At 43.2% G+C, this 68,829-nt stretch overlaps 8 protein-coding genes across 13 annotated transcripts; 6 read left to right on the top strand and 2 right to left on the bottom strand.

The window, feature by feature from the left end:
- Positions 1–14,641: 14,641 nt before the first annotated feature.
- On the top strand, positions 14,642–15,494 carry LOC122003600 (oil body-associated protein 2A-like). Its single transcript, XM_042558689.1, has 2 exons — positions 14,642–14,923; positions 14,988–15,494. The coding sequence occupies exons 1-2, from the start codon at positions 14,674–14,676 to the stop codon at positions 15,443–15,445; spliced, it is 708 nt and encodes a 235-aa protein (XP_042414623.1). The 5' UTR covers positions 14,642–14,673; the 3' UTR covers positions 15,446–15,494.
- Positions 15,495–15,814: 320 nt separating this feature from the next.
- LOC122005405 (integrin-linked protein kinase 1-like) lies at positions 15,815–33,999 on the top strand. Of its 2 annotated transcripts, none has more exons than XM_042560438.1 (14): positions 15,815–16,250; positions 17,405–17,479; positions 17,592–17,687; positions 19,570–19,655; positions 20,002–20,122; positions 20,646–20,725; positions 20,895–20,957; positions 21,063–21,181; positions 22,314–22,399; positions 22,911–23,032; positions 25,964–26,072; positions 26,561–26,649; positions 29,482–29,585; positions 33,866–33,999. In XM_042560438.1, the coding sequence occupies exons 1-13, from the start codon at positions 15,942–15,944 to the stop codon at positions 29,558–29,560; spliced, it is 1,434 nt and encodes a 477-aa protein (XP_042416372.1). In that variant the 5' UTR covers positions 15,815–15,941; the 3' UTR covers positions 29,561–29,585; positions 33,866–33,999. The 2 variants fall into 2 exon arrangements, with proteins under 2 accessions (XP_042416372.1, XP_042416371.1); XM_042560437.1 differs by lacking the exon at positions 33,866–33,999 and adding an exon at positions 33,562–33,666.
- On the bottom strand, positions 27,118–28,926 carry LOC122005406 (GDSL esterase/lipase At5g45670-like). Its single transcript, XM_042560439.1, has 5 exons — positions 28,636–28,926; positions 28,348–28,472; positions 27,980–28,225; positions 27,569–27,821; positions 27,118–27,490 (listed from the first exon to the last, which is right to left on the bottom strand). The coding sequence occupies exons 1-5, from the start codon at positions 28,895–28,897 to the stop codon at positions 27,267–27,269; spliced, it is 1,110 nt and encodes a 369-aa protein (XP_042416373.1). The 5' UTR covers positions 28,898–28,926; the 3' UTR covers positions 27,118–27,266.
- On the bottom strand, positions 33,808–34,708 carry LOC122005408. The gene is made up of 2 exons (XM_042560440.1): positions 34,208–34,708; positions 33,808–34,129 (listed from the first exon to the last, which is right to left on the bottom strand). The coding sequence occupies exons 1-2, from the start codon at positions 34,670–34,672 to the stop codon at positions 33,965–33,967; spliced, it is 630 nt and encodes a 209-aa protein (XP_042416374.1). The 5' UTR covers positions 34,673–34,708; the 3' UTR covers positions 33,808–33,964.
- Positions 34,709–52,410: 17,702 nt separating this feature from the next.
- Positions 52,411–58,757, top strand: LOC122005403 (subtilisin-like protease SBT5.6). 3 transcript variants are annotated; one of them, XM_042560433.1, is made up of 19 exons: positions 52,411–52,544; positions 52,619–52,713; positions 52,788–52,885; positions 52,977–53,141; positions 53,235–53,346; positions 53,897–54,461; positions 54,552–54,652; positions 54,729–55,086; positions 55,213–55,426; positions 55,523–55,997; positions 56,187–56,261; positions 56,415–56,568; positions 56,674–57,248; positions 57,393–57,459; positions 57,557–57,618; positions 57,693–57,834; positions 57,926–57,967; positions 58,361–58,439; positions 58,536–58,757. In XM_042560433.1, the coding sequence occupies exons 1-13, from the start codon at positions 52,425–52,427 to the stop codon at positions 56,782–56,784; spliced, it is 2,643 nt and encodes an 880-aa protein (XP_042416367.1). In that variant the 5' UTR covers positions 52,411–52,424; the 3' UTR covers positions 56,785–57,248; positions 57,393–57,459; positions 57,557–57,618; positions 57,693–57,834; positions 57,926–57,967; positions 58,361–58,439; positions 58,536–58,757. The 3 variants fall into 3 exon arrangements, with proteins under 3 accessions (XP_042416367.1, XP_042416368.1, XP_042416369.1); XM_042560434.1 differs by lacking the exons at positions 57,393–57,459; positions 57,557–57,618; positions 57,693–57,834; ... (1 more) ...; positions 58,361–58,439; positions 58,536–58,757 and having other exon boundaries at positions 56,420–56,568; positions 56,674–56,807; XM_042560435.1 differs by lacking the exons at positions 56,674–57,248; positions 57,393–57,459; positions 57,557–57,618; ... (2 more) ...; positions 58,361–58,439; positions 58,536–58,757 and having other exon boundaries at positions 56,420–56,596.
- On the top strand, positions 57,058–58,097 carry LOC122004194 (MADS-box transcription factor 32-like). The gene is made up of 6 exons (XM_042559117.1): positions 57,058–57,248; positions 57,393–57,459; positions 57,557–57,618; positions 57,693–57,834; positions 57,887–57,967; positions 58,038–58,097. Exons 1-6 carry the CDS (start codon positions 57,058–57,060, stop codon positions 58,095–58,097), a joined length of 603 nt encoding a protein of 200 aa, XP_042415051.1.
- Positions 58,758–58,871: 114 nt separating the features above from the next.
- LOC122005404 (VQ motif-containing protein 4-like) lies at positions 58,872–59,697 on the top strand. The gene has a single exon (XM_042560436.1). The coding sequence runs from the start codon at positions 58,872–58,874 to the stop codon at positions 59,523–59,525; it is 654 nt and encodes a 217-aa protein (XP_042416370.1). The 3' UTR covers positions 59,526–59,697.
- Positions 59,698–60,045: 348 nt separating this feature from the next.
- LOC122005402 (serine/threonine/tyrosine-protein kinase HT1-like) lies at positions 60,046–64,533 on the top strand. 3 transcript variants are annotated; one of them, XM_042560430.1, is made up of 4 exons: positions 60,046–60,273; positions 60,441–61,555; positions 62,906–63,361; positions 64,026–64,533. In XM_042560430.1, the coding sequence occupies exons 1-4, from the start codon at positions 60,075–60,077 to the stop codon at positions 64,299–64,301; spliced, it is 2,046 nt and encodes a 681-aa protein (XP_042416364.1). In that variant the 5' UTR covers positions 60,046–60,074; the 3' UTR covers positions 64,302–64,533. The 3 variants fall into 3 exon arrangements, with proteins under 3 accessions (XP_042416364.1, XP_042416365.1, XP_042416366.1); XM_042560431.1 differs by having other exon boundaries at positions 60,135–60,277; XM_042560432.1 differs by having other exon boundaries at positions 60,136–60,285.
- The last annotated feature ends 4,296 nt before the right edge of the window (positions 64,534–68,829 follow it).

Below are 68,829 nucleotides of genomic sequence, written 5' to 3'. Positions count from 1 at the left end.
GGTTCGCGCTCCACGGCCTATCTAGCTGCCAACCTTCCTCATCCTCCAGATAATACGCGCCCGAGCGGAGCTTTTAGATGATTTTGAAGGGACCTGCCCATGGAGCTTCAAGCTTGCCTACGTCGCCGACCGGCTTGACTTTCTTCCAGACAAGGTCGCCGACCTGGAATGATCGGGGAATGACGCGCCGGTTATAGTTTTGCTTCATTCGTTGACGGTACGCCATCAGCCGAACGGACGCCTTTGCCCTCTCCTCTTCTACCAAATCTAGCTCCATGTTTCTCCGTTCGGCGTTGTCCTCATCGTAGCTCTGGATCCGGGCGGACTCCACGCCGACTTCAACCGGAATGACGGCCTCGCCACCATATACCAAATGGAACGGTGTGACTCCTGTCCCTTCTTTTGGCGTCGTTCGGATGGCCCACAAGACGCTCGACACTTCATCCGGCCAACTTCCTCCCAAATGGTCGAGCCGAGCGCGCAGAATTCCACTTCAACTTGACCGTTGCTCTGAGGATAGGCCACGGATGTGAAATGTTGCTCAATGCCGTAGCTCTTGCACCAATCCTCTAACATCTTCCCTGTGAACTGTCGCCCGTTGTCGGACACTAGTCGGCGAGGGATGCCGAACCGACAAATGATGTGTTGCCAGATGAATTTTTTAACCATTTGTTCAGTGATCTTTGCTAGCGGCTCGGCCTCCACCCACTTGGAGAAATAGTCTACCACCACTAGTAAGAATTTCCTCTGCCCGGCCGCCATCGGAAATGGATCGACAATATCCATTCCCCATTGGTCGAACGGGCATGAAACGCTTGACGCCTTCATTTCTTCGGCCGATCGGTGAGAGAAGTTGTGATACTTCTGGCATGAAAGGCAGGTAGATACTGTCCGAGCGGCATCTGTTTGTAAAGTTGGCCAAAAGTATCCGGCCAAGAGGATCTTCTTGGCCAATGAGTGCCCGCCCGGATGACCCCCGCATGACCCTTGATGTACTTCTTGGAGGATGTAAGCTGAGTCCTCCGAGCTTACACATTTCAACAACGGGCGCGAGAAAGCTTTCTTGTAAAGCTGATCTCCGATGAGTGTAAACCGACCGGCTCTTCTTCTGAGGAGCCGGACTGCATATTCATCGGAGGGTGTGGTGCCCGAACGGAGAAACTCTATAATAGGTGTCCTCCAGTCGCTTGGAAACGTGAGGCCTTGCATCTGATCGACGTGCGCCACCAGCAGTACTTTTTCAATTGGTTGCTGAATGGCAACTGGTGTTATTAAACTCACGAGTTTGGCTAACTCGTCTGCTGCCTGGTTCTCCGTTCGGGGGATTTTTTGTATAAGAACCTCTCGGAAAGTAGCTTTGAGTTTTTCAAAGGCCTCAACGTAGAGCTTAAGCCGAACACTATTGATTTCAAAGGTGCTAGAAAGTTGTTGAGCGGCCAACTGTGAATCCGAATAGAGAGTCACCCGACCGGCACCCACATGCTGGGCTGCCTGCAATCCGGCTATGAGGGCCTCATACTCTGCTTCGTTGTTGGTAGCTTTGTAATCCAGCCGGACGGATAGGTGCATCTTCTCTTCTTGAGGTGAGAGCAGCAATATTCCAATCCCACTTCCGAGCCGAGTGGAGGACCCATCCACATATATTCTCCACATAGCTTCTGGCTCTGGCCTTTGCACTTCGGTCACAAAATCAGCCAAGGATTGGGCTTTGATCGCCGAGCGGGGCTGATATTGGATGTCAAATTCACTTAATTCTGTCGTCCACTTGATGAGCCATCCGGACGCTTCTGGATTCAACAGTACTCTTCCGAGTGGACTGTTCGTCCGGACAATGATGGTGTGAGCCAAGAAATACGGTCGAAGGCGCCGAGCGGCTAGAACCAAAGCAAAGGCCAACTTCTCGAGCCCGGTGTAACGAGATTCAGCATCTTTTAAAATGTGGCTTAGAAAATACACCGGCTGCTCTTCACCGCTTGCCCTCACAAGTGCTGAGCCTACAGCATGCTCAGTTGATGACAAATAAATATAAAGCGACTCACCCCCGATCGGCTTGGCTAACACTGGCAGAGAATTAAGATATGTCTTCAATTCTTCGAACGCTCGGTCACATTCTTCATCCCACTGGAACTTAGTAGCCTTGCGCAGGATCTTGAAGAATGGAAGGCTCCGGTCGGCGGTTTTGGAGATGAATCTGGACAAAGCAGTTATCCGACCGGTCAACCTCTGCACTTCTCTTGTATTTCTTGGGGGCGGCATGTCTTGCAGAGCTTTCACCTTGCTGGGATTTGCTTCGATTCCCCGCTCGGTCATTATGTACCCCAAGAAACGCCCTCCTTTTGCTTCGAACAGGCACTTATGGGGATTTAGCTTGACTCCATATTTGCGCAGCGTTCGGAAGGTTTCTTCCATATCCTGGAAAAGATCGGCCGCTCGGACGGATTTGATAAGAATGTCGTCCACATAGACTTCCAGATTACGCCCGATCTGCTCCTTGAACACCTTGTTCATCAAGCGTTGATAGGTGGCCCCGGCATTCTTCAATCCGAACGGCATCACATTATAGCAATATGTGTCGTCGGCCGTTACGAAGCTTACTTTTTCTTGATCTTCCCGGGCGAGCGGCACTTGATGATATCCTTGATAGGCGTCAAGCATGCAAATTAATTCGCAGCCGGCTGTAGAGTCCATGGCAGAGGATAGAAGTCCTTGGGGCATGCTTTGTTTAAGTCCGAAAGTCGATGCAGACTCTCCACTTGCCGCCCTTGGAGACTAATACTACGTTAGCCCCGGGGCTGTACTTCTCGTATGTGGCGGCCTCAAGTTTCTACTTCCCCGGATGATGGCATTACTCGCACTGAAATCCCTTTTCCTCTGCTTCATCGGCCGAGCGTCTGGTCGGACGTTCTGCGCTATGCTCGACGAAATTCCGGGCAACTCATGTGTCGACCAGACGAAGACATCATGATTTCGTTGGAGGCATTGGATCAGTTCCTCCTTCTGCTCCTCCTCCAGATCAGAGGCGATAAAAGTCGTGGCCTCCGATCGGGTCGGATGGATCTGAACCTCTTCCTTTTCATCATAAATTAAAGCAGGAGGTTTCTCGGTGATGACATTTACCTCGATTCGAGGTGCCTTCCGAGCAGAGTTGGATTCTGCTCGGACCATCTCGATATAGCATCGCCGAGCTGCTAATTGATCTCCCCGTACTTCTCCCACTTTGTCTTCGACGGGGAACTTCATCTTCTGGTGGAAGGTTGAGACGACCGCTCAGAATTCGCCGAGCGCCGGTCGCCCCAAAATGACGTTGTAGGATGAGGGAGAGTCAACCACCACGAAATTTATTGTCCTGGTCCTCCTGAGTGGCTCCTCTCCCAGCGAGGTAGCCAGCCGGATCTGTCCGACCGGCTGTACTTCGTTGCCCATAAACTCGTAGAGCGGGGTCGTCATGGGCAGCAGCTCGGCTCGATCAATTTACAGCTGATCGAACGCCTTCTTAAATATGATGTTGACCGAGCTCCCTGTGTCAACAAATATGCGATGAATAGTATAATTTGCTATTACCGCCTTAATGAGCAGAGCGTCATCGTGGGGCACTTCTACTCCTTCTAAGTCTCCGGGCCCGAAAGTGATTTCCGGTCCACTTGCCCGCTCTTGGCTACAACCGACCGCGTGGATCTGGAGCTGCCGGACGGCCGCCTTTCTGGCTCGGTTGGAGTCTCCTCCGGTCGGCCCACCAGCAATAACGTTGATCTCGCCTCGGGAAGTATTGCTTCTATTTTCCTCTTCCTGCGCGGACGGCCGGGATCGTTCTCTTGACGCTCGGCGATTCTCCTGCCTTGGGGATCGGTGCCGATCGGGTGTCTGTTGATGTCGCCTTTCGGTGCGGGTCCGGTCAGCTTCATGGGTCCTTGGTCTCCTGCCAATGGGAGGAGACCGTCGTTCGGCATTCCTGGGAATGAGATTGGCCACGAAAGGAAGACTTCGACAATCCCTCGTGTTATGCGTATTCGTCTGGTGGAAGGAGCAGAACATAGGGGTCCACCTCTTCTTTGGCTTGGGCCGAGCGGCAGCCACTTCTTGTACGTGCGACCTGGTGTGGGGGTATCGAATTGCTTCGGCCCTCGGTCCTCTAGGTGGCTGCTGAGCGGCGTGCTGTTTCCGCTCGGCATGAATAGGTGCCCGCTCGGCAAGAGTTTCCTTTTTCCGGGCGGCTTGCGCTTCTTCCACGTTTATGTATTCGTTGGCCCGATGTAGCATATGATCATAATCTCGGGGCGGCTTTCGGATGAGCGACCGGAAGAAGTCCCCATCCACAAGGCCCTGCGTGAAGGCATTCATCATCGTCTCCGATGTGGCCGTTGGGATATCCATCGCCACTTGGTTGAATCGCTGGATGTAAGCTCGAAGCGATTCTCTCGACTCTTGCTTGATGGCAAACAAGCTGACACTTGTCTTCTGATAACGCCGACTGCTAGCGAAGTGGTGGAGGAAGGCCATTCGGAAGTCCTTGAAGCTAGTGATGGATCCATCCGGCAGCCTCCGAAACCACCGTTGAGCCGATCCCGAGAGAGTCGTAAGGAAGACGCGACACTTTACTCCATCTGTATATTGATGGAGTGTAGCTGTGTTATCAAACTTACCCAGATGATCATCCGGGTCCGTTGTTCCGTTGTACTCGCCGATCGTCGGAGGCACGTAGTGCTTGGGTAGAGGGTCTCGTAGAATAACCTCCGAGAATTGGCGATTGATCCTCTCGGGAGATGAGTCCGCCCGGGGAGCTTTCCCTTTTCTGTCATCTCGCCTTGGCATTTCGTCTGAAGAAGAGCCTCTATCTCTTCGAGTTGGTGCGGCTTCAGGGGTGCGAAATAAGGCCCGAGGGAATGCGACGGTGGTTTGAGGTGCTTCCGCTCGGCCACCCGACGCAGATGTTGCTTGTTGCTCCGGCCGCTCGGCCGCTACATTCTGTTTTTGCTCCACTAGTTTGGCGGCCCTCATCTCGACCAGAGCATCGAGTTCTTCTGTTGAAAGAGCCACCGTGTGTTGTCGTCCAGCCTCGTCCATCATTCCCGTTCGAATGCAGGAGCGTTCCCACAGACGGCGCCAATTTGATCCTGTCCGAACCAGGAGTCAACGGACACTGGGCACGTGGCGCTCCCTACTGGATCCTTGAGTGCTCCGGCGAACCTGCAGCAAAACCGAGCCGGGAGGGGTGTCCCGGCGACGGCCCTCCGACGCTCAAGTCAGGCGAGGAATAACAAAAAGGTGGCCTCAAGATGAAGACTTTGCATACCTCCGGTGAAGAAATGGAAGGCTTATATAGACCTCTCGAAGAAGCCTGGGCGCGCCAATCAAAGCAACCACCTGCCTTTGACCATGCCCAGGTATGGGTCTGTCAGAAAGACGTTCATGAGGCCATACTGCTACTGTATCAACCTTTCCATGATGTGACGGCAAGATCCTCCATCGTGCGATCTTGTGTACGGCCTAATCATCAGACATGCTTCTGCTGATATCTCATCTCCCGAGCCGAGCGCATAGGCCGCTCGGCCACCTTTGTACCCTCGCCCTTATCTGGGCCGAACGGACAACCCGCTCGGCCCTTTGGCCCCGGCCGAGCGGATTCCCGCTCGGCCCTTCGATCATCCTGCCTTGGCGTCGGAAACCCAAGCCCATGGATGAGTTATCTCTAGCTCCGCTCGGACCTACTCAGCTGCTCGGCGTGGCCATTAACCGCTTAGTCAGCCCTTCATCGGTCCTTCAGGAAGTGGGTCCCCCATTCTTACCGCCGGATCAACAGGACTACAACTTCCATCCGACGAAGACGGCAAGCCGACACCCTGCGAAAAATGGGAACCAACCGTAATCAAGAAGGTGGAAGCTGATGCCAAAGCGACCTGCACCCTCCAGTGTGGACTGACCAAGGAGGAGCTCAATAGAGTTGGTCCGTTCACATCAGCAAAAGAGCTCTGGGAGAAGCTGATCGAACTCCACGAGAGAACCTCCGACATAAAAGTAAGTAAACGTGACTTGTTGCTTAATAAATTGTATAATCTAAAAATACAGGAATATGAGACGGCCTGTCAAATCCACGCACGGATACAAGACATCCTCAACTCCCTCTACGCAATCGGTCAAAAGGTCGAGAATAGGGACATCATAAGGTATGCACTCAACTCTTTTCCTAGGAGTACATTGTGGGCATCAATGGTAGATGCCTACAAAGTCTCCAAAGATTTATCGTTAATTAGATTAGACGAGCTATTTTCAGAATTCGAACTTTATGAGCAGACTAATACACAGCCTTCCGAGAAAGGAATTGCTTTGCTTGCAGGTATCGGTGGAACTCGCGAATCAAGATCACGACGAAGAACCGAACAGGAGCCGGAAGCAGAAACCGACTCAGATGAAGAAGACAATGAACTAACCATTGAACTCATGAACCTTGTGAAGAGACTCTACAAGAAGAAGAAAGACTTCAACAAGAGAGACCTAAAGAAGGTGGTCCAATCCAAGGAGGCTCAACCGAATTCTAAGGTAAAATTTGAGGTGATCTGCTACGGATGCAACCAGAAGGGGCATATCAAGGCCAACTGCCCTAACCAAAAGGAAGCAAAGAAGCAGAGAAGGAAGAAGGCCCTGAAGGCGACATGGGATGAATCTTCTTCAGAAGACGACGACGATGAACTCGATCAGACGAGTTTACTTGCGCTGATGGCCCAGGACCAGATCAACCTGTCCGAGAGCGAGAGCGAGTCGGAGGCCGACTCCGAGCGAAGCCACAGATCCGTATCCGTTTCCGAATGGCCCGATACCTCTGTAAGTATCTCTCGACTCAATAATTTAGTTAATTATTTGTTACAAAAATTAGCTAAATCAAACCTTAGAGTCAAGTCACTTCTAAAAGAAGTAGAAGTCCTTAAAGAAGTGACTAACTCCGTATCTTTGACTGAACCAGTTCAGACTGGAAACTCAACTCAAGTCCAAAAACTTGAAGAAGAGAATTCCAGCCTGAAAATTTAAGTCAAGGATCTGGAGAAAACACTAGAACGGTTTTCTTTAGGTTCCAAGAATCTTGACCTAATTCTTGGGACACAAAGAGCCGTTTACAATAGAACTGGTCTAGGATTTAAACCAAAGAAAAAATATAAATCTTATTTATCTCTTGTACAAAGAGCAAATAGAAAAACAGTTCAAGCATGAGTCTCCAAGTCCAAATTGATTAATCAAGTTGGACCTAGCCAATATTGGATCCCGAAGGATCAAATACACTACCTCGATAAACCATATCGAGGCTATGATCCAGGGGGAGCAAAAAGAAAAACGATATCAATAAAACGAACATAAATTAAAAATTAAAATTTAAAAATTAAATTATTCAAAATTAAAAATTAAAAATTCGAAACTCAATTAAAAAATCAAAATTAAATTCAACATTAAAAATTCAATTAAATTCGAAATTCAAAATTAAATTCAAATTTTAAAATTAAATTCAAAATTTAAAATTCAATTAAAAATTTGAAATACATTTAAAAAAACCCAAAATTTGAAATTCAATTCGAAATTAATTCAAAATTAAAAATAAAATTCAAATTAAATCAAATAAAAATAGAAGGAGGATCGAGAATAGCTGGCACCCCCAACTAAACTACCCGACTGGGTAACCGAACTTAATCTATCGATTGGGTAACCAAACTTTACCTACCCGGCAGGGTAAATAGAGTTAGATTAAAATGGGCCAGGTTTAACTTGACGCACGGTACTGGTGAAGTATTGGATGATAGTACGTTGGAGAAACTTAGTCATCGCATGTCTAGGAAGATATGATTTCGACCTGGTGCATTTGGCTAAGTGGAACTGACCGAAGCTACCCTTTATGGATCCTAACCAGTTAGACCAAGGTTTTGTACTAAGTTCAATGGGTAGGACTATTTGGAAAACCTCGAAGGCATGGTTACTTTATGGATCCTAACCAGTTAGACCAAGGTTTTGTACTAAGTTCAATGGGTAAGACTATTTGGAAAACCTCGAAGGCATGGTTACTTTAATGATGTCCTTGTGACTCACCATAACCCAAAAGTTTATCCAAAGTGTTGGATCGAGACGCGCTAGAGGGGGGGGTGAATAGCGCTCGCGGCAATTTCGTTCGATTATCGGAATCGTAAGAATTATCGTAGTAATAAGCAGCGGAATAAAACAATCAACCACAGAGACACAGGGAATTACTTCGTTCGGAGCCTAAGGCGACTCCTACTCGAAGGCCCGCGATCCTTGATCGCTTCCGGTGGGCAACAACTATAATCTCGATAAGAATTACAAGCTTCTTATAAAGAAAGTATTATAATAAAGTTATACCGACAACTTAAAGAAGAAGAAAGCGGAGCTCCGGGTTGTCGGAATGTTGTAGCAGCACTTCAGAATGATTTTGTTAGCAGCATGTTGAAGAAGGAAAGCCTCAAACTTCATTGATTGAAGTGCTGGTCGAAACCCCCTTATAAAGGGTGTTCAAGACGCCTTGAAGGCTGTTTAAGGCGCCTCCATGCTGCCTGGTCTTCCGCGTGGATCAAAACTGACCTGGTCGAATTTCATCCATTCAAGGCGCCTTATAGCCCTCTCAAGGCGCCTTCCAAGGTGCCTTCTGCCTGCTTCAAGGCGCCTCCAGTGGTGCTTCGAAGCCAGCTCAAATTTTGCACCCGAGGCGCCTCCAAGCTCCATGGAGGCGCCTCGGACACTGTTCATCCGAGGCTTTAGGTTGCTCTTTTACACCTGCAAGATACGTTAGTCCCAAACACTATCCTGCAACACAAAGTTAGCACAATAAACATGATAAATGAAGTATAGACAGTCTCCGGACTGTCCGAGTCTGATTTCGGATTTCCATCCGGAAACCCTAGGTCGACCCGACGCCTACTGTTCCCTCTACGGGAAACGCGTCCTCACCTACTCCACTCAGGAGATTTACCTGTTGCCAGTCGATCCTCCAAATCGACTGGACTTTTGCTCAGCACTCGATGTTTCCGGACTTTCTGCTGGACATCCGCTTCCCGGCTAGTCCAGACTTTCACCTGGTTCGCGACACCAGGACTTTCCACCTAGGGTTACCACCCCCTAGGACTTTTGCCTGAAGCCATCAACCTGCCAAGACTTTCCACATAGGGTTACCACCCCCTATGACCTAGGGTTACCACCCCCTAGGGTTTTCCCTTTGCCTAACCGTAGCTAGGACTTTTCTCCACCTAGGGTTACCACCCCCTAGGACCTAGGGTTACCACCCCCTAGGGTTTTCACCTGCCTAACCGCAGTTAGGACTTTCTTGAAACACTCATTCAACATATTAGATAACAGAGAATCTTAACTTTGAATCCCTTTGCCATTATCAAAACTTAGGTTCGATCGTCGAATGCTTCCTGCACCAACACAAAGAACACCTACTTGTTGAACCCAAAGCTAAACCTGAATATAACATAAAGTTAAACAAAACCCTTAAATTGAACCTCAATTCATCTCACAACAATTATAGGATTACCTGATTAAAAATTTAGATCGGGTAAGATGACTAAGTAAAATTAAAATTAATTCAAATTATTTGTTTAACCAATTTAATTAACTTAAAATCATTTTTCAAATTAATTAACTTAAAATTATTCTTCAAATTAATTAACTTAAAATTATTTTTCAAAATTAATTAACTTAAAATTATTTTTCAAAATTAATTAACTTAAAATTATTTTTCAAAATTAATTAACTTAAAATTACTTTTCAAAACTAATTAACTTAAAATCATTTTTCAAAATAAATTAACCTAAAGTTAGATCTTTGTTTCAACAAATACAAGCTCAAACTTAATCACTTCACTTTCTTTTCATCAAATATAGTCCAATTCAAACAATTTATGTGTAGGAACATAAAGAATTGGATCAGTAGATATTAGATAGTGGATGCTCCAGACACATGACTGGAGATAAACTAAAGTTCACAAAGCTCAAACTAAAGAATCTAGGGTCTGTTGCATTCGGCAACGACGACAAACTTAAGGTAATCGGAAGGGTTTAATGTCGCCGATCGATGATCTTCTAAGATAGGGTTTAAGGTCATCGCTCGACCGTCGATAGAGACCTAGGTTTAATGTCACCGCTCGACGGTCTTCACATGAGTTTATAGTCGCCGCTTGACTTTGGAGTTTATAGTCACCGCTCGACTTCTAGAGCCTGTGGCTCTAATATAATTCAAACCCGGTCGATCGGCACGGGGACTTCGACAATAAGCCTGTGGCTCTAATATGATAGAAACCCGAGTGATCGGCACGGGGTCTTCGACAATGAGCATGTGCCTCTAATATGATCGAAACCTGACTGATCGGCGCGGGGTTTTCGACAATGAGCCTGTGGCTCTAATATGATAGAAATCCGGTCGATCAGCACGGGAGTCCGCGCTCGGGAAACTATAATAGATTCTATGACCGAAAGAGAATATAACAGAAAAACTGACCTGCCGACCGGCAGAGGATCTGACTCCCGAACACCCGTGGAATGAGGAGAGCAGAACATGCTCGGCGAAACCCACCAAAGTTATGAGTATAACAGGATTTTCTGGTGTTGTCCATCTTCATGTTCCAAATCAGGCGAAGTTCCCACAGATAACGTCAAATTTGTTCCTGTCGGGAAGATGAGAAGACGAACCTGCCGGTGTGACGTGTCTAGAATGTTGACCGCATCTACATGACCTGGACGGTGTGTTGTCTCCTGTGTTGACCAAGTCGTCCGATGTTCTCTGGTCAACACTACCTGCAGCCAGCGACCGGGTCGCCTCGATCTCTGGTACCCCAATGCTTGAGGCGAGTCCCATGAATATATAAGCAGCCGAATAATGATAGCACGACTAAATAAATACAAGACGAGTACAGTGACGCACCCTGGCCCCGGGAGGCACCCTCGGATGGGTCGGTGAGCTGGTCGCTCTGCTGATTGAGTTGTCGTGACCCTGAAAGATAGATGAACGTGCCAGCTGAGTAGTCGGATTTAACTGCTGGGAGTCGAGCGTGACCTGGATCCTGTAGACAACATGCCGGTCGAGAGATAATAGCGGCACACCGGCTGAAAGATAACGTCGGCATGTAGGCCGAACACACCACAACGGTGCGCAGGCCGAAGTACAACGGTGGCTCAAAGGCCGGAATAGCGGCACGAAGGCCGAACACCTTATCGACTCGTAGACCGAAGCAGATAAATACTGTGGAGCCTAAGAACTCGGGCGGCGGCTGGCCGGACGACGAAGACCATGGATGAGGCGTTGACGACTGCCGCTGAAGGCGGTGAGGACGGTCGCTGTAGGTGGCTGTGGTAGTTGCTAGAGGCGACGACGACGGTGGTCGTCGGAGGCGGCAACGACGACGGTGGCAGCAACCGCTGGAGGCGGCAGCGGCGAGGGGAAGCATCGGCGACTGCTGGATGAAACGGTGGCGGGCACTGGAAGTTAGTGCGTGGGTCAGGGCGCTGGAGGTGGCGACCTCAACGCCAGAGACGACGCTCGGGCTGGTTACCGGCGAGCGGGTAAGGAGAGGAAGAGGGAAAGGGAGCTGTGGCTCACAGGTGATGAATGAGAAGGTTGTGACGGCTACGGCGTGAAGAGGAGGTGGTGGCGCTGGCGTTAGAGGATGGCAGCGGCGGTGGCGACGACGGCTGATCCTGCCCAGAAGTTGAGTAGATGCCCACCGGGAAGCAACGCTGAGGTGGCCCTTCGTCTTCACTGATGCTCTCGCGCTCCTGCAACTACAAGTCGTTAGTGCCAAGTCGGGAGGGAGTTCCCGGCGATGACCCTTCGACACTCAAGTCACACACCGGCAAGCGAAGAAAACAAAGGAAGCAAAGAAGAAGAGAATAGTGGCTCCCGAAGACGTCTGTGCGTCCCTTCGCGGGGGGGGGGGGGGGCTGCTCCTCTCCTTATATAGGGCTTCGACGAGTAGACTACACGCTTCCCGGTCGGATGCGTATTCCCAAAATTTCCCCAAAAGCTAACATTGAGAAAGGATCCTTGACATCTTACCATAACGGGGCAAGCGTATCTTTGCCACGGCGGCGAGATCTTCTTCCGTACGATCCTCTGTCCTTCCTCGCTGTCAGTTGGCGAAATTGACTCCCAAAAGGATATTCTACCCATATGCACCATTAATCGGCAGCACTGACTCCCAGAAGGATGTTGGCATGTCTCCTCGTCTTATTTGTTGGCTTTCCGTCTGGCCGGATTCCCCTTGATCGGGCTGACCGGCCTATTCTTTGGCCTCATACGCCTATGTCCTGGCCGATCGACGTGCAGTACCTTGCCTCGGTGTGTTGTAGGCTTGGCCAACCCCCTCCGAACTCTTCTGATCGGACGGGGACGAGGGGCCTTCTGACCGGTTAGTCTCTCGGTTGACCACCCCTTGACTTTGACGTCTACCAAAGCGTTGAACTTCCTTGGAGGTGGGTGTTGGAGGATCGGTGGCCGGCTTGAAGGGGGGTTGTATAGCTAGGCCACCCCCAAATCGATTTCTTCTCTACAAAAGGTTAGTGCGTAGCGGAAATATAAAAACTAAAGCAATTAGAAGCAAATAAGAATACAAACGCTAACACGCTCGATGTAACGTGGTTCGGAGATGATGCTCCCCTATTCCACGACGTGTCCTTGAGGTGGACGAGCCCTTGATCCTTCGGTGGATCAGTCCCCAGCAATCTCCGGCTAAAGCTTCTCCTTCTCGGTGGAGCAAACCTCTCACAAAATGATCTCTTCCTCTTTACAAGATGGAGTTTAGATTGGGAGGAAGATGATTGAACTTGGAAGCTTTGGGCAAGACTAAGAAGGTTTACAATTAGCACTAGTAACCCTCTTCAAGCCCCAAAGCATTCCTTAAATAAGAAGAGAGAGTTGATCACAAATCAACTCAAACCCCGACACCAGTCGACTGGTCCAAGCACCAGTCGACTGGTGTGCCGTTGGACCCAGCCAACGGCTCTCTGCAGAAAGTCAAATTCTGCCAACGGCTATGTACCAGTCGACTGGTCTCCGTAGCCGACAAGCACAGAATGCTTCTGTGCATTCTGTAAAGCTGGATCAGTCGACTGGTCCCATTACCAGTCGATTGGTCCCAGTACATTCACTCCTCTCATCCTTTCCGGAGTCGCCTTTGAAGTCCTCTTCCTCAGCCTTCGTCCCTCAGATGCACCCGAGCCCGCGGCTCCTCTACGTGCCATCCTTCCCGCTGCCTTGAAGTCCACTTCCCTCGGCTCCACCCCATTGCTCCTCGTCCGACGGTCCCTCGGATTTCTTCCACACCATCCTTCACCGATTCAAGGATCCGAGCCCTTGGATGAGTTTTCCACACTTGGGCGCACCAAGTTCTCATGTGTTCCACCAAGTCCTGCAAGACTCAAACACATATCAAATACATATGAAAGCCTAACTTAAACTCTTTGACACACACATCAAAACCTAGGTCGATTGCACCAACAGTGGTCCCTTCTGGGTCATCACCGGATCAGCGGCGTTGACCTGGAGCGACCCAGAGGGCTATGAGTTGCCGGTGTGCCGGTGGCCTTGGGCGGAGGCGGTGACGCCTGTTCCAGCAGGCGACGGCGGGACTAGAACACAAAGGGCCTGCTCCTAAACTCGACGGCCGAAGGTTTCTGCCGGCGAGAGGAAAGGAGAGGAGCGACGGTGTCGAGGGCGTGGAGAACATCAGAGAGAGGGGAGGAGCGACGGCAACTTCGATGGTGCCTCCGATCATGGCATCCAGCAGGGAAGGTAAAGGAGAGACCTCGTGAGAAGCCGACGATGGAAGAGAAAACCCCTCCAACCCCCTTTGAAATAGACCTTTCCCTCTCCTTTAAGCCCTAAATAGTGAAAGGACAAAATTACCCCTCCTTCTCCCCTTAATTCCTCTTGGATCCCTCCTGATATATCCATATCAAGGGTGATACAGTAGTTGAAATATGGAGTGATGGTGGAGACATGAGATGTTGTCGTATGAGGTCTTGAAGTCTAAACTTGATGAGTCTAAACATGCCTTAGCCACTTGTATTAATAGCTAGTAGCCATCTGTGATTGTCCCCAGGGCGTAGCATAACTGGGGGTACATGGTTTCGTGGCCGAAAGGTCCAGGGTTCAATCCTCGAAGTGTCATTGTCTGGGGTTAGCGTCCCGGCTATGCGCTTTCAGCTGTGTACCTGCATTTACCTCCCTCCATATCTATGGGACCGACTCTAGAGGGATCGTTGATATGACGGTTCCATATATTTTAGTAGCTACATGTGATTACCTTCTCTGTATTAGTCTAAAGACGAATTAACAAACGTGCTGAGCGAGAGAATCGTCTTTTGTCACGTTATAAATATTGAATAATTTTTAGAAAACATTTAAATTTAATTTAATAATAAATTCTTAACTTTTGTTAGATTTACATGATACCAAATATTAAATTATTGTTTTCTTATTTTTCACAGAAGTTGTTACGTGTAGCGCTGTGAATGAGACCCATCACAGGACACATCGCATGCATGCAGCTCGCCACGCCGACGCCGACGCCGACGACTGCAACCACCCCCTCCGCCGCTCTGCCTTTAATTATCACCAAACGCCCGCAGTTTGTTTTTACTGATCCATCAATTTCGCATCCTGCAGTGGCGAACCACAATTATCATCGCTATGGCTGATGGATGCGGTATGCCGCCGGGGAAGCCGATGTCAGCCGAGAAGACGGTGATCGACAAGGGCGCGGAGATGCTGCAGTCGTTGAAGCCCGTGAAGCACTTCAAGCAGCAATTCTGCAGCTTCGCCCTCTTCTCCCACGATCCCATCCGCCAGATCGAGACCCACCACTTCTGCTCCCGCCTCAACCACGACTTCCACCAGTGCGCCGTCTACAACTCCGACTCCACCTCCGCCCAACTCATCGGTAATCAAATCGATTACGAGCAATTAGACATTAACCGATTGGATTAGCTAATTCACGGTCGCAGGTGTTGAGTACGTGATCTCGGAGAGTCTGTTCAAGACCCTGTCGCCGGAAGAGCGGAAGCTGTGGCACTCGCACGCGCACGAGGTGAAAACAGGGCTCCTCGCGTGGCCGCGCGTGCCGGAGAGTCTGTGCAGGAAGGAGATCGCGGAGTTCGCGAAGACGTACGGCAAGTTCTGGTGCACGTGGCAGGTGGACCGTGGGGACCGCCTCCCGATGGGTCCCCCCGCGCTGATGGCGTCGCCGCAGGGGGTGAACTTGGGATGGGTGCGCCCTGACTTGGTGAAGAAGCGCGACGACAGGTACGGGATTTCGGCGGAGGAGCTGAGGGAGAAGAGAGCGGACATCGAGGAGCCCGACACGATCGAGGGATCGAACGCCGACTACTGGGTGAAGTGCGGGAAGGGGTTCTCGGTGGACGTGGTGGAAACGGCGATGAACCTCCGAGCGCCGTTCCCTTGATGGATCTCATCGCCGGTCTCTGAGTGTACAGGTTGAGGAAGGAGGGATCTCCTGTAATGATGCTTGAACCGATCAGTTTTAAAATAAGATCGTAGCCGCTCGTTACTGATTAACTAGTTATATATTCTTCGATGCATATTTATTTGAGCATATACTTAAATCTTGGACTTGAAGAGAATCTTCATTTCTTGATTAGTAAGTAAGATCTTGTTGTAATTTATCCAGGTGAAAAATAAAAAATAATGAATCCATTTTCAGTATATGAATATGGAGGGTAAATTGATAATACTAAAATTATAGAGACCTTGCTGAAAAATGAAGCTTTTAGGGGGCTAACTGAACTTAAATTTCCGCCAGACTGAACGGCCTCGAGTACGGAAGCGAGGGCGACGTCAATGGCGCTCCTCCGAGCCGGCGATCCTCTTCTTGTCCCTTTAAATGCCCCTTCCGATCCCTTTTTTCAATCCTCTACGAGCCTGCAATCTACGATCGAGCAATGGATGCGGGGTTCTCCCGCGGGAAGCAGCCTTCCGTCGTCGGCAGCGAAGTGATCAGTGAGCGCGGCGGCGCCGGGCCTTCTTCCTCCATTGACCCAACTCTCGGCGTCCGTCTTTTGTTCCTCGCCTGCGAGGGTAACCTCGCCGGCATGGAGGAGATGGTTGCAGCCGGCGCCGATGTCAACTACCGGGACATGAACGGCCGGACCGCCTTGCACATTGTCGCCTGCCAGGGTTCCCTCGCCGTCCTCGATTTTCTGCTGAAAAATGGCGCTTTCGTCGACGCGGAGGATCGGTGGGGTGGTACGGTGCGTCGTAGTGCTCCTCCATTTTCTTGATAGAAATTAAAGTTCCTTTTTCGGATTAGAACCTTCCTTGCTGATGGTATATGAATCTTGATTTTCTTTTCGGATGATTTAGTGACTTAGGGCCAACTCTTTAAGGGGTAATACTTCTTCCGTTCTTTTTATTTAAAGCTCTTTTGGTTTTTAAAATGGCATTTAAAAACAAGTTTGTTACAATGGGGTAAAAAGAAGAAACTAAATAGCTTCTGTTTTAAAAATTCCATTTTAAGTAACTTTATTCTTCACAATTTGAAAATAATTTACACCAATTTCCAATAATCGTCTTAAACACGAGTATAAGCAATACTTTTTTGTAACTGTATTCAGTATTCTATTCTGTATTTCACTCTTCCCTTCATTTGAATTATACATCTATTAATATCTTTTTTTGGTGAGAATTATATTTTCAAGTAGACCTGTATTGTTTTCCTTTCCTTAAAAAAATTGAGATCTTGAAATGATACATTAGGCAAAACGATATCAATTCACTTAGTGTGCACAAGAATTAATTGGAAAAAAAATTAATCAATTATTCTCAATTAATTGATTTTAATTGATTAAGTAATCTATTAATGAAGTAATGTATGCATTAATCAATCAATTGATTGATTAATTAATTAAAATACTAACTAATTGTAATTTATGCATATCTTGCAAAGGCGATTAATGGAAGATTTAATCATTCTCGTGACACCCCTATAAATAGATCCCTTCTCTTACTCAAATTCATAGAAGATTTAAGGTGTGAATTTTCCTTTTGAACTTTCTTCTTTTCCTCCCCACACTATAGTTTTTTAAGGTTTCGAGTATGCATTCAGAGTTATAATCTAAAGCTCTGCAAGAATATCTTTTTCAGCCAATTCTAGCTGGTCTTAACCCAACTTAGTTGATTTTGAATCTGGCTAAAATGAAAAGGCATTTGAGTTATCAAACTAAAGTGGGAAATTATTGAACAAATCTGCTCAAACCAATCTCTCTTGTCCAAAGATGGCCACCGGAAGACTTGTAATATTCATAAGTAAATTGATAATATATGGATATCAATAATCTTATTGTTTCAGTTAATTAAATACAATACAGTTAATTAAAGCCAATCTTCTCACTATTTCTCCTATCAGCCACTAGCAGAAGCATTACGTTGCCAAAATGATGAAGTAGTCAAGATTTTGAAGGAGTATGGTGCAAAGACACTGGTATATATCTAGAACTTTTTCATCTCTCTGGAAAATGAAAGTTGGGTGTTGCACCTTTTTTTCTCTCTCACAAACTTTGTCTTGATTTCTTTTTTTGTTTTTTTTAATGTAGATTGCTTCTATGAATGCATACATTGCTGCTATGGTTGCTGAATTTGAGATTGACCCCAGTGATATTGATTTAGAAAAAAGTGTTGACACAGCTGAGGTATAATTCACCTCACACCTGCAACTATGTAACAAGTTGGCCTTAAAATTCTCTTTGATAGTTTGATTTTTTTTTTGTTTTGTTGATTTTAGCTTAGTTGTTGCATGACAACTACTCTCATAGTTTATGCAATGTTTTGGGCCTTTTGGCAACATCTGTAGAATGCTTTGCCTAGTTAGTTATCCATTTATGCTGCTGTTGATTAATAAGATGCTACTATACTAGAGATTAATGAACCAATACAGCTTATTGGTGCTCAACCCAACTACATTATTGGTTGCATGATTTCCTTTCAACATTCGGCACTACTTAGCTTTATCCTATGTTACTTGTACTCATGTACTATTTGACATGGATATGAATCTCAATGCTTGACATTTTCTCAGAAAGTGTTTGAACGTGTTGATGCCCAAGTAGATTGGTTGCATAGAGATAAATATGGACCCATAGAAATAAGGACAAGAAAGGGTTTCAAGAATTCTATAGGAAAGATAAAGTAGACCTGATCGATCACACTTTGACTGGCAATATATTCCTCAATGGATATCACTTATGGGACTTGACTCATTCATGTGTCTAACCAAGTAGTATGATGTCAAATGCAATTTTAACATTTTGTATAATGACGCTTAAATTATTATTTTGTGTCGGAGTTTGGGTCTTCATCTGAAATGGTATTTTTTTTTTGCTACTATACTGACATTCACCTTGCTTTTGCATTTTTCAAAGTATTCCGAGATTAAATCAAATGAGTTGTAATCCTTCCGCTTGTTTACTGACAAATATAAACCAATAACAATTATAAAATCATTTGAATTAAAATTTTGAAGCAACAAGTTATAAAATTATTGCAAGCATCTCAACTAATCATCATACCTTAACAATACCACAAATGAGTGTTGTGCATCAGATGTAAACGTTAGTTTTTATAGCATGTTAGATTGACTCATAATTTTTTCAAGGTGTTTCAGAAAACAAATCTCAAGACATCTGATTTTGGATCTAACCTCGCCACACTTTATAAATATATCTCAATTAACTACTTAAAATTGAAGTTAGGTTGACACAATTGGAAATTTAAAATTGGAATAGGCATAGGTACATGATAATGAATGCATTTTAATCTGTTCAATTCTACTGTTACTCTTCTTTACTACTATTAGCTCAGATGTATACTTCCCTCCTCTTCTTTTATGGTGTTCTATTTCCTCATAATGGACACATGAAATTGAAGAATGTTATGGAAAGAGATTTTTCTTCTCTTGGCTGGTTTTGGATAGTATGTCTTAGACGGAACCAATCTTGATCAAATATACCATAAAAACTGTCAGCACAAGCAAAATAATGACATTTTTTATTGGTCAGGTCAGGTCCACAATGATACCATTCAGCCAATACCTTTGCCCAACACTTGAAATCATGTGCATAACCTTGCAGTCATTGCAACCGTGGAAATTTTTTTACAATTCATTTATGTTGTATAATATGATATGAATAGCTCTTACCAAATAACTTGCAGCTTTGTTGAAGTCAACACAGCGAGATAAATAAACCTGTTTTGAAATGATAGTGGATATCAGTTTCCGTCCAGACTTATTTTGAAATAATTGTTGTAAAATATATATTTACTCTATCAAGTTCTTCCCTGTGTCTAATGTCTTTTCAGTTAATTTTGATGGATGTCCGTTGATGTGCACAACATATATTTACTATAACTAAAATGAAACTGACTGTTTATTTGGGCTAAAAAATTTTAAATTCTTATGTTGAAAGCTATTTATTAAAATTATTTGTTTTGTTGGTTTATAAAATCCATGTTTTTCATTATTTTAACCTGTACATAACAATCCCTTTCTTCTTCATTACCAATATTTTCTTCTAGGAAAAGACTGTACCAGCAAAATGGCGTGCACTTCCTGTCATTGTTAAAAAGTTCAGTGAAGACACAATAACCGATGTTGACAAATTGTGGGTTCCTCCTCTGTTTCTGGATAATTTTGATTTATTCATGCGTTATTACTTTCTAGACTTGTACATTTGTGCTTTGGTTAGTCGTTTCAATCCAAATCCAGTCACACTTAACTTTCTAAACACTTTGGAAGAAATTTGAAAATTTGGTCAATTGGTCTAGGTCATATGTGCTTTCATGGGTTGTCTCCATCTTTTGTTCAATTTTACTAGTCTAAATCTATCTGATTTGTATATTTAATACCTTGGGCCTATAGCTTTGTTTAACTAGTCAATTCCATCCAATTTTCAAACAAAAAGAAATTACCATTTTGTTTCTGATTTGGTGTCTTTCATATCTTTTTAGAAGGGCATTTAGAGATGAAGTTGCAGTGCTTCGACAAATACGACATCCAAATATTGTCATCTTCTTCGGTGTTGTTACTCAAAGCCATCCAATGATGATTATCACAGAATATTTGCCTAAGGTTTTCTTCTAACTGTAAAATAACCTTGGTATTTAGAAGGATTTGAAGCTTCCCATGAAACATCACAGTCACTCAAATATTTCCTTCTGCTGATCCGTTCCTCCTATGTAATTCATTGGATATGTATGATAATGTAATTATTAATGTTAAATCTGTTGAAAATACAATATCAACTTATCCATTTAGAAAACTAACTCAGCTTTTCATCCTAATCACTTACCCAAAATGCTTCACTTCAAGTTAATTTTTCTCATTAATGCCTATAAGTTCCTTCATTAGCCCACAATTCCCTATGTGAGAAGACTATTTTTTGGTATTGTAATGTTTCCTATGCAAGATTTGATGTTCTTGGCAATATCCAAAATCCAACCCACAATGAAGAATCCTCTCTGGTTAGAATGGGTGCTAGAATGTTGACACCCTTGCATGATTTTGGTGTATTATATTTTTTTAAAAAAAGAGTTGGTTTACCACACTTAATTTAATGTGCATTTCAGATTATTCAGTTTTCCTCCATGTGCAGGGTGACTTGTGTGAATATCTCAGACAAAAAAAATCTATAAAACCATTATTAGCAGTTCGATTTGCACGGGATATTGCAAGGTTTGTCACCTTTTTATGCTTATTATCCTTCATTTTGCAAGGGTATTTTGGCGATGTCAATAAAGCATGCATGTTTCTAATGATGTATCCTTCATCTTACTGAACTTTTTTAGTTTTTTCTCGTTTTAAACTGAGCATAACCTAGTCCTTATTGAAAAAAAAATATCAGAGGTATGAACTACTTACATGAGCACAAACCAGAAGCTATAATCCATCGTAATCTTCAACCAGTGTAAGTTTTTGCAAATTTCATTCATTTTCTCTGTCAAACTCATGAACTTAGCCTAACATTTGCTACAGCCTTCTCTACTATCTAAATATTGTTGCACTATTTCAGAAATATTTTAAGGGATGATTCCATGCATTTGAAAGTTGCAAACTTTGGCCTCAGCAAGATGTCAAAAAGGTCCGAGACTCTAAAAGAGGAAAGACCATTTTCATCTCTAGGCATCACTTGTAAGTGCTGAAATGTTTTCTTAATCTCTTTCTCAATGTGTTAATGGAAGTTTTGTGTGCAAAAGAAAAGTACGGTCAAGTCAACTTGAACCATGAGTAATAAATTGCATTAGTTATGCAATATCTATTCAGAAATGAGATGTTTCATATATTAGATTTTGTACTTGCTATAAAGATATTTCCCATGGTTTCAAGTGATGATCAATATTATTGCCGCCAATGCTGACATGATATTGGTGGTATCAGCTGATACTCTTTGGAATTAACTCAGACAAGAAGATTCTTTCTCATTATTCATTCTTTGATTTTGTCTGTTGATCACAAGGAGTTGCAATACTAAAAAGAGAAGGAACAGAACAATGAGATGCACTAGTGGATGACATTGACCGAGACAAGCTTGTATTTCATTCTATATAGAGGAGATAAACACTAATCAAAGAGGAGATACACCAATCAAAGAACTAATAGTAGTAAAAAAAAGTGACGCCAGAGTCAGATAAGTTATTCCATATTTAGTACCTATGCCTAATCCAGTTTCAATTGTGTTAGTCTAGTTCAACACCTGGTAGTTAACTAAAATATATATATGAATATATGGAGGAATCAATTCCAATACTAGTCCCGCGACATTATTTAATGAGACTTAGAAAATTATGGGGTTAATCATGATAGGATGCTACAAGGACCAATGCTTTAATCCAACACACAATACTCATTTAATATTAGGATTTAGGAAGGTGTAATCATTAGTCTTAATGCCTGTTATTTTTTTATGCTTTGTTGCTTTAAAATTTTTAACTTCATGTGCTTCAAAATTTCTTTAGGTTTATATTTGGAGGTAAACATATTTCTATGACTCATTTGAGTTGATTTTGAAATACTTTGTTGTGTGTCAAACTTGCTAAGTATTGATATGGTACTTAAACTGGATTATTCCATTAGAAGGCCAAAACTTGGATGTGGGATGGTATTTTAAACCTTGATATTACCAAATGAATACAGGCAAAAATAAATGACAGGTCTAGTTGGTTCACAACCATTAAAGGTTGGGAAAGCACCACCTTGTTGCACCATTCTACTCTTAAAATTTTGGTTTATACTTCTTTTTCATATTGTGACTTGCTACATGCAGGCAGGTATATGGCACCGGAAATTTATTTCAATGAGGAGTACAATACAAAAGTAGATGTCTTCTCATTTTCTTTGATTTTACAAGAGGTAATTTACTCGCTTTCATTTCTTTAAGTTTAATCTATTTGAAAGTCAATATGCCCTGTAAAGTTGCTGAACCATCACCCTTTTGAGATGCAAGTACTCAAATAAACTTTTATTAAAAGTTGACACTTGATAATATAAATTTATTCCCACATACTATTTTTAACACACACAATTTATTTTGCCACTGTCTGTGAGATGGGGTCAATTATAAAACCTATAAACCAAACCAGTCATCATGCCTCATTGTTCATTCATTCAACCTATTATACAGTTCTTGTTCTTCAAAAAATCTCCTCGTTCACAAGATTGTTAATAGAGGCAGGTAACCATGTGTAGTCAAATGGTATCAGAGACACACTTGTGCTTAACTGACTTTCACCACTTGAGACTATGGGTATAATTTCTGCAATTTGAGATTATGCTCTTTAACTCACTGGTTAGTTGTATCTACAGGATGTATATTCTCAAATTGCATCAATATGTTTAATTCTTTACCATTGTTCTTTTCTAGATGATTGAAGGATGCCCTCCTTTTCCTAGCAAACAAGAATTGGAAATTCCAAAAGCCTATGCAGAAAATATGAGACCACCTTTCAGAGCATCAACAAAGTTGTATGCTTATGGATTAAGAGAGTAAGACTTGTCCTCAATTTAATATTTTTTAATCAAAGTAGTCATGGATTATTGTACTTTTGCTGATAAATTGTGACTGGTAGCATTTGTTCAGATTTTGATTGTAAAATCAGACATATCATTTAATACATTCACTTTGCTGTAGAATAATTGATAAGTTGTTCCTTCAGAGAAAAGATTTCTTACTGTCTTGTACAAGAATGAATTGTAATTTGAAGGGTTATGGTAAAAATGCATTGACGTCAGCAACAATTGGCATTGCCTTTATTTCTCTTTTCATCCATTGGGATTTTGGGAGAATCTGCTCTTGAATAATCCCATTACAATAACTGATATTTCCACATAATGTGTTAGCTTTACTGCTATTGGTTTCCTCATTTATGGTTATAATAAAACTAAAAAAACCTTGGTTATGTTCTTATTTAATTTAAACTATATTATGAATTATATGATCTACATGATTAGGTACATTATCCAATAAAACATAAAAAGAAATGAGAGAGAGAGAGAGAGAGAGCTTGATTCCCTAGAATAAGATAGCGACGACAAACAATAACAACCAAGTCTTATCCAATTAGGTGGGGTCGACTTAACCACATAAGATAACAATCAGGAAAATTGATGGTAGTGTCTAGAACATGGTCATGGCCCATGGGTAAGTTAGAAACTTTTTTTTATGTCTAAGCTACCGGTATAGTACACAACATTTCATTCACCGGAGCTGAATTATATATTAGACATAATTTAGCTAGTAATTCAAGGAAAATCTGTAAGCTTCGTACTGATTTAATTAATGGAGAAAGTCTGTAAGCACCATTGATATGATGCAGGTTCAGTTGTGCATTGGCAATCAAGAGGGGTGACATTTCTAAGTTTGATGCATACCTCCAGAATAAATTAATCAACTATAGCAAATCATGCATTAACTTTAGTACCATAGAGGTTAGATAGTTGGCTAGCTCGAATATATTGTATGGCGATAAAGTTTTCATTAAAATGATAACTATTCTAACATTTGCTAATGTAATTGAGGCCCAATGTTTCTATACTGCTGCAACCTAAAAAAATCTTATTTAATGAGCCAGAATTGAGCAAAGATATCAAAGTTGGTGCCTTATTTGAGGAAATAGAAAGTTCAGAGGCTGATTGGAATACATTAACAAGGCAAGTGAGAGAACTTTTGCCAGGGACATGTAGTTGATCGACTCTTGCCCACAGCGGCGGATCTAGGGGGGAGAGGGGGTGTGCTTCAGCACCCCCTTGCTCCCGGAAAATTCCACCAGTATGATGCAGTCCGAGGGGCAGCGAGAAGGAAGACAAACTCTAGCTCCCTTCTTTGAGCACCCTTTTCTTTTTTTGTCTGGATCCGTCACTGCTTGCCCATCACAGTTTCAGAAACATAAGTTAGCAGTAACTTTGCACCATAGCATCTTATCCCTACAACCAATTTTCCACCACAAATTTTGCTCCCGGGTGGTTTGTTTTATAACCTAAGTCACCTTCTGTTTGTAGCTACGTACACAAGAGCAAGGAGGAATGCATTTCAACCTGTTAGTGTGCTAAGGACCTAACAATATGGTCATTGTCTATTTAGTAATCATCCATGTAGGTAATTGAAAGACGCTTGTGCCATGAGGGAACAGCAGAAGTACAGTGTTCCGCGAGAAGATCAACCCTGCTAATGAGAAAAGCCGAGCTTCCCAGAATTCACTGATTAGCATTATTAATAAGCATAAACTAGCTTGGAGAATTTGTGGAAAGAGTCTCAAAATCTCAGTAGGACTCGGTAAGGCCATCAAGTCCAGTGGATTTCTTCCTGTCAAGTAGGAGTATAGCAGATTGGTTGAGAGATTAGTGAGTCGAGTAATGAGTATTACTAATAGCATTCCATTGCAAGCCAACAATGGTTGTGTATCTGTCCCCATGATTGCAATTGAAGTGTGTTCCCATAGTTGCTAAAACTGATCTAGTTCTGACAATGATGTTCATTCACAATGGCATCAAAGAATTTGCTTTTATGGTCTCATAGTTCGTTCCATTAAGTTTGGCTCCAACATTTTCCCATCAATTATAGTGCCTTAACATACTTGAACATTCTCACTCTCACCAAAGATCAGCAAATATCATACCTTGAGAGGTTTTCTTATCCCCCATTTAGCTGAATCTGTTGAAGTCATTTGCAGAGAAAAGAGGGTCCTCAAATCTGAATGATGTTAAAGCTAGTCCTCATGACTTCTTAAAGTGATGAGCAGGCTCATATCTTACACATGGAAGCTGTGGTATCTCAAGATGAAGAGCAGATCACTTTAGATGTATTGAAGGTGTAAACATAAAGATTGGTTACTTTCCTAACAGCTCAAGCTTGGGATTGGTCATTAATAAATAAACTTCAACATGACATTAAAGTAGCAGATCACAATTGGTATACGTTGCTAAGAATATTGGTTAGTTCCAAAGGGCAAAAGATGGAATAGGTTGCATTTGGCTTTTTCTTTTAAAGATCGAGTGGGTGTGCTATGGATCAGAAAGGTGATAATGAAGATCCAGAGAAGCAAATTTCAAGTCTTTGAACACGAACTTGGGGGTAAAGCTATTGGACAAGAGGTGGCAGCTGTGATGGACCAGATCCAGTGCAAATTCCTCCCTTCTCCCTCTAGGAATGGTCAGGGTTGTCTTTGTTAAATATTTTGATTGTTCTTTTTTTTCTCATGTAGTTATCATCATTCTGCCTATTTTGTTGTTTGTCTGTTGTGTTTTGAACTCTCGTTTGTGGCCACTGGCCACAAAGAGACTGCATGAATTTGTATGTGTGCACAAAGAAAGAAATGTTAAAAGGTCACTTAATAAGTTGGTTTTCTGTAATACTATATAGAAATTCCTTCCTTTATCAGCAAGGATTGATTTGATGACATATATGACCTTTTCGTTTAGGTTAATTGAGCATTGTTGGAGGAGAAATCCTGCTGATAGGCCAACATTTAGAGAGATTATTCGACAGTTGACAGCTATAGAAGATAAACTTCACAGATTAAAAAATAAGGTGTTCATTAATTTTCTACTTTGCATATCAAGTTTCTTTTCTTTTAATTGACTTCTATATTTATTTGTTTTTCGGTTCATTTTGCACCTGTTGCACAAAGTAGAAACTAGAAACATGCTATTATTTTCTCTTCCACTTCATATTTTGGATAATAACTTTGCTATTCCCTTGAGGCTTGAGCTACCAAAATCTATTTTGTCTTTTCAATATGGAGCGTGGAGAAAATGCTAAAAATATTAGACACATCACCTTGTTCATAATTGTGCAAAAAATATTTTATCTTTTCATTCCATTCCATTATTACATATATTCCTAATCTTTGTCTCCATAATATAAGCATTTCATGCAAGCTTAAAATTACTCATTGTGGATTCGTATAGTTAGACATAGCTTTCCAAAATCCAATTTTGCTTACCATTTTAGTTTTATCATCCATATTTTTATTTGTATTTGCTGTAACTGTAGTCTTCTGCCTTTTTCCTTATCAGGTAGGACTACTGAACTGTCTTCATAAATCTATCATTTGCAAGACAGATAGTGCAAGCGATTCATCCAATGCATCCAGTAGAAATTCATCGTGAGTTCTTTTCAGTTTACTTTAGAAGGTCAGAAAAAAAAAGTGAACTACAATCCCTTTCCTGAAACCACATTTACTTGTTTTTAGATCAGCTAATTACCTAAGCTTAGCTGTGATTTCTTTGTTTCTCGAGTGACAGAACTTTACTGAGAAGCAGTTTGCCATATGATCATCTTTTCAGTCAATATATACATGTTTGAGATTAGAATCTTTTTCTGCAATTTGAAGATTTATTCTTAATCAGACTAACTCGATATCACCATATGTTGGAAATATGGATTTAGCTGGGAAATCTTTCGACTGTCACACGTGCACCAACACACACACACTTTTGCCTTTGAACAACTAAAAGAGTGCATTGGAGATAATTTGAGAAGCTATGGCTGATACTTTGCTAGGTCATGGCCACCGATACAATTACAACCGTCGAAAGGCAACCAATATTTTATTGTCCAACCAACAGGGATCTAGTAAATAAAGGGTAATGTACTATCTTCAAAAGTAAACAATATCTCAAACAATTATTGATAATTATATCTTTATGGTTCCACTTAAAGTGCCAAGTTTATAGCAGAAATAGGACCATAACTCCTCTAGCATCAATAATCTAACAGGATTCATACTCGTACAAGGTGACTGATGTCCATAGGGTATGCATCAGAAGGTGATCCAGCTTTATAAGATCTCCTTCCAACGATGACATTCCCAGCTTCCGTTGGATGGAAGGCATCAAAGAACAAGTACTCCTTCCTGTTTGAGCATGGTGATTGGTAAGGCAGACATGTAATCTGCCCATTGTTCCTCCCCACCCCACAACAGCCCCTGTTCGTAACAGTCAAACCTGAAACAGCAGATTTATCCCAATTAGACTAAGTAAAAAACTTTAAGTAATCTTGTTTGTTCATTATATAGGACCTACCGTAAGATCCAGCATTTTTGATAATGTCCTCAAAGATTCCATAGCCATTGATATAGATGAAATGTGCTCCGTCCATGGTGTTGAATTGGTCCACCAAGTTGATCAGCTTCCCATTGAAGATTTTGATGGCGCTGTTGATCTCCTCGACGCAGGTGACTCCATTGGGGCTGTGCTGAGCCAGCTCGTTGGGGGAGCACCCGACCTGGCCAACTCCTATCAACGCCACCTTTCTCGCTCCATAGTTGTACAGAGTCTGAAAGCACACGACAAGAATTTTAATGATCAGCGTGTGGCAATTGTAAACATAATTAGTCAGGTAATTAACTGAGGGGGGATTAGTCAGGTAGATGCATAGTTGACATTCAACCCCAACATAATCTTGGCTGCTAAAGGAGACTGATTTATACTGACCCTTAGCTGTTGAGAATACTGTTGGATGAGCTGATCGGCAAATTGCTCAGGAGTGTACTGCTGGCCGGTGTTGTAGAAGGCCGGCATGAAGTAGTTGTTGAGGTAGTCATTGCTTCCCATGCCAACGGAGAAGATGCACTTGCTCAGGTAATTGGCTGCAGAGTCCTCGTCTCCCAGAATGCTCACCATTTCCTGCACTGCTGATTGGTAGTTCTGCAATTGCCCACCAAATGGTATTCTGCCACCCTGCAAACACCAAATGTTGACCGCATGAATCTCAAGGTTTAGGTTGGTAGAATTAGAGGTTTGGGGTTCGAGGTTTTGTTTATCATAGTTTATTAGAGTCGAAGACGTGTTTAATGGTGTACCAGTTGCCGGCCGGTTTCTTCTCTGATTCCAGCAGCCGCGGAAGCGAAATTGGCGCCGGAGAGGAGCGCTCGGCCTCTTGTGGTTGCGTAGGGCGGTATTAAGTCGTTAAATCCCAGAAGTCGAGCTGCTCGGTCGAGGTTTTGATCAGAAACATCATAAACTTCTTGTTTAGAATTTTTTTTTATCTACTATCTAACTATTTAACATGGAAACAGAACGATGAAATGGCGACAACAGATTGAAGAATTAATAATTTACACACACACACACAAAGTGAAAATCAGTACCGATAACGTCGACGGTGGTCAAGCCATTGGTGAACCGTCCGCTTGGACCATCGAAGTCGATGCCGTATGGCGGGTAGTTGGCGACCGCCAGCGACCCCATATCGTTGTTATTGCCATTGTCGACGAGCGAGTCGCCGAAGATGAAGTAGCACGGCACTTGCGGGTCTGCCTTCGCCGGCAACTCCAAGACCAACAGCAACACCGCCACTGCCACCGCCACCGCCATTGGTGCTTTGCCCGTCAGCTCGCCCGCGTGTGCCATTGCTGGGGCAGTTGGCTGAGCAGGTGAAATGAAAGGGTGGAATAAATAGGGGGAAGGAGGAGAAGATGGTGGGGGATCCGGCACATTAAAGTGCTGGCGAGGTTAACGTGGATGGCGTCATTGCCCTACTCTCACATACCAGTGCAGTCACTGCATGCTGCCTGTTTCAGTGTGAGGTAGGAATGCGCTGCCGCGCTGGTGGTTTAATGATGGTTTGTTGATATAAAATAGCATGGTTATATCTTTGGTTTCAGAGAGCAACTGGTAATTTGAATGAAAATATGCCATCTTCTATCACATTGTGGATTTAATAGGGTTCCTGTTCAATCTGCGAGGAAATAAGTTCTAGTGAAGGAGATGTGAAACTACGGTTTGCAGCTTTTACGCTAAAATTTAATCGGTTCCAGAAAAAGTGCTTCTATAGTTTTTCAGAATCCATATTGGAGTTTTGCTTTGGTCTTCTAGATACATTTTGCTGGCTAAGTTATAGTCGTTTTGTTCCTTGTGAATTAAATGGAAGTTGAATCATCTATAATTGCCCTTGTCGCTGAGTTCATGTGTCTTTTATAGTTCTTTTTCTTCAGTCATCAGGTTTTGGTAGATGATCTTGTTCACAGGCTGATGGTTAATCTAGAACAAGGGAGCTGGCATATCGGACTCTAAGAGGATAACTTAATCATGGATTAAGGTACATGTTGCTTTTAGTCGTTCTACTCCATCCAACGATCAATTTGCAAATAAGATTCTTGTTTATAAATTAATAGTGTTTTACCCCATATAATTGATTGCACATTATGATTATATTTAACAAACAAATATTTTAGAATTTTGTATCCGCGTCGAATTGTTTGAAGGGTAATAAATAAGGGGGTGGGGTGCTATCCCTTCTAACCCTGCCACATTGCCTTCCCAATTTATGAGGGAAGGAATTGGGGATTGGTCATCAATGGTGAGGTCCCTAGCAAACTTTTAACTCTTCGGCAAAATTGAAGAGACTGATGTTTGATTATTGTCAAATGGGCACCGTATAATTTATTGAATAGTAAATAATTTTCTTGAGTTAGTTGAATCATCTCAATCTTCTGCCTAATATTAGTGCTAGTGAAGTGAAATTATTGATTGTGCTTGCTAACAGCATGCAACCTTAAAAGCTCAACTGTACATTATTTACTACAACCATCAATTAGATCACTCGTCTGTCAAAGTTTGAAGGTTTCTTTCCAGCACAGAATTAATTTTGTTTTCACGTATGATATTTAAGATGGAACATAAATACATTGCGTGTTAGTTTAGATAGTAAGGATTGATTTATGATCAAATTCATTGTGTAAAATATTAATTTTTAGGGAGTTATGATTAAGGAATAATTATTCTTCAATATTATAGCCATACATCTTTAAACATAAACCGATAGTTTTAAAAAAACTGTGATAAAAAAAGATGTTCTTTCTAAAAATCTACAGAGGCATTTACGAATTTACATTCTAATTTAAAATGACAATCATTGTTGTATTTTATGAATAATTAACACTCCATTGAATAGCTGTATTGTACATCTTTGATAATTTTAGTCATGTTTAATTGTTCTCAAATGGATCCATGGAATAACAATGTGATATGAAAGATGACACTGTCAGGTTAGAATTCAGTGTATCACAAGTAGAGACGGGGCATTTTTCTTCCCAGACAAGTCTCATGAAACCCCAATTCAGATAATGCTCTCACATGAATATTACTGAAGAAGAAACAACAACAACAACCATCATAATAAAAAACTTCCTCGAACTCTGACGCTGTCTGCCACTTCTCCATCACCAAGCCACAACCCGGCCTTGGCTCGTGCCACTCCCAACGCCCACCTAATTTTAGCAGCTCTTTATGAATAAGACCAGACCAACCAACCCAACCCTCATCAATGCGTGTTGACTCCAGCAAGGAATTAAGTCATGGAATTCATTCCATCTCCCCGACTGTCACAACAACTGCGTCAGTGGCACAAACCAAATCCCAGCTGCTGTATTCAATTCATCATTAGGGAAAGAGAAGCAGATGGGTTGTATACCACATTAATAAGTGATCTGATGAAGGAAACACAAATGTAGATAGAGAGAAGACCATCAAGGTGTTGTTGTAATGCATTTAGTTGAAATAATGGAAGTAGTAATTGCTACATCAAGGAAAGTTCAGATACAACTTCCAGAATATCTAGTTAGAGAGTTAATAGTTAGCATTAAGTGGCTCGTGAATGCCCTCCAATTCATAATGATGGTAGGCTTCTCATTTCATAATATGGAACAGATAGAGTAAATGTGAAGTGGCAAGTGACAAGGAAGGAACGAGTATGATAATTAACTTGAAATGATGCATACATGGCATGATATCTACATGTTAATGTTTATTTCTAAGTTTTCGCTGTTACCCTCTTTTTTTAATCTAAGGATAGGGTCATACTTGTATGATCTTATTAACAAAATATGATAAATGTAGTGAGCTTTCTTCTACTTTAAATAAGAGACAACAAAGCTGATTCCCACCAAATTAAAATTGATGTTGGCCAGAATTAGGAAGGTTTTTAATGAAGTGAACGAATCATTGGCCCAGCTGAAAGAATTATGAATGAAGTGGAGCTTCATAACTAGTCAATATCTCTTTTGATGAGTTGAAAGTGCCCATTGCTCGAGTAAAGCTTCTCAGAAAATGGGCCTATGAATCTTATTCTCCATTAAGCCATCTCACTAGGGTATGAGCTTCTTAGAAGTGAGCTTATGGATATTCCACATCAAACCCTCTCACCAGAGCAAAGCTTCTCAGAAATGGGACAGTGGATCTTATTCTTCCTTAGACCCTATTAAGAGAGAAAAGTTTCTTGGAAGGGTGGCACGTAGACTAGAGCATTTGCTCCCTCCACTTTAAGGGAATTACCTACAAACTCTTTAGGAAGCTAGAGATTTTCCTCCCTTTTGTTGGCATGGCTACCATCCCAGAATTGATACCAAGTTTTGCATATGGAACTGAGCTAGTCAAAGGAATACTAGTCACAATAAAATAGCCCCAACATGTGGTTTTATGTGATTCATATAGTCAAACTAAGGAAAATTAGGACAATTAGGTTTCAGAACTTCTGAGAATTGGAATTTGTCTACTTTTATTTTCCTTTGGGAACACAGTACACAGTAGAGTCCTGATTGCTCACAAGCGAAGAAATGCAACAAAATAAAGCAACTTGGAAGTCTGAAGCTGAAATAAAGAACATTGTTTTAAAAAGTCAAAAGATTCGAATTGTTTAGGTTGATGAGCTTGTGCAATGAGAGACTGCAATATGGAATATAATTTTAAAATTGCTTCAAAGTACTAGTTAAGTAACACTAGAGATGCTAAAATTGCTTTGAAGAGTTTCAAGATACAAACTAAATAATAAATTACTTTTACATAATACACTTTAGTTCCGAGTAAAAAAATTCAATACACTTTTAAAACGTATTATCAAAACCACCCTATATCATCGGACTTAATATGAACACAGTGAGAGATTAAAAGGGCCACACAGAGAATATGGGGGACTGCATCGTGTTAAGCAAACTGATATCTTTCCAATTCACAATTAGAAGCTTGAATTCAATTTCTACAGCATTCAACAACAATAATCTGTCATGCTCTCATCCTCATCTTCCTATTCCTCCACTTCCTGTACTAATCATGAATTGAAAATTGTATATGTATGTTACCGAAACATGAGCTTCAATTTTACAAGTTTGAAGAGGTTGTCCAGCTGTACTCGCCTCGTTGCGCCTAGGCGCAGCCAAGTGCTTCTTTGCCTTAAGTGTGGGCTTTGTGATAGGCAACAGGCATGTCTTGAGTCGCTTGGTCTTGAAGAAATCGATGAAGATTCAGTTATACAAATCTGAAACATGTGGTGATGATGATAATGATATTATTGAGGAAAATGACGAAAATTTTGATGATTTAGATATATAGTTTTTTTTTAAATTTTGAATTGTGTGTAACATATTTATTTACAAGTGAATTTTATATTTATATTATTTTTTAATATTTTACCAACTATAGTTTTGTTAGTGAAATATTTTACATAAAAATTTATACCAGGCCACTTTACTTTGATAAGGCGTGCGCCTCATCTTGCGCACTACACCTCGGACCTCATAGCACCTCTGTGCTTTTAGGCGCATTACGCCTTAAATAACTTGATCTTTCTAAATGAACTCAGAAAACTCCAACTTTTCCATTATCTCATGGTTCTTGAAAGTAACATTTTGTCTAAAAGTCACTGCTTTTCTGTCTGCTTTATGGCCTCATTTTGTTCTGGAAAGATATGTTTTTCTCCCTTTATCCATTTTGTTTTTGCCCAAACATTGGGTGGAAAAAGATGAGCCAATTACATCTGACTTAAATTTTATAGAAAAAAGGAATATTTGTATACTTATGTCTTCAGTATAATTGTATTATTTGAATTTTTGAAACATAGAAAATAATAACATAATTATTCTATCCACCCACAAATTCATCCAAAGGGATGACTAGAAAGCTGAAAATTGGTACATTGATTTTTTTTCTCTCTTTCTTTTTCATTGTCTGCACCTTCTTATTCATTCTTATAACCAAAAAGAAAATATCCCTTTATCTTGATCCCACAAAAGATCTAGCAGGTAGCTCATCAAAAAGCTGATAATTTGAGTCCTTTTTATACTATCGAAGAAGATAGAGAAGGCTGACAAATTGAGTAATTTTATAGTATGAAAGAGCATAGAGAGAACAGGCAAGGCTTCTTATCCACTCCACTGTAATGTTTTAACTCTGACAAGAAGTTATAGTTTCAAATGCCGATTGAAATGGGTCGACATGGCTAATAGAAGTCTGGCAAAGTTTGAACTACATTCAGTAGAACTGCTAGATATTGAAAATTCCCAACTTTATAAGCAAATTGATCATAGTCATCAGTATACTATGCAGTCCTATGCAATGCCAAAACTTCTTAGCACAAATGTTTTGTGTACTCAAAGTACAACTGAAGGGAGAAGTCAAATTACTGCGCCTTGAATGTACTTGATTCTAAAGCTCTGCTTCACTCAAATTGGAGGAGGAGGAGAACAGAAGATCCTTGGCTATTCGAAGTAAGCCTTCGAGATCTGCAGCACCAATTTCCAAACAATCCTTCAGAAGCTCCCCCTCCGCAGCCTCCTTCTGCAGTATCAAGACCATCTCCCTCAATGGCCCCTGAAAAAGTATAAAATCCAAAGCTTTATCAAAGTGTCAAACCCTATCCAATACAAATCAGCCCTAACGAGAGCATACTGATCTGGAGAAGGTTCGAAGTAGGCTTTTGAACAAAGGGTCAGCAAGTCCGACGAGCTCCCGATAATTGCGAAGCGCCCACCTCGCCCTCTCGGCTCCAGACTCAATCCTGCTCGCCTCTGCCAGAGCCTCCATCAGCCGTGCAGCGGCGCGGGAGACCTCAGCCGTCGGGATCCCTACGCCTCGCCAAGCGTAGTTCCAGGCGAAGTCCCATCCCAACGACCAGATACCTCCTCCAGAACCTCCTAAGAGCCGGAGTTTGTCAGCAATCCTACGAGCGCGTTCGGCGCCAGCGAGATCGCCCCGCGCGGCGCGAGCGTTAGAGACGCGGCTGAGGAGTGAATGGGAGAGGGAGACGAGCGTCCTCCACTGCCCTAGATAGAGGCCTTCGGAAACTGGAGAGGAGGGCAGGAGGATGACGAGGTGGAGGAGGGAGACGGCGAGAGGACGACACGGCGCCGCCATCGATGGACCTTGTTTACTTCCCGGGAGAAAAAGGCTTGCGGGGAAAATGTATATGTATTACTTCATAAATCTTTCCATTAATTTGAACTATTTTAAATTGTTTTGAGAATTCTTTAATTTTATTTTATTTTTCCCTTTCTTTTATCACACTTTTCTCACATTTTAGAATGTATAAATGCCGTTTTAGAATGATAAATAAATTTACAGTACAATTAGTCAAAATTGATGATTTTTAAAACAATTCAAAATCACTTATATATTTTGATTTTAAAAGTAATATTATACATTAAGTGGCATGCATTTCTCTAAATTGCAAATATAAAACTACTGTTTTTAATGAAATTTAAATTTTAATATGCATCTATGATATTAAAAAAATAAGTTTAGAGCCCGTCAAACTTAGAATTTAGATTATGCTTATATGCAGAATTTGTTGTGTGCTTGAGATGGTGCTAGACAAAGAAGATAAATAGAATAAAAAAAAAAAAAAAATCCTTTCAAGAGGTCATGTATCTGCTAAGGGACCATTTGTACAGGGTGATTATTCATGAAGTTGAAACCGACGAGAGGGACTATAATTTGTGGTTCCTGTATATTTTTAGCACTAGCAAGTTGCTACTGTATCAATTCAACTCGCGTAAAATGTGCACTTCCGATCTCGTGTTGTATTTGTAGGAGGGGTGTACCATTAGGGGCTCGGTTGGGCTTAGCCCTCCAACTAAAAAATTTAATATAGGTATATTTAAATTCAATAATTAATTATCATTAAAATTTAAATCTGTACTTCAATCGTTTAGTTCTTTACTTCGGTCTTCTCCAACATTCACCAGATGGTATTATCTCAGGTTCATCTTATATGAATATTTAATTACTATTTTTCTTTTTTCTTTTTCCTTTTCCTTTTCCTTTTACACTTTTTTTTTTTCCTTTTGATATATATTTTCATATTATTTTTTTACTTTTTCTTTTTTCAAAGACAGTGATCCGGAGGTGAGAACATGGGACCCCCTTTAAGGAAAGTCAACGCCACGTGGAGATTAAAGGTCAAATGGCCGATCGAAAAAGGGGGGCCGGCTGGCCGAACGGGGGTCTAAGCAGAAGCAAAGGCAACCCGATGGGGAGTCGGGTCTCCGACGCTCATGGTGAATAGAGTCGCCTGGCCGAGCAGGTAGCTCGCTCGGCCGAGACTTGAAGCATCGATATTGTAAAGGAACCGTGGGAGCCAAGTACCCGGTCGGACCGATGCCTACGTCCGGTCGAATCGATGCTTGCCGAGCGGATGGATACTCGGCTCGGGGAAAAAGAAGACAAAGACAGAGGGAACATTGGGAACCTTCTTTTTCTGACAGCGGGCATGTTCGACGACCAGGCCATACGCAGAATCGTACAACGGAAGGTTCTGCTGTCCCATCGGAAAGGTGACCAGACTGTAGCAGTATGGTGCCAGGCATGTTCCTCTGACAATCCCATACTACAGTATGGGAAACGACACGTGTACACCTCGATAAGTGTGCACAAGCTTCCCCACAACTCTATATAAGAGCCCTCATACTTCGACAAAGGTACGCGATCACGCATTTTCGCATCTTCGGAGCCACTTCATAATTTCCTCTTGCCTGACTTGAGCGTCGGAGGGTCGTCGTCGGGAACCCCTTCCCAGCCCGACTTCCTTGCAGGTTCGCCGGAGATCCCTACGACCGGCCGGAGATCCACGTCATCAGTTCGGAAAGCGCCACGTGCCCAGCGTTCGTTGATTCAGCGTTCGGACAGGATCAAATTGGCGCTGTCTGTGGGAACGCACCTGCATCCGAGCGGAAGCAATGGACAAAGCTGGACGACCGCATACGGTGATGCTCTCCACGGAGGAGCTCGACGCTCTGATCGAGGCAAGAGCAGCTAAACTTGTGGAACAACAAAAACAGAAGGCACAAGCCGAGCGGATCGAGCAACAAGCGACGTCCGCGTCAGGAGGCCGAGCGGAAGTACCACCAGCCATGGTTCCATTCCATCAGGCCCTATTTCGTACGCCTCCTGAAGCCGCAACAATTAACCGTGATCGAGGATCTTCGTCCGACGAGGCGCCTCTGCCAGACAACAGAAAAGGCAAGGCCCCCCGAACGGACGCCTCTCCCGAGCGGATCAACCGGCAATTTTCAGAGGTCATCCTGCGGGACCCTCTACCAAAGCACTATGTGCCCTCGGCGATCGGCGAGTACAACGGAACCACCGACCCGAACGATCATCTGAGTAAATTCGACAACACAGCTACCCTACATCAATACACATATAGAGTAAAGTGTCGGGTGCTTCTTACCACCCTCTCGGGATCGGCGCAACGATGGTTCCGAAGGCTGCCGGACGGATCCATCATTAGTTTTAAGGAGTTCCGCACGGCTTTCCTCCACCATTTTGCAAGCAGTCGGCGTTATCAGAAGACCAGTGTCAGTTTATTTGCCATCAAGCAAGAACCCAGGGAGTCGCTCAGAGCATACATCCAACGATTCAACCGAGTGGCCATGGATATTCCAACGGTCACCTCAGAAACGATGATGATGCGTTCACGCAAAGCCTCGTGGACGGTGATTTCTTCCGGTCACTCATTCGGAAGCCGCCCCGAGACTACGATCATATGTTACACCGGGCCAACGAGTACATTAATGTGGAAAAAGCTCAGGCGGCCCGAAGAAAAGAAGTTCCAACTGAGCGGCTAGCCCCTGCCGAGCGGAAGCCTGTCAGTCGCCAGGAGCCGCCCCGAGGACCAAGGGCCGAAGCAGTCCGCCCTCACCACGTGAGGTCCCAAGCAATCCAAGAGGTAGCTGCCGAGCGGCCCAAACCAAAGAAGAAGGTATGGACCCCTATGTTTTGCTCGTTCCACCCGACTGACACGCATAACACAAGAGATTGCCGGAGCCTTCCCCTGATCGCCCACCCCGCTCCTCGGAGTAGCCGTCGTCGTTCACCATCATCCGACAGGCGACAGAAACACCATGAAGCCGATCGACGTATATCCGACAGGCGACAGTCTCCCGAGCGGCATCATCTTCAGAGGCACGAGGACTATCCCCGGGTGTCTAGGGAGCGGCCTAGGCCGTCCGCTCGAGAAGAAGAAAATAGAAGCAACACGTCCCGCAGCGAAATCAACATCATCGCTGGCGGGCCAATCGGAGGTGACTCCAACAGAGCACGGAAGGCAAGTGTCAAGCAGCTCCAAATCCATGCGGTCGGCTGCAGCCAAGAACGGGCGAACGGGCCCGAAATCAGTTTCGGACCCAGGTACTTGGAGGGAGTCGAAGTGCCACATGACGACGCTCTCCTCATCAAAGCGGTAATAGCTAAATATACTATTCACCGCGTTTTCATCGATACAGGAAGCTCGGTCAATATTATATTCAAAAATGCCTTCGACCAACTGCAAATTGATCGAGTCGAGCTGCTGCCCATGATGACCCCCCTCTACGGGTTCACGGGCAATGAAGTTCTGCCGGTCCTGTCCGACCGGCTATTTCATTGGGAGAGGAGCCGCTCAGAAGGACGCGGACTGCCAACTTCGTCGTGGTCGACTCTCCCTCTGCATACAATGTCATCTTGGGGCGACCGGCGCTCAGCGAGTTCCGAGCGGCCGTCTCCACCTTCCACCAGAAATCAAGTTCCCGGTGGAAGATAAAGTGAGAGAAGTACGAGGAGACCAGCTGGCAGCTCGGCGATGTTACGTCGAGATGGTCTGAGCTGAAGCTAATTCCGCTTGGAAGACGCCACGGATTGAGGTGAACGCCATAACCGAAAAACCACCCTCCTTTATTTATGAAGAAAAAGAGGAAGTGCAGATTCACCCGACCCGATCGGAGCCCACCACATTCATTACAGCCGATTTGGAGGCAAGCAAGAAAAAGGAAGTGGTCAAATGTCTCCAAAGAAATTGTGATGTCTTCGTTTGGTCGACGCATGAGCTGCCTGGAATTCCGCCAAGTATAGCGCAGCACGAGCTCCACGTCCGACCGGACGCTCGGTCGGTGAAGCAAAGGAAGAGGGACTTCAGCGCCGAACAAAATGTCATCATCCGAGCGGAGGTCGAGAAGCTCCTGGAGGCCGGCCACATACGCGAGGTCCAGTTCCCGAGCTGGCTGGCGAACGTAGTACTAGTCTCCAAGCAGGGCAACAAGTGGAGGATTTGCATCGATTTCCGGGATCTCAACAAAGCATGCCCGAAAGATTTTTATCCTCTACCCCGGATCGATCAACTGGTGGACTCCACAACCGGCTGCGACTTGATATGCATGCTTGACGCCTATCAGGGCTACCATCAAGTGCCGCTCGCCTGAGAAGATCAAGAGAAGGTCAGCTTCGTTACAGCCGACGGCACTTACTGCTACAATGTGATGTCGTTCGGACTGAAAAACGCGGGGGCAACCTACCAGCGATTGATGAACAAAGTGTTCAAGGAGCAGATCGGACGTAATTTGGAAGTGTACGTGGATGATATTCTCATCAAGTCCGTTCGAGCGGCTGATCTTTTTAAAGACATGGAGGAGACCTTCCGAACGCTGAGGAAGTATGGAGTTAAGCTGAATCCTCAGAAGTGTCTGTTCGGAGCAAAAGGCGGGCGTTTCTTAGGCTATATAGTGACCGAGCGGGGCATTGAGGCAAATTCCAGCAAGATGAAAGCGTTGCAAGATATACCACCCCCAAGAAATCTAAGGGAAGTACAGCGCCTGACCGGTCGAATAACTGCGTTGTCAAGATTCATCTCGAAGACCGCCGATCGGAGTCTCCCTTTTTTCAATATTCTACGCAAAGCTGCTAAGTTCCATTGGGACGAGGAGTGCGATCGGGCGTTTGAAGAGCTGAAGACATACCTGAACTCTTTGCCCCGTGCTAGCCAAGCCAGCTATGGGTGAGCCGCTCTGTATTTACTTATCTTCAACCGAGCAAGCAGTAGGCTCTGCATTAGTGAGGACGAGTGGAGAAGAATAACCCGTGTACTTCTTGAGCCATATTTTAAAAGACGCTGAATCTCGCTACATTGGGCTCGAGAAGCTGGCTTTCGCTTTGGTCCTCGCCGCTCGGAGACTTCACCCTTACTTCCTAGCACATACCATCATAGTCCGGACAAATAGCCCATTGGGAAGAGTGCTGTTGAACCCAGAAGCGTCCGGCCGGCTCATCAAATGGACAACGGAGTTGAGTGAATTTGACATCTAGTTTCAACCCTGTTCGGCAATAAAGGCGCAGTCCTTAGCAGATTTTGTTACTGAAGTGCAAAATCTCGAGCTCGAAGCCATGTGGAAAATATTTGTGGATGGATCGTCCACTCGGCTCGGGAGCGGGATTGATGTATTATTACTCTCCCCCCAAGAAGAAAGGATGCACCTATCCGTCCGGCTGGACTACAAAGCCACCAATAATGAAGCGGAGTATGAGGCGCTCATAGCTGGCTTGCAAGCCGCCCGGCATGTTGGGGATGGTCGGGTGATACTCCATTCGGACTCCCAGTTGGCCGCTCAGCAGCTCTCGGGCACTTTTGAGATTAACAACGCTCGGCTCAAGCTCTACGCTGAGGCCTTTGAAAAGCTCAAGGCCCACTTCAGAGAGGTCATTATCCAGAAGATACCCCGAGCGGAAAACCAGGCAGCAGACGAGTTAGCCAATGCTTGCAAGTTCAATATCACCGGTCGTCATTCAACAGCCAATTGAACAAGTATCTTTGGTGGCGCACGTCGACCGGATGCAATGCATCGCGTTTCCGAGCGACTGAAGGACAACCATCATGAAGTTTCTCCGCTCGGGTGCAACACCTTCCGATCGGGAGGCAGCCCAGCTATTGAGGAGGAGAGCCGATCGGTTCACACTCATTGGAGACCAACTCTACAAGAAGGCTTTCTCCCGCCCACTGTGGAAGTGTGTGAGCTCGGAGGATGCGGAGTACATCCTCCATGAAGTGCACCAAGGATCGTGCGGGGGACATCCGAGCGGCCGATCGTTGGCTAGGAAGATCCTGCTGGCCAGGTACTTCTGGCCAACACTGCAAGCAGACGCCCCTCGGACCGTCGCGACGTGCCTTTCCTGCCAGAAGTACCACAACTTCTCCCACCGACCGGCAGAGGAGATGAAAGCGTCTGCGGTATCCTGTCCGTTCGATCAATGGGGAATGGATATCGTGGGTCCATTCCCTATGGCGACCGGTCAGCGGAAGTTTCTACTGATGGCGGTCGACTACTTCTCCAAATGGGTGGAGGCCGAGCCACTGGCCAAAATCACCGAGCAGATGGTCAAAAAGTTTATCTGGCAGCATATAATCTGTCGGTTCGGCATTCCGCGCCGACTCATATCTGATAACGGACGACAGTTCGTCGGGAAGCAGCTCGAAGAATGGTGCAAAAGTTATGGCATTGAACAACACTTTACTTCCGTGGCGTATCCTCAAAGCAACGGTCAAGCGGAAGTAACCAACAGAGAAATACTCAGAATTCTTCGAGCTCGACTTGACCACATAGGAGGAAGTTGGGTGGACGAGCTGTCAGGCGTCTTATGGGCTATCCGCATGACTCCAAAGGAAGGAACGAGCGTCACGCCATTCCATTTAGTGTACGGCGGCGAAGCGGTTATCCCAGTTGAAGTTGGCGTAGAGTCCGTCCGGATCCAGAACTATAATGATGACAATGTCGAGCGGAGGAACATGGAGCTGGACTTAATCGATGAAGAACAAGCCAAGGTGTCCGTCCGGATGATGGCATACCGGCAAAGGATGAAGCAGAATTACAACCGGCGCGTGATCCCCAGAGCGTTCCAGGTCGGCGACCTAGTGTGGAAGAAAGTAAGCCGGTCGGGGACGTTGGCAAGCTGGAGGCTCCTTGGGCGGGTCCCTTCAAGATCATTGAAAAGCTCCGCTCGGGTGCTTATTATTTGGAAGATGAAGACGGGCGGCGGTTGGATCGACCATGGAGCGCAAATCATCTCCAGCCGTACCGAGCTGGGTGAGAGGTGCGCTGATGTAATTCATTTTGTGTATCTCTTGGTCACCTATGTTCTTTCAATCCAGGAAGCAAAATGATAAGAAACGCATTTGGCAATCTTCGCCGAACGGCAGTGTAGAAATTAGCCTTAAAGGCCGTCGAGCTCCGACGTTAAAAATCGAGAGTCGAGCCGGCGACTATAAACCCTCCAAGCGGAAGACCGTCGAGTTCCGACGTTAAAAATCGAGAGTCGAGCCGGCTACTATAAACCCTCCGAGCGGAAGACTGTCGAGCTCCGACGTTAAAAATCGAGAGTCGAGCCGGTGACTATAAACCCTCTGAGCGGAAGACCGTCGAGCTCCGACGTTAAAAATCGAGAGTCGAGCCGGCGACTATAAACCCTCCGAGCGGAAGGCCGTCGAGCTCCGACGTTAAAAATCGAGAGTCGAGCCGGCGACTATAAACCCTCCGAGCGGAAGACCGTCGAGCTCCAACGTTAAATATCGAGAGTCGAGCCGGCGACTATAAACCCTCCGAGCGGAAGACCGTCGAGCTCCGACGTTAAAAATCGACGACGTTAAAAATCGAGAGTCGAGCCGGCGACTATAAACCCTCCGAGTGGAAGACCGTCGAGCTCCGACGTTAAAAATCAAGAGTCGAGCCGGCGACTATAAACCCTCCGAGCGGAAGACCGTCGAGCTCCGACGTTAAAAATCGAGAGTCGAGCCGGCGACTATAAACCCTCCGAGCGGAAGACCGTCGAGCTCCGACGTTAAAAATCGAGAGTCGAGCCGGCGACTATAAACCCTCCGAGCGGAAGACCGTCGAGCTCCGACGTTAAAAATCGAGAGTCGAGCCGGCGACTATAAACCCTCCGAGCGGAAGACCGTCGAGCTCCGACGTTAAAAATCGAGAGTCGAGCCGGCGACTATAAACCCTTCGAGCGGAAGACCGTCGAACTCCGACGTTAAAAATCGAGAGTCGAGCCGGCGACTATAAACCCTCCGGCCGGAAGACCGTCGAGCTCCGATGTTAAATATCGAGAGTCGCGTCGGCGACTATAAACCCTTCGGCCGGAAGAAGACAATAAAGAGGTCGACTTTTAAGTCGTTTGGTCGATCGCCCAAGTAACCAAAAGTACTTCGTGAACATCTGGAGAAAATTCCGTTTGCGAAACAGGATATATTCCGCCGAGCGGACTAGCTACGCAAAATACTTCGTAAAAATCCCTTTCGAACATAAGAAAGGTGGGATGAGAGGCGAATAACGAGGAGAAGCAAAGGAACATGAACGGTTGTTGGCGAGCCGAGCGGACAATACCCATATTGATTAGCAAAAGAAAAAGAAAAAACAAATAAAAGGATAGCCTTAAAGAAAGTAAGGTCGAGCGACCGAATTACAAAAATAGATAAGTGTTTGGCCGAGCGGCCGAGTTACATAAGAATTTCTACTCAAGGAAATCATAAATGTCCTGGGGGATGGTGCCGAGAAGCGCTGCTTGGTCTTGGGCCGGGATGAGGACGGAGTCGGCAAGATGACCCTTGGACTTCAAATAAGTTATGGTAGCAGTCATAGCGAGCTTGAAGGCAGTGTACATTCGTTCGCAAACTTTCTCTGAGAACACTTCCGAACGGATGTAATTCAGCCTCAGGGCTGCGACTCGGCCAGGCTCAGCTTCTTGAGACCCCTTGAAGGCCGCTTGGGAGGCTGCGAGGGACTCCTGCAGAGTTTTCAGCTCCTCCTTATGCTTATTTGCCTCCGCCGAGCGGGCCACCTTCTCGCCGGCTAGCTGGTCCATCAGTTCTTTAACTTTTTGCTCCAGACCCCGAGCTTCGACATTCTTCTTCTCTAGATCGGAGATAGCTGTTTTCTTCCGCTCGGTTGCCAGGCTTATCTTTCGGTCCAATGATTTGACCTGACGATCAAGTTCGCCTAGAGTATAAGCCTGGTCGGCCGTCTTCTTCCGTTCGGCCTCCAACAGATTTTGGGTCTTTTTGAGCTCCTTCTGCAGCTCGGTATATGATGAACCTTGTGAACCGGAAGGGCTGCCAGGAGCCTTCAGCCTCTTTAATTCTTCGTCCACCATTGCCAGACGATTGGAGACCGCAATCTCCTCCACCCATCTCTGACATAAGCAAGAGTGTTAGTAGCCAATCGGAAAGAATGCGTAAAGGCCTAGAGAAAATTGGCTTACCCCAGTAGCCTGCTGTATGTGACTGTTGGCCAGACTGCGGAGTGGAATCATAGCGACGCGTGCCCGAGCATCAGCCCACATTTCAGCTAAAGGCCCCTTCAGGGTGATCGTGTAACGCCCGAAAATTCTCAAAACTATTTTAGAAATATAGTATGATTTTTCTGGAATTTTTAGATATTTTTTCGGAATTTTTAGAGTAGCGGAAGTGGCAAAAATAAATATAAGCGAAAAACGGCCTAAGCGGGAATTGAACCCGAGACCTACAGTTTACGGATAATGTTAGTAACCAGTTGAACCCAGCAGGGCCGTGCTGAAAGGAAAGGGAAACATTTATATTTGAGTTTAAGTTGGGCCGAAATACTCACTTAATATAAATAGGGAATTAATTAGGTGAAGGGTTATTTTTGGTTCGGCAACTTCTCCTCCCTCACCCTAATTCCGCCGATCCCTTCTTCTCTCCTTCTCTCGGCGCCAACCACAAGGAAGACCTAGGGTTCTCTCCCTAGGGCCCCAAGGACATCTTCCGGCGATAACTCCGGCACGAGGACACTCTCCTTCGCGAGGGGAACGCTTAGACGCGAGAAGATCGTCGAGAAGTCGTCTCCACCGGAATTCTAGCGAATAGAATTGTAAGGAAATTAGCGTACGAGGTAAGAAACCCATCACCTGCAGTATAAGTAGCTCCGTTTGGGTTTTCTACGCATTAGTTTAGCTATATGCAGATTTTTATCGACGCATAGCGTGAAATTGACCCTCCTCGCAGGTTTAGGGATTTAGTGAGCACTTCTAGACGGGCCGGACACGTAATCCCTCTTCAGTGGGGTTTCTAGACATTGTCGGGTGCCTAGAAGTGGTCTCCCTAATAGAGAGGAGAGTTGGGGCACACTAAGTGTTCGATAAAATAGCTAGTTAAGTAAAAATGCAAACTAGGCATTTTAACAGCTCAGTTGAATGCATTAGAAGCATCTAAATCAGTAAATCAGTTTATTCTAGCTTATATGAGACTACAGTCCAATGGGTGGGCTCCCACTCTTGGTTCAGACAACCTAGCTCTAGGTCCAGATAACCTAGAAAGCAAGACAAGAATTTATTAGCTATATTCAGTATTTTACTTTTCAGTGGCACTGTTCTGGATTAGATATCCATTGGGTTGGACTCCCACAGTCGTCCCTAGGTTCAGATAACCTAGTAAACCCTACTAAATTTGGGACTTGCAAGTACAGTTGTTGGGCCCATTAGCAACATGATTATTATTTTGATCTACTATGCTATTAGTTTTCAAAACTCATAAAATCAGTTATGTTAGTTGAGTTTGATTTCAGCTTCAGGTTAACTTCAGTTAGCTTAGTTCTCTATTATTGTTCTATGTGATTAGCCTGCTATGCCATGCTTCAGCTTACATGTTCAGTTATTTCAGTTTATGCTTGCAACCAGAGTATGCCATGTCAGTACATGTTTTCAAATAGCATTCTTTAAAAGCATGTTTGCATCGTTGCATGTTTTAGTGAGGTAGTTGGTTTCTTACTAAGCTTTAAGCTTACAGATTCTACTTTCCTTATACTGCAGATAAAGGTAAAGGGAAAATGGACTAGCAGAGGAAGCTGGAGTTCAATGCAAAGATGGTGTGTGTGGCAGGAACTGGAATAAAAGATCCTCAGGGGTTTTAGCAAGCTTAAATAGTTGAATTCTTAGTATTTCTTCTTTCATGCATTTTTAGACCTTAGAATGTTTAAACCATGAGAGATTTATTTAGTTTGTTAGTAATTATGTTAGAATGCTGGTTAATAATTGCTAGAATATATTCCAATTGATTTTAGAATGGTTGTGTGAGGTTTTGGCACGCCAGAGTGCTGAAATCAGAGTTCCAGTGCGAAATCAGAAACTCCGATCGATCTACGGATCGATCAGAGTTTAGTTGTGCCACTGGATCGGTCAGCTGACCGATCCAGTCGCAAACAGAGAGTTTATGGATCGGTCAGCCGACTGATCCAAATGCGAACAGAAGGTGCAGCAACTCATTGATCGGTCAGCCGACCGATCAGTAAGCCACTGGATCGGTCTACCGACCGATCAGTGTGCTCCTGGATCGGTCGGTAGACCGATCCAGCTGCGTACAGTAGCGATGAAGCTTGTGGATCGGTCAGCTGATCGGTCCAGAGCCTTCTTCCGTGCCAGTATCAAGCTGGATCGATTATGGGATCGATCCGACAGCCCAATCGATCCATGGATCGATTGAAATGCCTGATTACAGCTAGCAGGACATCCGAAAGGCATAGAATATCTCCCCTAGCATGTGTACGACTCCTAGGTACACCTAGAATATTAAGTTCAGTTTACAGTAATTAGTTTAGTAAAAGTTTTAATCAATCCAGCTTTTTCCGCAATAGTAACTTAGCACAGCATTACGTAACGATCGGCCTCGTAATCTAGTCAGTAGGAGGTGGGACGTTACAGATCGTGTGCTCGGGGGCGGTCGGCCGATCGGACTCGGGCAACAATTCTTCAGTGGGGAGGTGAAGCGAGACCGGGATGGTACGATGCCGACCGGGAGTCGTCTGAGAGGAGGCCAGGGAAGGATCGGAGGCCGGTGCAGACATCTGGGACAAAATTGCTGAGCATTGGACTCGGCGGGAAGCAGGAGGAAGAACGCTGACATGAACGGCCTCGAGGGGGTCAGCGGACATGTCCAACTGGGAGGGGGTCCGATCGGAAGAGATCGCCTCCACCGCTGGGGCTTTGCCTCGAGAATCCGCGGTGGTCCGCTCGGATGGCTGGACCACGGACGTGACTGATCGGAGGGGTGTCTCCGCTCGGCGTCTCTTTTGCCTGAGCGGGCGCTCTTCCTCCTGAGCCGAGCCTTCCTCCCAGACGGAAGGCTCTCGACTAGCAGTGGCGCCAGCCGCCTGTTCCGGGAGAGAAGCCTGAGCGACCGACTCCCCCGCGTTCGTGTCGCTCTCCCCTTCATTAGAGCCGACCAGCTGAATGGCAAGCGTCTCCATCTCTTTGGCTACCACAGCCTCGAGTGCCACCGCCTTCCTCTTCAAAATGCCAGCCATCACCGACTCCATGACGATGTCCGCTGCAAAGGAAAAAAGGAGAAAATCAGTTAGCAATCAAGACAAATGCACAAGCAAAATTCTTACCGAAGCCGCTCGGAAGGGGGGTCCTGATCGGGCTCAGGCCGAATATGTACATGACCCCTTCAGGCAGGAATTTGTTGATATCAAACTTCAGGCCGGCTAACATGTTGGCGGCATGCAGATAATCCGGTCAGGTCTTGAACCTTTTGAGCTCTGGGGAGATTGGTTGTCCGACCTGCCATTGGGTTCGGAAGGGGGCCCGCTCGGGCATACGAAGGTAGAGGTAAAATTCTTTCCAATGCTTATTGGAAGAGGGTAGCTTATTGAAGAAAACTAAACCAGGCCGAGCCTGGAACATATAGGTGCCCAGCTCGGACTGTTTAGGGTAATAAAAAAAAGTAGAAAACCTCTGGTTGGAGGGGATATTGTGGATTTTAAACAGGACGACAACGCTGCATAAAAGGCGGAAACTATTGGGGACTAGGCTTTCGAGCGGAATGCCGAAAAAGTTACAAACTTCAACGATGAAGGGATGAATGGGAAATCGCAGACCGGCTGTGAACTGGTCGCGGAAAACACAAAAAGCTCCGCGCAGCGGTTTGTGTGGCCGAGCGGAGGGGGAGGGTAGTATAAGTTCAAAATCAGAAGGGATTTCGAAAGAGTTCATCAGAATATTGCTGTCGTGCCGATCGAAGCGCGACTCCATGGTGGTATACCATGGGCCGAGAGTTTGTTCTTGAGGTTGAGAAGAGCTAGCCATTGTCCGAGCGGACGAAACCAAAAAAGACGAAGGACAGAGGATAAAAGGAAGAAGTTGATAGACGAAACAGTGCGCAGAGGACGAAAACACGACAAGAAACACAAGGCTAACGAAGAAAGAAAGAAGAAGAACCTTACAGAGGAGAAGGAGGATCGACGAAGAATGAGGGATCGCCGGAAAAAGAGAACCGAAGCTGCCGGAGCACTGAAACGCCGAAGGAAGCTTCTGGGCACGCGAGAGCAGAAATGCGGCGAAGGCGAAGGATTTATAGGGTTAACCCCGAGCGGCCACCACCGTCGGATTCAGGTCGCGAGAACCGGAGCACGCATCGCGCCGTCCATTTCGAACTAAGGCGGTCCCATCGAAGGTAACGCCGCCGCCGTACGCTGACGACATCAGGGGTGCCACGTGGCATTCCATTACGGGAGAGCATTTAATAAGCGCCTTATCGAGACACAGAGCACGTGCTCGCCCTTAATGACGGAGATTGGCGCAAATTCCGAGGAGATCCGAAAGAGGATGACATTTACTGAGGCCGTACTTATCTCCACACCAGTCGAGCGGATGATGGTTTCTTGGAAGCGCCGCTCGGCACAACAGGCGTCCAGTCAGTCGGACTAATCGCCTCCTTCGACTAGACTTGAAGGGGAGGCAAGTGATCCGGCGGTGAGAACATGGGACCCCCTTTGAGGGAAGTCAACGCCACGTGGAGGTCAAAGGTCAAATGACCGATCGGAAAAAGTGGACCGACTGGCCGAACGGGGGTCTAAGCAGAAGCAAAGGCAACCCGACGGTGAGTCGGGTCTCCGACGCACATGGTGAATAGAGTCGCCTGGCCGAGCGGGTAGCTCGCTCGGCCGAGACTTGAAGCATCGATACTGTAAAGGAACCGTTGGAGCCAAGTACTCGGTCGGACCGATGCCTACGTCCGGTCGAATCGATGCTTGCCGAGCGGATGGATACTCGGCTCGGGGAAAAAGAAGACAAAGACAGAGGGAACATTGGGAACCTTCTTTTTCTGACAGCGGGCATGTTCGACGACCAGGCCATACGCAGAATCGTACAACGGAAGGTTCTGCTGTCCCATCGGAAAGGTGACCAGACTGTAGCAGTATGGTGCCAGGCATGTTCCTCTGACAATCCCATACTACAGTATGGGAAACGACACGTGTACACCTCGATAAGTGTGCACAAGCTTCCCCACATCTCTATATAAGAGCCCTCATACTTCGACAAAGGTACGCGATCACGCATTTTCGCATCTTCGGAGCCACTTCATAATTTCCTCTTGCCTGACTTGAGCGTCGGAGGGTCGTCGCCGGGAACCCCTTCCCGGCCCGACTTCCTTGCAGGTTCGCCGGAGATCCCTACGACCGGCTGGAGATCCACGTCATCAGTTTGGAAAGCGCCACGTGCCCAGCGTCCGTTGATTCAGCGTTCGGACAGGATCAGACAGCATTGAATGTAATTGTGAATTTATATTTTATCATTTTAAGACCATATTTTGGTCGTGCATTTGTGTATATTTGTTTTATTTTTTTTTAAATTTTTTTTTTTGTTGTTGAGGTTGATAAATTATTTTGCTTTGATTTATATTCAATTAGGGAATATGAAATAGTTGATTTTATTAAAAGAATTTGAAATTTGATTTAGACGGTAAGTAATTTTTATTTAATATTTTTTAAATTATTATGTTTATGTTTATGCTTATGTTTATGTTTATGTTGGTAATGATAAATAAAATTAAAAGAAATGTTAAAAAGGAATATCAATGATTATTTCTCTCGAAAAGACGATGATGAAGTACCTGATTTCTTTGATCTATACCTCCTAGATACTAAATGTTATTTACAATAGACAAATCATTCCATATTGGAGGAGTATTTGCGGTCCAAGGGGATGTGTCACTCGTATTTGTAGTCGGATCGTGGTCGCAATCCGGTCGTAAATGGTTGCGATCTTTTCTTGGGTTCACCCGCTCCCACTAGATTATAGTTTTTGTTCTGAGCAGACGACCGGAGGCCGTCCGGAGGATACCCTTGCTTGGCGTCCAGTAACCTGACCACTTATCCACTACCGGAAATCTTCGGGCGGCCTCCGGCCACCCACTCCGAACAAAAACTATAACCTAGTAGGGACGGTGAACCCAAGAAGGGATCATAACAATTTGCGATCAGATCGTGACTACGATCCAACCGTAAATAACAGTGACACATCCCCTAGACCATAAAAAAATGGTTCAGAAGATCTGTGCTCGGTTGGACTTAGCCCTCCAACTAAAAAATTTAATATAGATATATTTAAGTTCAATAATTAATTATCATTAAAATTTAAATCTGCACTTCAATCGTTTAGTTTTTACTTCTGTCTTCTCCAACATTCACCAAATCGTATTATCTCAGATTCATCTTATATGCATATTTAATTACTATTTTTCTTTTTCCTTTTACTTTTTCTTTTCCTTTTCCGTTTACACTTTTTTTCCTTTTGATATATATTTTCATATTATTTTTTTTTTTTACTTTTTCTTTCTTTCAATGACAGCATTCAATGTAATTGTGATTTATATTTTATCGTTTTAAGACCATATTTTGGTCGTGCATTTGTGTATATTTGTTTTATTTTTTTTAAAATTTTTTTGTTGAGGTTGATAAATTATTTTGCTGTGATTTATATTCAATTAGGGAATATCAAATAGTTGATTTGATATTATTAAGAGAACTTATAATTTGATTTAGGCAGTAAGTAATTTTAATTTAATATTTTTTAAATTATTATGTTTATGTTTGTAATGATAGACAAAATTAGAAGGATATGCTAAAAAAGAATATCAACGATTATTTTTCCTCTAAAAGATAATGATGAAGTGCTTGATTTTTTGATCTATACCTCCTAGATACTAAATGTTATTGTCAATAGACAAATCATTTCACATTGGAGGAGTATTATCGTTTTCATGTATTCAACATTATGGTTGATAAACAGTTGATGGAGTTGACCAACAGATTTATTGAGAAATTAATGGAGTTTCTCATTTTGTATGGTTCCTTGAATCCTAGATGAATTCAAATCATTCTATGAGAGTGCTATTTGTTCTTTGGCTAACAAATTGTATCCCTATGATTTTTTAGAGATGACATGAAACATCAGAGAAGTCAGTTGAATTATTACAAGTTTGATATTTTTGAGAATCTATGATTTAAAAATATTGATTCTCTTCCTAAATTATGTTGATTACTAACCGAAACAAAGAAGTCAAAGATTTACTTCATGATTGATAGATTGGTTCATTTAATCTTTAATTCTTTCGGTTTCTACAACAATAATATAGAGGGCATTTTCGAGAATAAAGCTTCTAGATACGCCCCTTGATTTATATATACACAAGTTGAACTTGTTAAACACTAGGAGGGTTGACCAGAAAGCACCTAAAGTAAAAGAGTTCAATCCATAAATCCTCTAGATATATTCTAAATGGAAGCTTTAAAAGCGTGCATGACTGAGGATGGAAGAGTGTGAGGTGAAAGGAAGAAGAAGCATGCGTTGATCAATAGACATTGTAAAGACTAGATAGCTCGAAAGGAACAAGCAACACAAACATGACGGTCCACGCGATTACGAGAGGATCAAATTAGAAGAGAGGGATGAGTCAAAGTGAGGGGTCATGATCGATCCCACTTTGTGGATTTGACTAAGTGAATCTACCTTATATGATGGGATTGGATTCGGATGGACCAACCCCGTGCTACTATTGCAAGGTAAGGATGTGAACAACCCAACCCACAACTAGCCGTTGCAACGAGTAACAACCGCTGTTTAAAAATATTCCTTTTTTCAGATTTTCTTTCTTTGGCATGCTTTTCTTAGTATGGTGATGATTAAGACAATGGGATTGCGGAGTTTAAAAGACTTGCTAGAGAGAGGGAGAAGAGCACAATGGGAATTTATGCTGTGCTGATCATCAGATTTTGATCTGTAAGTATTGTAGTGGTGTTTAAGCCGTCTAGCAATACTTTAATAGAGTCGATTTTTGGATCGAAATTCTTGGAACAATGTATGTGTTTCTGAATCTTTAATTAGGTGGATGTCAACATCTTGAAGGTTAAGATGCAATGTGGTATCTAATTCTAGGCATGCGCAACCAACACATTGTGGATTTTTGTGTTTACTATCTTGTAGCTACAGTTGATTGTAAAGTATTGATACTAGGACTTCTCCTCCAACTTATCCTCTTGGAAGAATTATTCATTCAAGGGCACAATCTTTTTGTCTGATTAGTTCATCCCAATCACAGTGTTTTTCTATATTAATCTTCCAATTTTTTCACCTTGCTTAAGGATTTTTTTTTTTTAAAATATCTATTATCATCTATGCTCAAGGATCATTCTTTCCAAAAATGCTATTATTGGCAATTTTATTAATTCATGCCTTTATATAAAAATTAATAATGTATAAACTATTAATATAAAGTTAATATCTTTTTGGTCTCTCACATGCTAATTTTGCAGAAACATCAAATTTTCACCATGCAAATTGCTTCCCAATGATTCCGAGCTGCATTTGCGAAGTGACAATTGGCAAGAACATGGTAAAAAATATAGATGGATGCGATTCAGTCAATTCCTCATATTGAGTGCCGGAAATGGTAGATAATCCAATAAAATTAATCACTGCCTTTTTCTTCCCAACACAATTCAAAATCCCTTTCCTTAATCTTTTCCTTCCCTTTCCTTTTGTCCTATATAAAGCCAACCGCACCACTCCAAGAATGTCAAAATTCGTTCAAAGAAAGAAAAATAATATGAAATTTCCACTTCTTCTTCTTCTTCTTCCTCCTCTCTTCCTCCTCATCCTCTCCTGCTCTGCTTTGTCTGATCAGCAACGCAAGGTAACTTCAGTTTCTTCACTGTACTACCAACCTTTCCTCTAAAAACAGTATCAACCACGTTTTTGGGGTTTCAGGTTTATGTCGTTTATCTAGGAGAGCACAAAGGGCTCAAAACCAGTGAAGAAATCTTGGACGACCATCATTCCCTGCTCCTCTCCGTGAAGAACAGGTGATCAATTTAGCCTTCTTGTGATGCCATAGCCTTTGATTCATGTTTAAGATTTATAACATTTTTCTGATCAGTAAAGAGGAGGCCTTGGATTCCGTAGTGTACAGCTACAAGCACACCATCAATGGCTTTGCTGCATTGCTCACTGAAGAGGAAGCCAGGAAACTATCCAGTCAGTAACTATTCATTCTCTCTCAATTTTTTTTTTTTTTTTTTGTATTTTCTTTCCGATCACCGGATTATATTCATCGCATCAAAAACAGAGATGGAAGGGGTGGTTTCTGCCTTTCCTAGCGAAGGCAGGCTCTCCCCACACACAACCAGGTCATGGCAGTTCATAATGCAGGAAGAAGGGTTCAAAATTTTCGACAGTACTGACTGGGTGCAAAAGCCTAAAAAGGATGTCATTATTGGCATGCTGGATTCAGGTCTGTTGCAGTATTACGTTCAACAAGCCAATTATACAATCCAAAAATACATAAATATGTTTCTGAATAGTGAAGTGGGGTTTGGCTTGATAGGTATATGGCCAGAGTCTGAGAGCTTCAGTGATAGAGGAATGAGTCGTTCTCCAAAACACTGGAGAGGAATCTGCCAAGAAGGAGATGCATTCAACTCTTCTCACTGCAATATGTAAGTCTACTACTACTCTCTGCGTGCCTTCATGTAAAATGAAGAACAAAGAAGTGATATAAGAAATCTTCCCTAAACGGTTTTAACTGCGGAGATTTTTACATATGAAAAAAAAAGGACACGAAAAGCTAGGTTTCTTAATTATTTGCAGTCACTGGTTTTGGTTTTGGCCTGTTGGTGATGACGACGACCATGATTGGTTTCTTGTCCGATTTAGAGAGTGAGTGCAAACAAGGCGACAGTCTCGAACTTAGCGGCTTTTTGGCGCCAATGCATGTCCCTCGTGATCTTTCCAATATATATATTTATATATATTTATTGATTGTTGCACACGTGACTTTGACTTGCAGAACACTTGACCGTTCAAAGCTTAAACAACTCCATATAAAATCAACTAGATAAGAGTTAAATATTAGAAGTTTTATTTGATTTCAAAATCCAGTATGTTGATCATCGATTCGATTGTGGGTTGAAATGAGAAAGTATACATTTTTACATGGGATTTAATGGATTCGTTAAGAATTGATGATGCGATTAACTGCCATGGCAGGAAGGTCATTGGAGCTCGGTTCTACGTGAAGGCGTACGAGGCGTACCACGGCGCGCTAAACCGCAGCACCGCCTTCCGCTCCCCCCGCGACAACGACGGCCACGGCACCCACACGGCTTCTACTGTCGCCGGCCGCGCCGTGGCCGGGGTCTCCGCCCTTGGCGGCTTCGCCCGCGGCACCGCCTCCGGAGGCGCCCCCTTCGCCCGCCTCGCAGTCTACAAGGTCTGCTGGCCCATCCCGGGCCCCAACCCCAACCTTGAGAACACCTGCTTCGACGCCGACATGCTCGCCGCCTTCGACGACGCCGTCGCGGACGGCGTCGACGTGGTCAGCGTCTCCATCGGCGCCGTCGGGGCCCCGGCCCACTTCGCCAACGACGGCATCGCCATCGGCGCGCTCCACGCCGCGCGCCGCGGCATCGTGGTATCCTGCAGCGCCGGAAACAGCGGCCCGATGCTGTCCACCGTCACCAACCTCGCGCCATGGATGATCACCGTCGCCGCCAGCAGCATCGACCGCGCCTTCGATTCGCCGGTGCTCCTCGGCAACGGCGTCTCTATCATGGTAAAAATTTATCTCAATCGAATCTATTCTAATTATTCTAATGATCAATACAAATTCCAGTAATTTATATGTTAATTAATTTTGTTGCAGGGCCAAACTGTGACGCCGTATACATTGAAGTCTTCAGTTTCTTACCCTTTAATCTTCGCCGGCGACGCCGTGGTACCGGGCACTCCGGCCAATGTTTCCGGGTAGATTTCTCCACCAAATACCAGAAAACAGAGCAAACGGTCCAAACTGATCATACCTTTCGATTTCATGCTTCAGGCAATGCCTGCCAAATTCTCTGGACGCCAAAAAGGTTAAAGGAAAGATCGTGACGTGCCTGAGGGGGGCAGGTCTCCGGGTGGCCAAAGGACTGGAGGTCAAGAGGGCCGGCGGCGCCGCCATCATACTCGGCAACTCCGTCCCCAACGGCAACGAGATCCCCGTCGACGCCCACGTCCTCGCCGGCACCGCCATCTCCTCCGACGGCGCAATCGCCCTCCTCGAATACATCAACAGCAGCTCCAACCCGACCGCCAAGATCGCCCCGGCTCGGACCGTCTTGCAGGTGTCGCCGGCGCCCGTCATCGCCGGCTTCTCCTCCCGCGGCCCCAACCGGATCGCGCCCAACCTTCTCAAGGTACATCAATTACACCTTATAATTAATTAATCTTCGCCAACAGATCGATCGAGAGAAAAAGGAAAAAAAACAAACAAGAAACACAATCTAAAACCAACTTCTAATTTCGTACGCACGTACTTTCAGCCTGATGTAGCTGCGCCAGGGTTGAACATCCTTGCGGCATGGAGCGGGTCATCTTCTCCGACGAAGCTCGAGGATGATCGTCGGCGCGTCAAGTACAACATCTACTCGGGTACCTCGATGGCATGCCCCCACGTTTCCGCCGTCGCCGCCCTTCTCAAGTCCATCCACCCTAAGTGGAGCGAAGCCGCCATCAGATCCGCCATCATGACCACCGGTACGTTAAATCCACCCTCAGAATACTCAATAAACTGTAAGAATTATAACGTTAGTTCGTTATTCCGAAAGAATTATATCGTTGTTTTCTTTACAGCCACTTCCGAGGATAGCCTAGGCAACCCGTTGACCGATGCATCGGGCCAAATAGCGGGCCCATTGGTTTATGGGTCGGGCCACATCCGTCCTGAGCACGCGTTAGATCCGGGTTTGGTGTACGATGCCTCCTACGAGGATTATCTTCTCTTCGCCTGCGCCAATGCCGGGGCTGCTTCGCTAGACCCCGCCTTCCGCTGCCCGACGAACACAAATGAATATCCCTTTGCTCTCAACTACCCGTCCATCGCCGTCGGGACTCTGTATGCGCCGGTGACGATCAAGCGAACGGTGACCAACGTGGGCAACGGCTCGGCCCTCTACCGCGTTTCGGTCGTGGAGCCCAAAGACGTCGCCGTGGAAGTCGTCCCGACAGTGTTGAAGTTCAAAAAGATCAGACAGAAGAAGCGATTCACCGTTACCCTCTCAGCGAGGGGGCGATTCAACGTCGATTATGAGGAAGGCTCTTATACTTGGTCCGATGGCATCCACGTCGTTAGAAGTCCAATTGTCGTCTCTGTTTAAGCTTTCTTCTCCTTTCTTCCCTTTTCACTCTTTCTAATATATATATACACATTGAAACTGGGAATAAATGGATGATTGGGTGGGTTCATTTGAATCAATATTGCTGGTAATCAAAACCATTTTTTTAATCAATTTTTCAGTGATACGTCGTGTCGTGTGATTGCGAATCTGAAACCAGCGAAGCTTTGGATCTTTTCACTTCTCCAATATTTTCTGTAAGTGGAAATCCCTCCAGAGCTACGTAATCTCGTTTCCTTGCTTTCGCTTTTGGAAATCCCGCTGCGTCGCTTCTTTTTGCAATTACTATTTAGTCTCTGGTTATTGAGATTTATTTTGGATACGGTTTTGTTGTTTTGTCATTAATTTAGCGAAGATTTTTATTCAAAGTTGCTAAGATTCCGTGACCGAGAAGCTTCGGGCTCGCTCCTCGCTTTACCCTGCAACGGAGTCGAGCAGACTGCGACAACACAATCCAAGCTCGAGCGTGTCGCGCGAACAAACCATCACCCATCATTTCTCTCAGTACTCACTCTGATGGCTCCATTTTTATTTTCCTTCCTCTTCTTCTTCTCTTGCTTTGGTATTTGGCTACTTTAATTTGCTTGAAGCCTTTGAACCTTCTCTCAGGCAATTAATTGCGGTGTGGAGTATCTATATACCGACGGTTCACTCGGCGATGCGTCCTTCTCCTCCGGACAAAAGCAGACCATCAAGAGCTCCACCTGCAGCTGCCTCTAAGGAACTCTCACATCCGACATCACAACCGGCCGTACGCGCCACGACAAAAGACAAACGAGTTAAATATAAAGCATGGGAATCGACTCATGGAGCAAAGGCTGCCATGCACGCGCTTGCCCTCATCAGGTTGCATGCGACCTCTCTGTTAATTTAAAGTGAGCAAATGTTGCCAAATCCATGTAAGTTAGTTCGAGTGCCCAGGGCTGCTTGCACTGGAGAGGTGCTTCTTTGTTCGGAGGAAGAACCGGAGGGAGGGAGGGATCATATGATCAAATGGGGAGAGGGAGAACGGAGATAAAGAGGATCGAGAACCCCAACCAGAGGCAGTCCACTTTCTATAAAAGAAGGGATGGCCTGTTCAAGAAAGCAAGGGAGCTCTCTGTCCTCTGCGACGCCGACCTCCTCCTCCTCCTCTTTTCCTCTTCCGGCAAGCTCTATCAGTATCACTCCCCCTCTGTTCCCAGGTGACTCAGACTGCATCCATGTCTCCTTCCATTTCTATCCATGTGATGTATCTTCCCCTTATTTAATTCCTAGCTCCGTTCATCTACGAGATGCCATTAATTCCCTTTTTGCTCCAATTTAATACTTGCTAATTCGGTTAAAAGTGCCAAGGAGCTGATAGAAAGGTATGAGTTGGCTACCCAAACAAAGATTTGGAGAGACTATATCGTGGTATTTATTCTTAAAACATTATTCCTCACAATGTTTCAGCTTTGCGAGTTTGATTTAAATATCCATTCATGCTTCTGCATACAAAATCTATGTTTAGGACCGCAATGCGGAGATTGTGAAGGTGGAGCAACTGTGTGACGCTTTAGAAAAGCAACTCAGGTTAAGAACACAAAATGCGTTCTTCATAAGCTTCGAGATGATTAAGATTTAATGATCGCTAACTGTGTGTACAGGTTCATGAAGGTCGACGAGGGACAAGAGTACTCTCTGCCTGATTTGAGTAATGTGGAGCACAGCTTGGAGATGGGCATCAGCAAGGTTCGAGTTGAGATGGAGAGGAAAATAGGAGGGCAGATGAACAAGCTGGAAAGCATGGTTAGTTTGACTCGTTTCGATCTTTTCGATTATTATTTTTTTTTTTGTCAAGATTAACCTTTATGTTGATGATGTTTTCACCATTTTTAAGGTAAGAGATCGGCAACAAGAAAGATACGGACTCTGTGATAAGGTATGCCCTCCTCTTTATAAATCTAATCAGTTTGGATTTCAAAAAGTTTCAGTGGAGTTGCATTTAATAGATTGATGGTACAAAAGCTGCCATCCATTTGGGATTGTCAGTGGAAACTAGTAAAATTTAGACGACCTTGATGATGAAAGAATGCGAAAGTTGATCCTTTACGCAAAAGTATACTTCCCCATTTCACATTTAAGTGAAAGGGACCAGTTAGACTGTCGTATAGAATAAAGATCATGTACTATCTATTGAGAAGACTTGGAAACTTTTTCTTTCTATATGAATTGAATTAATGCTTTCCATGGAAATCACTGCACAACTTTTTTATGAGTTGTCAAAAACAAAAACAAAGGAACATCTTTACGACAGATTATGATTATCTTGCAGCTTGCAAGTGTGCAGACACTTAAAGGGATAGAAGCAAATGGATATGCCTCATCGACCCCAAGACTGGAACTGAGATTGGGTACGCATCATCTTCTTCCATTTCTGGAATGAATGCCTTGGAGTAGTTTTTTATTTCTAGCCACATCCTTTAACAGTCTTCCTTTCTCTCATGCAGGTCTAAACTAATCGACGTTTTGGAGGCAAATTGATTTTATTCTGGCTTCCTTGTTTGATGGAGGAAAACACAATGAATTCCTTGAATTAACTAATGCTGTATTGTCTAATCTGTTTTCTGTTATTAAAGTTGTGGTTTGGGGAAGTTTGTATTTACTTTTATGCTCAGCTTTCGATCATGGAGCTCTAGACTATCCTTGCTGATTGTGAACTTTGCATGCCATTGCTTGAATAGTGCTTAAAATGTATCTTTCTGCTTTCTCTAAGTTGAGTCACTGTGCTTCACCATCAATCATCCCATGAGGCACTAAATCAATGCGGCAGAAGACTTTACTGAATGGAGACGATCATGGATGACATAAAGTCCACTAAGCCGGCAATCAGTGGAGACACCATCAGTTTCCTTTATCGCCAAGCTCCAACTGCATCCTCGCGTCTCTCTGTTTTTGACTTGAGGTCCTCAGTTGTCTTCTCGCTTAATTTCACAAACAGAGCAGCCATGTTTGATAGAAGCAATGGAGTGGCAGCGACCGGAGCAACGCCCGCCTCTTGGCCTTTATCTCTGCCTCCCAAACCCAGTTCATGTGCCACCTTCATCCAGGCCGACGCTGCTTCCTTCAAGCAAGTAGTCCAGATGCTCACTGGCTCCACCACCGGGCCGGCTTCGGCCAAGAACCCGGCCATCCGACTCAGGAAGCCTACTTTCAAGCTCTACGAGCGCCGCGGCAGCCTCAAGAACCAAAATTCTCCGTCTGTTTCGTGGAGGAACACGCCGGAGATCCTCCATCCGTCGTTGACTCTTAGCCCCGTCACGCCGCTGATCGCCGATCCTTTCGAGCGGTCGCCGCAGCCTGCAGGCGCTGATTCGCCCGCAGGAGTGGCGGTAGCCGAGGGGGGGTTCTCCTTGCACCATTCACCGGCGAAGGGGAATCCACCACGGCTGCTCCCGCTGTTCCCGGTGACGTCGCCGCCGAGAGTGCCGTCTGCTTAATTTGGATCATGAGAATGGTTCGATTGCATGATACCGCTTCACTATTGCAACTTCCTTGCAATTTGCATCATCTCCTCCTCTTCCTATCCTGTTCCGCACAATCAATAATATCAGTAGAAATTTTTGCTCAAATGAATTCGAAGAGTTCTTTCTTTCTTTCTTTCTTATTCAAGTTGATTAGTCGTGTTTGATTACTTTTCCTTCTCTTTAAATTATCTTTCAGAACAGTTGTTAAGAAATGGACTTAAAACAAGTCGTGTTTGTTATAGTTAGCTTCGAAGATTATTTTATAACTACACCAAAAATTCAATTGTGAAAATTAAAAGGAGGCTTTACTTGGTGGCCCTCGGATTAGCCATATATAAAGAGGAACATTTAAAAATGATAAATTAAGGTTAAAATGCTCTTTTAATATTAATATTTTTTTTTAAAAAGGAATTATTTTTTAATTTTATATTTATACTATTAAAACGGACGGTCGTTATCTCTTCGGAAAGCATCACGGCAGCGTTATGATGCTCCGATCGTCATCGATTATTAAACTATATAATGGAGCACGGTCGAAAGTATACCGTGCGGCATCGTGTTCGCCCAAATCAGACGCAAGGAATACGACCGAGGACGAAGCCGTACCGGGCTTCTTCTCCTGCCCTTCCCACGAGACAAACGAGCGAATTGAACCGTCGCCATCGTCCTCTTCTTCTTCCCACGTTCCCTGGGCACAACCACGGCGGTCGAGGTTTCGTGCGTGGGTAACGATGTGCACTTTGATTCTAACCTTCGCTTTCATTTCTTTTTTGTTCTCTTTATTCATTTTTGTATGGATTAAATTATTTCCTAGATCGCTCGTTTGCTCGTCCTTCCTGGGATTCTGCAGTTGTTTTGGTTGATTGCTAATTGTCGATTGTGTGATAGGGTTGGCGGTGCAGGCTCTTGGATCCGGGAGTGGCGAGATCGATTTGAGGCGACGTCTTAGAAGACTAGAGGGCTTAAAAAAAAAAAAAAAAAAATCTGATTTTGCTGTCGGATCTGGAGGAATCGTCTCTGGAAGAATGGAGGAGGAGCACAGTTCGTGGGTGCTGAGGTCGACGTTTGGCCACATCACGCACCACGCCCGTACGAGATCGGTCTCCGAACGGGAACTTCTGGCCGAGTTGTCTAAGGAACCGGGTGATGCTCTGAGTTTTCATTCTAATAGGTTTCCTCCCTGTGAGCTCCCGTCAAAGATCTCGATCGAGCAATTACAGACACAGAACTCCAGAAAGAGCTTGAATTTTCGACGCGGTGATCCATTGGATGGGAAGAGGCCGAGCAGCCTCAGTGCCGATAACTCTGATTTCTCCTTCTATCCTGAAGGAATTCCCGCCTTGATATCAGATGGATCGATATCTGCTGAAATTACTAGTTCAAGGTTTCCACTTTACGATTTTAAAGCAGAAGGAAGGAGCTCTAAAGTAGTTGCTGCTTCTTCTAGTAGGGTGAAGTTAGATGCCAAACAACATTGCGAGCAACATTCAAAACCTAAGGAAAGGTCAATATCGCCTCTTCCCACCACCAATCTTTCCGAGGCCTTTAAGGAAGCTCGTTTGGTCAAGAAGAGGTCTTCAACCCCGCCACCTTCCAAGAAGAAGAATGATAAAGCCCGTGGAAATCATGAGGTTTTTTGGAGAAAAGCTTTGGAGAAGAGTCATCATGCACATTCATCTTCCTTCAAGACTCTTGATAAGTCTGGGGCTCGGAAGGAATCTTCATGGGCAGGTTGCTTTGATCATGGAGGAGGGAGGGTTGCTGCCTTGGAGATGACAGAAAAGTGGAATGTCGATCTTTGCGAATTATATTTTGGGCTTAAGTTTGCTTCCGGTGCTCATAGCAGATTGTACCATGGTATCTATAAGGGTCAACCTGTTGCTATTAAGATTATTAGGCAACCTGATGATGACGATAATGGATTGTTGGCTGCTCGACTTGAGAAGCAGTTCACTAGGGAAGTTTCAATGCTGTCACATCTCTACCACCGCAATGTGATCAAGGTGCATTCCATAATTCTTAACTATTGTATTTGTCTGTTACATATTTAGTTGCCCATCAAATTAGTTCTTCATCAACCTGGTCATCATTGCTGATAGCAGTTCATGAGTTTCACAAAACCCTTTAAGCAATTCCAAAATTTGCTTTATGCAAGTTGGCTTTTCCCACAAATCAACTAAAATTTGAAACTATATATATATGGGATTTCACGTCATTTGAAATAAAGATCATAAAAATTATTAGTTTGTTAATTTAATAAACAGAGAGTAAAATCATCCACTTTAACAGTTTCATCGTCACTAGTTGTACCTACATGATTTGATCAGATGGACTTCTAATTCTCTAAGCTCTGATTACATGATGACATGCCTACGTCTGTTTCTAAAAGAAAATTCAAGTTGGCCAGTTGTCCTTTTTTATATTGCACGTCAAATTATCTTGTCATGGTTTTTGTTTTCCATCTCGTAGTTATCCTTTGTATCAGTTTTTGCTCTATGACAAATCAAGATAGCATAGTCATTGGAAATTTACCTTCCTCCAGGATGACAACCATTATGCGGCACTTTGCTTAACTATATTTTCTGAGTATACTGCCAATTAAATCCAATGCTATATTATGTCATATATCTTTTATGCTAGATGTCTGCTTTACATGTAGCTTGCAGACCTGTGATTATGTTATCCAGTGGTTGCGTTGGATCAGAATGGGATGATAATTTGATGGAAATAAGCTAATGATGGTTCATGAGAACACATGCCTGCAAGAGGAGGATGGGGGATGAAAAACTAGACTACTGTTTATGAAATGCTAGTAAATATGCTAGGCACACAACTCATTTATGAGAGTCCATCTTGAGATTACCAAAATCAACATTAACCTTGTGACTAACAAACAAAAAATTAACCAGTCAACATAAAATTTGTTTTGGCTTTCCCTATTTTACATGCCATCCAACTATTAACATAAACCAGCACAATCACACTAGAAAGCAATCGGCTCTATCTAACTGTTTGTTAACACATGAACCCCCCATACTGCTTGAAGCAATGAAATTGGATAAGGCAAAATGTTTTTGAAATCTGAATATCTGCTTTTATCATACCTTCTATATTGCTAATTTGTGATTGCTACTCTTTAAAAATTCACAAGAGGGAATTTGACTAGGTGACACTCTAACCCATTGTTAATATTATAAGTCAAAGTGTTTTTGAAATGTGAATCTGTTCTTTGAGCATATCCTATATTCCTTCTATATTGTTAGTTAGTTGTTGCTGCTATTTAAAGATTCATGAGATGGAATTTAACTTGGCAACACTCTAATATGGTGTTAATATTTTTCTTTTTCTTGCAGCTCACAGGGGCATGTAAACAACCACAGGCCTTTTGCATTATCACTGAGTATCTTCCTGGAGGCTCTTTAAGAGCTTTTATGCACAAACTTGAGCACAAATCTCTTGCTTTAGAAAAACTAATTTCAATGGCTTTAGAAATTGCACGAGGAATGGAGTACATCCATTCCCAAGGAGTTATCCACCGTGACTTGAAACCTGAAAACATTATTTTTGATCAAGATTTCTGCATAAAGATTGTTGATTTTGGAATTGCATGCGAGGAAGCATATTGTGATGCATTAACAGAGGATGATGGTACTTATCGTTGGATGGCACCAGAGATGATCAAGCATAAACCATATGGGCGGAAAGTTGATGTATACAGCTTTGGATTGCTCTTATGGGAAATGACAGCAGGGAAAATTCCATATGAGGAAATGACACCAATCCAAGCGGCTTTTGCAGTGGTTGATAAGGTTTTAATTCTATATCCTCTCTTGGTCCTTTCTTATTAATGGTCTTAAATATTTTGTCTTCCATCTAGAGGTGATACAATAGGATTTAGTCACCTTATCTAGAGATAATCATGACAATTTTACAAACTTGTTGAGAAATATTTTAGTACTCTATAGAAAACATATTATGGTGAATATCAAGTATATGAAAGCAATTGCATTTTGTAATGTTAATATAGAAAATGTTGAACCAGGTAACACCGAATTTGGGTGATCGGCCTGCCCAGGAAATTTCCCACCGGCCGAGTAATGTTAATATATTGATGCTAAATTAGGTGGATCTCATGAGCATTATTTACCATACACTCTTGAGCATTACTTTTAAAAATTAAAGTGTGTTTTTACAATAATATTAAAATTATAACTCCAAATAGAAGTTTAATTATAAAATCAACATAGTTATTTAATCAAATAAAGTAAATCATCAATGACTTGTGACCAAAGAGAATATCCAAATTACATTAAAGTGTACTAGAATTAAAAGAAAGTCTTTAGACCGTTTTCATTGTTTCATTTACTTGCAAATTTTAAATTATAACAAGGTGCTTTCTACAATGTGGCTTTCAGTGGCTTAGTGATATTCCAAAGGTCTTTGATGTTCACACTTCTTTTCTTAATTTCCTAGAACTTGCGGCCACCCATTCCTACTGATTGTCCTCGACCTCTGCAAGCCCTGATAGAGCAATGTTGGTCAATACTTCCAGAGAAGAGACCTGAATTTTGGCAAATTGTCAAGGTTCTGGAGCAGTTCGAGGCTACTCTATCCCAAGATGGAACTCTAAATAAGCTTCAGAACCTAAGCTGCCAGGATCATAAAAAACAATTAATCCATTGGATGCAAAAGCTCAAAACTCACTCGCACTCGGATAGCTCAGGTGCTTCCATGCCCAAACTTATGTAACTCATGTTCACGTTTGTGAATTATGATGTGTATCATCAATAGCTTGCTGACAGAAAGCCAAGAATGTTCTTAATGTTTTTTTTTTTATATATTGAAAATTTTTTGTGTCGTACAAGGAGCTTGCATGCATCCTTGTGCATGATTATAAGTATATAAAAACGATGATCATTAGATGTATTGTAGTACCAGACAGCATGATTCTTGCAGGTTCATTTTGATTCCTTTCTTCTAATTTGTTGTTTTATGGATGGAAGACTCTGGAATTCCCTTTTATAGTTAGATGAATGCAGTTTCAACAAACTTAAAACGCAGATGAGTTAATACTTGTATTAGATTTGCTCCGATGATTGAACCTTATATAAGAAGCAAACCAATTCAACTCTTGAAAGCCATAAAGAGGGAAGAAACTTTCTTGAGTTATGATTGTGGAATCTCATATATGGTCATACAACTAGTTATCATTACAAAATGTAATCTAATACATTTTAAACCTAGGGAAATCAACTAGTTATAATTTTATCCTAATGAGTGCTAAAGACAGAAACTGGATTTAAGGGAATTAGTTCTGCATATGTTGCAACTTGCCTTCTTGTGCTTGTTTTTAAAGAGAACTTGGGGTTCTTGTGCTCTGATATATTTTCAAAGTTATGTTTTGAACAGCTAAAAGCCCTGCAACATTTTCAATAGCATTTTAGCATTCGTATAGTTTAACGACCTTTCACTTTATTGCACTGCATTGGTTTCTAATCTTACTCGTTGTGCCACAAAATTCTACTTTGTTGTTTGTTTTAGCTTGGGAGAATCCTAGAACAGTTGTATTCGAGGTTGAAAACAAATGAAATAACTCATGCTGAATTCACCTTGTTCCTGTTTGAAGTCGGTTAAGTTGATAGCTGATGAGATGACCTGTGTGCTGACCGCAAGAAAACCTCGAACGGAAAGAGTCCTAAGCTACCAACGGGCCTGCCATGTCATAAAAGACATGTTAGTATAAGCCCTAAGAGTCAATCATAAGTTAATTGATTTAGAACATATTATATCATATTTATCAATAAAAGATAATGTTTTGATTATTATATTTATTTCATATTTATGTTAACTGAATAAATATAATAATGCCTTAGAATATTAGATTCTAATGTATAACATATCGATTGTTGAATTGATTATAGGAGGTTGTCGACATATATTGAGAACACTATTCTTAATTATTCCTAGTCAAGCATATTAATATACAAGAGCAATATTAATATGCTGAGACTAACATGTAGGTTAATTGATGACTTATTCTCACAAGTCATGGATATAAGGTATCAAGTTATCACATGGGTATATATTAGAGAATTTATATTTAATTGATCCGCTATGTGAATATTTCATGGATTGTTATATGAGTGTCATAAACATTCTCATAGTGATTATTAGTATAAATAGTCCTTAGACTTGAAGTCACTATGGTTCCCTACATAAGGAGCTGTGTATTTTAGTATCGACAAATGTCACCTGTAATAAAGTGGACTATAAAGTCGATCATTGGATATGCAATAATTTATGCGAAGGGATGTGAGTGATGAAGATGAAATGCATTCTTTCATATTGTTGAAGATCTTTGGTCCGGCTAGAAGGGGGTTAAATAGCTTGTTATCTCGAAACGTTTTCTTCTCTATCAGAATAAAACTAAAACAATGAAAGTAATAAGAATGAAAATATTCAAACTCTAACATGTTTCCTTTTATGTGGTTCGGAGATTGCTTGTTCCTATTTCAGGGCTTACCCTTGAGGTGGACGAATCCTCAATCCGTCGGTGGATTAGTCCCCGACAATCTTCAGCTAAAGTTTACTCCTTCTCGGTGGAGTACGACCTCTCACAAAACTTTCTTCCTCTTTATAAGATGAAACTTAGGTTTAGGAGGAAGAGAAAGACTTGGAAGCTTGAGGGATGACTTAAGGAGTTTTTTAAAAATAAAAATGAGTAACCTCCTTTATCCCTCAAAGCTCCTTTAAATAGAGTGAAAATAGTTGATCACGAATCAACTCATTTCATGCACCAGTATACTGATCCATACACCAATCGACTGGTGTAGCTATTGGACAGAGCCAACGATACTCTACAGAATCTAAGATTCTGCCAACGACTTTCTACTAGTCGATTGGTCTTCACAACCGTTAGGCACAGAATCATTCTGTGCTCTCGTGAATTTGGATTAGTTGATCAGTTGACTGAACCCTTACATTCACTTATACTTATTCTCTTCGAAGTTACCCTTGAAGTCCTCTTACTTAGCCTTCGTCCCTCAGATGCACTTGAGCTGCAACTCCTCTTCGTGTCATCCTTCATGTTGCCTTGAAGTCCGCTTCCCTTGGTCCACTCCTTTGCTCCTCGTCCAGCGGTCCCTTGGATGCATCATCCTTCACCGATCTCAAGGACCTGAGCCATAGGATGAGATTTTGCTTATATGTTTCACCAAGTCCTACATGACTTAAATATATATCAAAATAATATGAAAGTCTAACTTAAATTCTTTGACACACACATCAAAATCATGATTGTACTCAATCAAGCCTAGGTCAATTGCTCGATCAGAACAAAGCCACTCTGAATTGGCCGCCTTTCATTCTCAAATTTTACGTTAATTACTTGAATTTAACACAATTTAAACTATCCCCTAAAAATCGAACTTAACTCATCTCACAAAACGATAGGATACTTTTGTCCAAAAATTTAGATTGGGTGAGATGATTAGATTAAACTAAACTAAACTAAAATAAAATAAATTAAAATTAAATTAAAATTAAATTAAAATTTAAATTTAAACTTAAACTTAAAATCAAAATTAAACTTAAACTTAAACTAAAAATTAAACTTAAAATTAAATTTAAAGTTAAACTTAAATTTAAAATCAAAATTAAACTTAAACTTAACCTTAAAATCAAAAATAAAATTAAACTTAAACTAAGAATTAAAATCAAATTAAAATCTAAACTTAAATTAAAAATTAAAAATTAAAATTAAAATTAAAATTAAAATTAAACATAACTTAAAAATTTAAATTAGAATTAAAATCAAATTAAAATTCAAACTTAATTTAAAAATTAAAATTAAAATCAAATTAAAAATTGAAACTTAACTTAAAAGTTAAAGTTAAAATTAAAATCAAATTAAAATTTAAACTACACTTAAAACTAAAACAACCTAAACTCAAAAAAAAAAAAAAAAAAAAAAAAAAACCTTGGTACCAAAGGTGCCTTTGTTACAATCGGAGGCGCCTCACCAAAGAACGGCAAAACTCCAGCCCAATATATTGAAGACACCTTCATGAAACTTGATGGCACCCTCCATAGGGAATAGAAGGTGCCTTCCATAAGCTTGAAGGTATCTCCAATCTGAATTTTAATAACGATCAAAAATCTTCTCTGTTCGGGAAAATCAACTCTGGAAGGCACTCTCCAGCAGTCCTCTTTCCCTTCTTTCTCCACTTTTCACCTCCAAAACCCCAACTATGCCTCCTAGGTACCCTCTAACTCGATCTATCTACTTATTTCTTCATATTTGTATGTTTTTCTCAAATATTTGAATGTATATATATCACTTTAGGAAGCGACGGAACATTATTCTATCTCAGGCTAGTTCTAGTAGAGTTCCCTCTGCTAATGTTAGACTCCTAACTGAGTATCTTAGGCTAGATTTTTTAGATCATACATATGCTGGATTAAAATCTAGATATATAAGTAGGATGTTCTTTTCCTATTCTTGTACCCCAATTATAGAAGTTATAGACTACTATAAATTAGATAGATTAGTTTACTATAGTCATTCAGTCAACTTAGACTTATGTGCTAAATTTTATAACAATTTAGTTAAGAAAGATGACTTGACATACTCCATCAGAGTAGGTGGTAAAGACTTTAAGTTCTCAGCCACTCCACTATATGATAGTTTAGGATTTAGGCAGTCTGCATGCCCGTTTGTGTGTTATCCTAGTAGGAATTTGTCATTTGGCGAACCCTACACCCATATTACATTGGATACTATCCATATATATTATTTTGGGGAGGAAAAAGTACCCACTATGATCGACTTCAGGTCTCTCTCTTTCTTAGGGTTTAGGACTATGTCCTGTATAGAGTTCTTACCACCTGTATTTTGCTGATCATATCTCATGATGTTGTGATGATGCACCCCTCACATTCTTTCCTCCTTTATGCACTATGTCAGTGACTAGACATCGACATTGCATTACATATGTTCCAGAATTTCATTCATGCATCCAATCTCATTACTAGGGGATAGGTTCATATGCCCTACTATCACATTTTAACTTTCATATTTTCGACCATAAGGGTAGATATGACCTCGGGTACACTTACATCCGTTAGTGCGTGTGATGAGATTGGTCAGCGTCAGCTTGCATAAGTGCATATAGAGGTTACCACTGGGGGGGGGGGACTGGCTTGGAGAGTGGGTCCTCAGCCAGGCGTTCCAAATGAGGTTGATGAGGATATCCCACCAGTCATTCCGACCAAGGTT

The sequence above is a fragment of the Zingiber officinale genome, chromosome 7B, assembly GCF_018446385.1.
Source record: "Zingiber officinale cultivar Zhangliang chromosome 7B, Zo_v1.1, whole genome shotgun sequence".
Classification (NCBI taxonomy): Eukaryota; Viridiplantae; Streptophyta; class Magnoliopsida; order Zingiberales; family Zingiberaceae; genus Zingiber; species Zingiber officinale.
Note: the sequence above shows the minus strand (reverse complement) of the source record. Positions and strands in the feature narration are given on the sequence as shown.

Coding starts and splice junctions, on each gene's coding strand:
- LOC122005406 (XM_042560439.1), bottom strand. CDS start 28,897: ATGGCACACGCGGGCGAGCTGACGGGCAAAGCACCAATGGCGGTGGCG. Junction 28,473..28,635: donor GACCACCGTCGACGTTATCG/GTACTGATTTTC, acceptor TCGACCGAGCAG/CTCGACTTCTGGGATTTAAC. Junction 27,822..27,979: donor AGTATTCTCAACAGCTAAGG/GTCAGTATAAAT, acceptor GTGTGCTTTCAG/ACTCTGTACAACTATGGAGC.
- LOC122005404 (XM_042560436.1), top strand. CDS start 58,872: ATGGAGACGATCATGGATGACATAAAGTCCACTAAGCCGGCAATCAGT.
- LOC122005403 (XM_042560433.1), top strand. CDS start 52,425: ATGTCAAAATTCGTTCAAAGAAAGAAAAATAATATGAAATTTCCACTT. Junction 53,347..53,896: donor AACTCTTCTCACTGCAATAT/GTAAGTCTACTA, acceptor CTGCCATGGCAG/GAAGGTCATTGGAGCTCGGT. Junction 56,569..56,673: donor ATCACCCATCATTTCTCTCA/GTACTCACTCTG, acceptor ACCTTCTCTCAG/GCAATTAATTGCGGTGTGGA.
- LOC122005405 (XM_042560438.1), top strand. CDS start 15,942: ATGGATGCGGGGTTCTCCCGCGGGAAGCAGCCTTCCGTCGTCGGCAGC. Junction 20,958..21,062: donor CATCGTAATCTTCAACCAGT/GTAAGTTTTTGC, acceptor GCACTATTTCAG/AAATATTTTAAGGGATGATT. Junction 23,033..25,963: donor TATGCTTATGGATTAAGAGA/GTAAGACTTGTC, acceptor CTTTTCGTTTAG/GTTAATTGAGCATTGTTGGA.
- LOC122005402 (XM_042560430.1), top strand. CDS start 60,075: ATGGAGCACGGTCGAAAGTATACCGTGCGGCATCGTGTTCGCCCAAAT. Junction 61,556..62,905: donor ACCACCGCAATGTGATCAAG/GTGCATTCCATA, acceptor TTTTTCTTGCAG/CTCACAGGGGCATGTAAACA. Junction 63,362..64,025: donor CTTTTGCAGTGGTTGATAAG/GTTTTAATTCTA, acceptor TTAATTTCCTAG/AACTTGCGGCCACCCATTCC.
- LOC122003600 (XM_042558689.1), top strand. CDS start 14,674: ATGGCTGATGGATGCGGTATGCCGCCGGGGAAGCCGATGTCAGCCGAG. Junction 14,924..14,987: donor CACCTCCGCCCAACTCATCG/GTAATCAAATCG, acceptor TCACGGTCGCAG/GTGTTGAGTACGTGATCTCG.
- LOC122004194 (XM_042559117.1), top strand. CDS start 57,058: ATGGGGAGAGGGAGAACGGAGATAAAGAGGATCGAGAACCCCAACCAG. Junction 57,460..57,556: donor TTTGGAGAGACTATATCGTG/GTATTTATTCTT, acceptor ATCTATGTTTAG/GACCGCAATGCGGAGATTGT. Junction 57,619..57,692: donor GCTTTAGAAAAGCAACTCAG/GTTAAGAACACA, acceptor CTGTGTGTACAG/GTTCATGAAGGTCGACGAGG.
- LOC122005408 (XM_042560440.1), bottom strand. CDS start 34,672: ATGGCGGCGCCGTGTCGTCCTCTCGCCGTCTCCCTCCTCCACCTCGTC. Junction 34,130..34,207: donor TTCGAACCTTCTCCAGATCA/GTATGCTCTCGT, acceptor ATACTTTTTCAG/GGGCCATTGAGGGAGATGGT.